Source organism: Antennarius striatus, chromosome 17, assembly GCF_040054535.1.
Source record: "Antennarius striatus isolate MH-2024 chromosome 17, ASM4005453v1, whole genome shotgun sequence".
Taxonomy (NCBI): domain Eukaryota; kingdom Metazoa; phylum Chordata; class Actinopteri; order Lophiiformes; family Antennariidae; genus Antennarius; species Antennarius striatus.
The window spans coordinates 6,560,507-6,632,595 of NC_090792.1; the positions used below are offsets into that span (position 1 = coordinate 6,560,507).

The window sequence follows — 72,089 nt, forward strand, 5'->3', positions numbered from 1 at the left end:
ATAAATGAAGTATTACACAGGTTTCATATTATACATGTAAAAAAAAAAGTCAGACGATAACTGCAAAAGTCGTTTTAGAAGCAATTCTGACTCAAATAACTGAAAGGAAGACAAAGTGTTCATTTCAGACTAAAACCAGTGGAAACAAGTCGTAAAATGCTATTATCACTCCAAATGACACAAAGTTACTAGTAACACAGGTTTCCACAGCATATCCACAGCATATATGTGAAAACGAGTGAGTCCTTTGCCAGATTCAGTCCTTTTAGATGCATTTAGGACTGACAAAGCTGAAGAGAGCCCAAATGTCTATTTCAAACTGAAAAGTGCAAACATGTTCAATCATGCTTATTTTCCACTCAAAGCGACAAATAAATGCAATATAACACAGGTTTCATAGAAAACATCTAAAAAAAAGTCAGACGATAACTGCAAAAGTCGTTTTAGAAGCAATTCTGACTCAAATAACTGAAAGGAAGACAAAGTGTTCATTTCAGAGTAAAACCAGTGGAAACAAGTCGTAAAATGCTATTATCACTCCAAATGACACAAAAATTACTTGTTTTCACATATATGCTGTGGAAACCTGTGTTACAAAGTGAGTCCTTTGCCAGATTCAGTCCATTTAGATGCATTTAGGACTGACAAAGCTGAAGAGAGCCCAAATGTCTATTTCAGACTGAAAAGTGCAAACATGTTCAATCATGCTATTTTCCACTCAAAGCGACAAATAAATGAAGTATTACACAGGTTTCATATTATACATGTAAAAAAAAAGTCAGACGATAACTGCAAAAGTCGTTTTAGAAGCAATTCTGACTCAAATAACTGAAAGGAAGACAAAGTGTTCATTTCAGAGTGAAACCAGTGGAAACAAGTCGTAAAATGCTATTATCACTCCAAATGACACAAAAGTTACTAGTAACACAGGTTTCCACAGCATATCCACAGCATATATGTGAAAACGAGTGAGTCCTTTGCCAGATTCAGTCCTTTTAGATGCATTTAGGACTGACAAAGCTGAAGAGAGCCCAAATGTCTATTTCAAACTGAAAAGTGCAAACATGTTCCCAATCATGCTTATTTTCCACTCAAAGCGACAAATAAATGCAATATAACACAGGTTTCATAGAAAACATCTAAAAAAAAGTCAGACGATAACTGCAAAAGTCGTTTTAGAAGCAATTCTGACTCAAATAACTGAAAGGAAGACAAAGTGTTCATTTCAGAGTAAAACCAGTGGAAACAAGTCGTAAAATGCTATTATCACTCCAAATGACACAAAAATTACTTGTTTTCACATATATGCTGTGGAAACCTGTGTTACAAAGTGAGTCCTTTGCCAGATTCAGTCCATTTAGATGCATTTAGGACTGACAAAGCTGAAGAGAGCCCAAATGTCTATTTCAAACTGAAAAGTGCAAACATGTTCACTCATGCTTATTTTCCACTCAAAGCGACAAATAAATGCAATATAACACAGGTTTCATGGAAAACATCTAAAAAAAAGTCAGACGATAACTGCAAAAGTCGTTTTAGAAGCAATTCTGACTCAAATAACTGAAAGGAAGACAAAATGTTCATTTCAGACTGAAACCAGTGGAAACAAGTCGTAAAATGCTATTATCACTCCAAATGACACAAAAGTTACTAGTAACACAGGTTTCCACAGCATATCCACAGCATATAAGTGAAAACGAGTGAGTCCTTTGCCAGATTCAGTCCTTTTAGATGCATTTAGGACTGACAAAGCTGAAGAGAGCCAAAATGTCTATTTCAGACTGAAAAGTGCAAACATGTTCAATCATGCTATTTTCCACTCAAAGCGACAAATAAATGCAATATAACACAGGTTTCATAGCATACATCTAAAAAAAAGTCAGGCAATAACTGCAAAAGTCGTTTTAGAAGCAATTCTCGCTCACATAACTGAAAGGAAGAAAAAATGTTCATTTCAGACTAAAACCAGTGGAAACAAGTCGTAAAATGCTATTATCACTCCAAATGACACAAAAGTTACTAGTAACACAGGTTTCCACAGCATATCCACAGCATATATGTGAAAACGAGTGAGTCCTTTGCCAGATTCAGTCCTTTTAGATGCATTTAGGACTGACAAAGCTGAAGAGAGCCCAAATGTCTATTTCAGACTGAAAAGTGCAAACATGTTCAATCATGCTTATTTTCCACTCAAAGCGACAAATGAATGCAATATAACACAGGTTTCATAGAATACATCTAAAAAAAAGTCAGACGATAACTGCAAAAGTCGTTTTAGAAGCAATTCTGACTCAAATAACTGAAAGGAAGACAAAATGTTCATTTCAGACTGAAACCAGTGGAAACAAGTCGTAAAATGCTATTATCACTCCAAATGACACAAACATTACTTGTTTTCACATATATGCTGTGGAAACCTGTGTTACAAGTGAGTCCTTTGCCAGATTCAGTCCTTTTAGATGCATTTAGGACTGACAAAGCTGAAGAGAGCCAAAATGTCTATTTCAGACTGAAAAGTGCAAACATGTTCAATCATGCTTATTTTCCACTCAAAGCGACAAATGAATGCAATATAACACAGGTTTCATAGAATACATCTAAAAAAAAGTCAGACGATAACTGCAAAAGTCGTTTTAGAAGCAATTCTGACTCAAATAACTGAAAGGAAGACAAAATGTTCACTTCAGACTGAAACCAGTGGAAACAAGTCGTAAAATGCTATTATCACTCCAAATGACACAAAAGTTACTAGTAACACAGGTTTCCACAGCATATATGTGAAAACAAGTGAGTCCTTTGCCAGATTCAGTCCTTTTAGATGCATTTAGGACTGACAAAGCTGAAGAGAGCCCAAATGTCTATTTCAGAATGAAAAGTGCAAACTTGTTCAATCATGCTTATTTTCCACTCAAAGCGACAAATAAATGCAAATATAACACAGGTTTCATAGAATACATCTAAAAAAAAGTCAGACGATAACTGCAAAAGTAGTTTTAGAAGCAATTCTGACTCGAATTACTGAAAGGAAGACAAAATGTTCATTTCAGACTGAAAGCAGTGGAAACAAGTCGTAAAATGCTATTATCACTCCAAATGACACAAAAGTTACTAGTAACACAGGTTTCCACAGCATATATGTGAAAACAAGTGAGTCCTTTGCCAGATTCAGTCCTTTTAGATGCATTTAGGACTGACAAAGCTGAAGAGAGCCAAAATGTCTATTTCAGACTGAAAAGTGCAAACATGTTCAATCATGCTATTTTCCACTCAAAGCGACAAATAAATGCAATATAACACAGGTTTCATAGCATACATCTAAAAAAAAGTCAGGCAATAACTGCAAAAGTCGTTTTAGAAGCAATTCTCGCTCACATAACTGAAAGGAAGAAAAAATGTTCATTTCAGACTAAAACCAGTGGAAACAAGTCGTAAAATGCTATTATCACTCCAAATGACACAAAAGTTACTAGTAACACAGGTTTACACAGCATATCCACAGCGTATATGTGAAAACGAGTGAGTCCTTTGCCAGATTCAGTCCGTTTAGATGCATTTAGGACTGACAAAGCTGAAGAGAGCCCAAATGTCTATTTCAGACTGAAAAGTGCAAACATGTTCAATCATGCTTATTTTCCACTCAAAGCGACAAATAAATGCAATATAACACAGGTTTCATAGAATACATCTAAAAACAAAAGTCAGACGATAACTGCAAAAGTCGTTTTAGAAGCAATTCTGACTCAAATAACTGAAAGGAAGACAAAATGTTCATTTCAGACTGAAACCAGTGGAAACAAGTCGTAAAATGCTATTATCACTCCAAATGACACAAAAGTTACTAGTAACACAGGTTTACACAGCATATCCACAGCATATATGTGAAAACGAGTGAGTCCTTTGCCAGATTCAGTCCTTTTAGATGCATTTAGGACTGACAAAGCTGAAGAGAGCCCAAATGTCTATTTCAAACTGAAAAGTGCAAACATGTTCAATCATGCTTATTTTCCACTCAAAGCGACAAATAAATGCAATATAACACAGGTTTCATAGAATACATCTAAAAAAAAGTCAGACGATAACTGCAAAAGTCGTTTTAGAAGCAATTCTGACTCAAATAACTGAAAGGAAGACAAAATGTTCATTTCAGACTGAAACCAGTGGAAACAAGTCGTAAAATGCTATTATCACTCCAAATGACACAAAAATTACTAGTAACACAGGTTTACACAGCATATCCACAGCATATATGTGAAAACGAGTGAGTCCTTTGCCAGATTCAGTCCTTTTAGATGCATTTAGGACTGACAAAGCTGAAGAGAGCCCAAATGTCTATTTCAAACTGAAAAGTGCAAACATGTTCAATCATGCTTATTTTCCACTCAAAGCGACAAATAAATGCAATATAACACAGGTTTCATAGAATACATCTAAAAAAAAGTCAGACGATAACTGCAAAAGTCGTTTTAGAAGCAATTCTGACTCAAATAACTGAAAGGAAGACAAAATGTTCATTTCAGACTGAAACCAGTGGAAACAAGTCGTAAAATGCTATTATCACTCCAAATGACACAAAAGTTACTAGTAACACAGGTTTCCACAGCATATCCACAGCATATAAGTGAAAACGAGTGAGTCCTTTGCCAAATTCAGTCCTTTTAGATGCATTTAGGACTGACAAAGCTGAAGAGAGCCAAAATGTCTATTTCAGACTGAAAAGTGCAAACATGTTCAATCATGCTTATTTTCCACTCAAAGCGACAAATAAATGCAATATAACACAGGTTTCATAGAATACATCTAAAAAAAAGTCAGACGATAACTGCAAAAGTCGTTTTAGAAGCAATTCTGACTCAAATAACTGAAAGGAAGACAAAATGTTCATTTCAGACTGAAACCAGTGGAAACAAGTCGTAAAATGCTATTATCACTCCAAATGACACAAAAGTTACTAGTAACACAGGTTTCCACAGCATATCCACAGCATATAAGTGAAAACGAGTGAGTCCTTTGCCAGATTCAGTCCTTTTAGATGCATTTAGGACTGACAAAGCTGAAGAGAGCCCAAATGTCTATTTCAAACTGAAAAGGGCAAACATGTTCAATCATGCTTATTTTCCAGTCAAAGCGACAAATAAATGCAATATAACACAGGTTTAATAGAATACATCTAAAAAAAAGTCAGACGATAACTGCAAAAGTCGTTTTAGAAGCAATTCTGACTCAAATAACTGAAAGGAAGACAAAATGTTCATTTCAGACTGAAACCAGTGGAAACAAGTCGTAAAATGCTATTATCACTCCAAATGACACAAAAATTACTTGTAACACAGGTTTCCACAGCATATATGTGAAAACGAGTGAGTCCTTTGCCAGATTCAGTCCTTTTAGATGCATTTAGGACTGACAAAGCTGAAGAGAGCCAAAATGTCTATTTCAGACTGAAAAGTGCAAACATGTTCAATCTTGCTATTTTCCACTCAAAGCGACAAATAAATGAAGTATTACACAGGTTTCATATTATACATGTAAAAAAAAAGGTCAGACGATAACTGCAAAAGTCGTTTTAGAAGCAATTCTGACTCAAATAACTGAAAGGAAGACAAAATGTTCATTTCAGACTGAAACCAGTGGAAACAAGTCGTAAAATGCTATTATCACTCCAAATGACACAAAAGTTACGAGTAACACAGGTTTCCACAGCATATCCACAGCATATAAGTGAAAACGAGTGAGTCCTTTGCCAGATTCAGTCCTTTTAGATGCATTTAGGACTGACAAAGCTGAAGAGAGCCAAAATGTCTATTTCAGACTGAAAAGTGCAAACATGTTCAATCATGCTATTTTCCACTCAAAGCGACAAATAAATGCAATATAACACAGGTTTCATAGCATACATCTAAAAAAAAGTCAGGCAATAACTGCAAAAGTCGTTTTAGAAGCAATTCTCGCTCACATAACTGAAAGGAAGAAAAAATGTTCATTTCAGACTAAAACCAGTGGAAACAAGTCGTAAAATGCTATTATCACTCCAAATGACACAAAAGTTACTAGTAACACAGGTTTACACAGCATATATGTGAAAACAAGTGAGTCCTTTGCCAGATTCAGTCCTTTTAGATGCATTTAGGACTGACAAAGCTGAAGAGAGCCAAAATGTCTATTTCAGACTGAAAAGTGCAAACATGTTCAATCATGCTTATTTTCCACTCAAAGCGACAAATAAATGCAATATAACACAGGTTTCATAGAATACATCTAAAAAAAAGTCAGACGATAACTGCAAAAGTCGTTTTAGAAGCAATTCTGACTCAAATAACTGAAAGGAAGACAAAATGTTCATTTCAGACTGAAACCAGTGGAAACAAGTCGTAAAATGCTATTATCACTCCAAACGACACAAAAATTACTTGTTTTCACATATATGCTGTGGAAACCTGTGTTACAAGTGAGTCCTTTGCCAGATTCAGTCCTTTTAGATGCATTTAGGACTGACAAAGCTGAAGAGAGCCCAAATGTCTATTTCAGACTGAAAAGTGCAAACATGTTCAATCATGCTATTTTCCACTCAAAGCGACAAATAAATGCAATATAACACAGGTTTCATAGCATACATCTAAAAAAAAGTCAGGCAATAACTGCAAAAGTCGTTTTAGAAGCAATTCTCGCTCACATAACTGAAAGGAAGAAAAAATGTTCATTTCAGACTAAAACCAGTGGAAACAAGTCGTAAAATGCTATTATCACTCCAAATGAAACAAAAGTTACTAGTAACACAGGTTTCCACAGCATATCCACAGCATATATGTGAAAACGAGTGAGTCCTTTGCCAGATTCAGTCCTTTTAGATGCATTTAGGACTGACAAAGCTGAAGAGAGCCCAAATGTCTATTTCAAACTGAAAAGTGCAAACATGTTCAATCATGCTTATTTTCCACTCAAAGCGACAAATAAATGCAATATAACACAGGTTTCATAGAAAACATCTAAAAAAAAGTCAGACGATAACTGCAAAAGTCGTTTTAGAAGCAATTCTGACTCAAATAACTGAAAGGAAGACAAAGTGTTCATTTCAGAGTAAAACCAGTGGAAACAAGTCGTAAAATGCTATTATCACTCCAAATGACACAAAAATTACTTGTTTTCACATATATGCTGTGGAAACCTGTGTTACAAAGTGAGTTCTTTGCCAGATTCAGTCCATTTAGATGCATTTAGGACTGACAAAGCTGAAGAGAGCCCAAATGTCTATTTCAGACTGAAAAGTGCAAACATGTTCAATCATGCTATTTTCCACTCAAAGCGACAAATAAAAGAAGTATTACACAGGTTTCATATTATACATGTAAAAAAAAAAGTCAGACGATAACTGCAAAAGTCGTTTTAGAAGCAATTCTGACTCAAATAACTGAAAGGAAGACAAAGTGTTCATTTCAGACTAAAACCAGTGGAAACAAGTCGTAAAATGCTATTATCACTCCAAATGACACAAAAGTTACTAGTAACACAGGTTTCCACAGCATATCCACAGCATATATGTGAAAACGAGTGAGTCCTTTGCCAGATTCAGTCCTTTTAGATGCATTTAGGACTGACAAAGCTGAAGAGAGCCCAAATGTCTATTTCAAACTGAAAAGTGCAAACATGTTCCCAATCATGCTTATTTTCCACTCAAAGCGACAAATAAATGCAATATAACACAGGTTTCATAGAAAACATCTAAAAAAAAGTCAGACGATAACTGCAAAAGTCGTTTTAGAAGCAATTCTGACTCAAATAACTGAAAGGAAGACAAAGTGTTCATTTCAGAGTAAAACCAGTGGAAACAAGTCGTAAAATGCTATTATCACTCCAAATGACACAAAAGTTACTAGTAACACAGGTTTACACAGCATATCCACAGCATATATGTGAAAACGAGTGAGTCCTTTGCCAGATTCAGTCCTTTTAGATGCATTTAGGACTGACAAAGCTGAAGAGAGCCCAAATGTCTATTTCAGACTGAAAAGTGCAAACATGTTCAATCATGCTTATTTTCCACTCAAAGCGACAAATGAATGCAATATAACACAGGTTTCATAGAATACATCTAAAAAAAAGTCAGACGATAACTGCAAAAGTCGTTTTAGAAGCAATTCTGACTCAAATAACTGAAAGGAAGACAAAATGTTCATTTCAGACTGAAACCAGTGGAAACAAGTCGTAAAATGCTATTATCACTCCAAATGACACAAACATTACTTGTTTTCACATATATGCTGTGGAAACCTGTGTTACAAGTGAGTCCTTTGCCAGATTCAGTCCTTTTAGATGCATTTAGGACTGACAAAGCTGAAGAGAGCCAAAATGTCTATTTCAGACTGAAAAGTGCAAACATGTTCAATCATGCTTATTTTCCACTCAAAGCGACAAATGAATGCAATATAACACAGGTTTCATAGAATACATCTAAAAAAAAGTCAGACGATAACTGCAAAAGTCGTTTTAGAAGCAATTCTGACTCAAATAACTGAAAGGAAGACAAAATGTTCACTTCAGACTGAAACCAGTGGAAACAAGTCGTAAAATGCTATTATCACTCCAAATGACACAAAAGTTACTAGTAACACAGGTTTCCACAGCATATATGTGAAAACAAGTGAGTCCTTTGCCAGATTCAGTCCTTTTAGATGCATTTAGGACTGACAAAGCTGAAGAGAGCCCAAATGTCTATTTCAGACTGAAAAGTGCAAACTTGTTCAATCATGCTTATTTTCCACTCAAAGCGACAAATAAATGCAAATATAACACAGGTTTCATAGAATACATCTAAAAAAAAGTCAGACGATAACTGCAAAAGTCGTTTTAGAAGCAATTCTGACTCGAATAACTGAAAGGAAGACAAAATGTTCATTTCAGACTGAAAGCAGTGGAAACAAGTCGTAAAATGCTATTATCACTCCAAATGACACAAAAGTTACTAGTAACACAGGTTTCCACAGCATATATGTGAAAACAAGTGAGTCCTTTGCCAGATTCAGTCCTTTTAGATGCATTTAGGACTGACAAAGCTGAAGAGAGCCAAAATGTCTATTTCAGACTGAAAAGTGCAAACATGTTTAATCATGCTATTTTCCACTCAAAGCGACAAATAAATGCAATATAACACAGGTTTCATAGCATACATCTAAAAAAAAGTCAGGCAATAACTGCAAAAGTCGTTTTAGAAGCAATTCTCGCTCACATAACTGAAAGGAAGAAAAAATGTTCATTTCAGACTAAAACCAGTGGAAACAAGTCGTAAAATGCTATTATCACTCCAAATGACACAAAAGTTACTAGTAACACAGGTTTACACAGCATATCCACAGCGTATATGTGAAAACGAGTGAGTCCTTTGCCAGATTCAGTCCGTTTAGATGCATTTAGGACTGACAAAGCTGAAGAGAGCCCAAATGTCTATTTCAAACTGAAAAGTGCAAACATGTTCCCAATCATGCTTATTTTCCACTCAAAGCGACAAATAAATGCAATATAACACAGGTTTCATAGAAAACATCTAAAAAAAGTCAGACGATAACTGCAAAAGTCGTTTTAGAAGCAATTCTGACTCAAATAACTGAAAGGAAGACAAAGTGTTCATTTCAGAGTAAAACCAGTGGAAACAAGTCGTAAAATGCTATTATCACTCCAAATGACACAAAAGTTACTAGTAACACAGGTTTACACAGCATATCCACAGCATATATGTGAAAACGAGTGAGTCCTTTGCCAGATTCAGTCCTTTTAGATGCATTTAGGACTGACAAAGCTGAAGAGAGCCCAAATGTCTATTTCAGACTGAAAAGTGCAAACATGTTCAATCATGCTTATTTTCCACTCAAAGCGACAAATGAATGCAATATAACACAGGTTTCATAGAATACATCTAAAAAAAAGTCAGACGATAACTGCAAAAGTCGTTTTAGAAGCAATTCTGACTCAAATAACTGAAAGGAAGACAAAATGTTCATTTCAGACTGAAACCAGTGGAAACAAGTCGTAAAATGCTATTATCACTCCAAATGACACAAACATTACTTGTTTTCACATATATGCTGTGGAAACCTGTGTTACAAGTGAGTCCTTTGCCAGATTCAGTCCTTTTAGATGCATTTAGGACTGACAAAGCTGAAGAGAGCCAAAATGTCTATTTCAGACTGAAAAGTGCAAACATGTTCAATCATGCTTATTTTCCACTCAAAGCGACAAATGAATGCAATATAACACAGGTTTCATAGAATACATCTAAAAAAAAGTCAGACGATAACTGCAAAAGTCGTTTTAGAAGCAATTCTGACTCAAATAACTGAAAGGAAGACAAAATGTTCACTTCAGACTGAAACCAGTGGAAACAAGTCGTAAAATGCTATTATCACTCCAAATGACACAAAAGTTACTAGTAACACAGGTTTCCACAGCATATATGTGAAAACAAGTGAGTCCTTTGCCAGATTCAGTCCTTTTAGATGCATTTAGGACTGACAAAGCTGAAGAGAGCCCAAATGTCTATTTCAGACTGAAAAGTGCAAACTTGTTCAATCATGCTTATTTTCCACTCAAAGCGACAAATAAATGCAAATATAACACAGGTTTCATAGAATACATCTAAAAAAAAGTCAGACGATAACTGCAAAAGTCGTTTTAGAAGCAATTCTGACTCGAATAACTGAAAGGAAGACAAAATGTTCATTTCAGACTGAAAGCAGTGGAAACAAGTCGTAAAATGCTATTATCACTCCAAATGACACAAAAGTTACTAGTAACACAGGTTTCCACAGCATATATGTGAAAACAAGTGAGTCCTTTGCCAGATTCAGTCCTTTTAGATGCATTTAGGACTGACAAAGCTGAAGAGAGCCAAAATGTCTATTTCAGACTGAAAAGTGCAAACATGTTCAATCATGCTATTTTCCACTCAAAGCGACAAATAAATGCAATATAACACAGGTTTCATAGCATACATCTAAAAAAAAGTCAGGCAATAACTGCAAAAGTCGTTTTAGAAGCAATTCTCGCTCACATAACTGAAAGGAAGAAAAAATGTTCATTTCAGACTAAAACCAGTGGAAACAAGTCGTAAAATGCTATTATCACTCCAAATGACACAAAAGTTACTAGTAACACAGGTTTACACAGCATATCCACAGCGTATATGTGAAAACGAGTGAGTCCTTTGCCAGATTCAGTCCGTTTAGATGCATTTAGGACTGACAAAGCTGAAGAGAGCCCAAATGTCTATTTCAGACTGAAAAGTGCAAACATGTTCAATCATGCTTATTTTCCACTCAAAGCGACAAATAAATGCAATATAACACAGGTTTCATAGAATACATCTAAAAACAAAAGTCAGACGATAACTGCAAAAGTCGTTTTAGAAGCAATTCTGACTCAAATAACTGAAAGGAAGACAAAATGTTCATTTCAGACTGAAACCAGTGGAAACAAGTCGTAAAATGCTATTATCACTCCAAATGACACAAAAGTTACTAGTAACACAGGTTTACACAGCATATCCACAGCATATATGTGAAAACGAGTGAGTCCTTTGCCAGATTCAGTCCTTTTAGATGCATTTAGGACTGACAAAGCTGAAGAGAGCCCAAATGTCTATTTCAAACTGAAAAGTGCAAACATGTTCAATCATGCTTATTTTCCACTCAAAGCGACAAATAAATGCAATATAACACAGGTTTCATAGAATACATCTAAAAAAAAAGTCAGACGATAACTGCAAAAGTCGTTTTAGAAGCAATTCTGACTCAAATAACTGAAAGGAAGACAAAATGTTCATTTCAGACTGAAACCAGTGGAAACAAGTCGTAAAATGCTATTATCACTCCAAATGACACAAAAATTACTAGTAACACAGGTTTACACAGCATATCCACAGCATATATGTGAAAACGAGTGAGTCCTTTGCCAGATTCAGTCCTTTTAGATGCATTTAGGACTGACAAAGCTGAAGAGAGCCCAAATGTCTATTTCAAACTGAAAAGTGCAAACATGTTCAATCATGCTTATTTTCCACTCAAAGCGACAAATAAATGCAATATAACACAGGTTTCATAGAATACATCTAAAAAAAAGTCAGACGATAACTGCAAAAGTCGTTTTAGAAGCAATTCTGACTCAAATAACTGAAAGGAAGACAAAATGTTCATTTCAGACTGAAACCAGTGGAAACAAGTCGTAAAATGCTATTATCACTCCAAATGACACAAAAGTTACTAGTAACACAGGTTTCCACAGCATATCCACAGCATATAAGTGAAAACGAGTGAGTCCTTTGCCAAATTCAGTCCTTTTAGATGCATTTAGGACTGACAAAGCTGAAGAGAGCCAAAATGTCTATTTCAGACTGAAAAGTGCAAACATGTTCAATCATGCTTATTTTCCACTCAAAGCGACAAATAAATGCAATATAACACAGGTTTCATAGAATACATCTAAAAAAAAGTCAGACGATAACTGCAAAAGTCGTTTTAGAAGCAATTCTGACTCAAATAACTGAAAGGAAGACAAAATGTTCATTTCAGACTGAAACCAGTGGAAACAAGTCGTAAAATGCTATTATCACTCCAAATGACACAAAAGTTACTAGTAACACAGGTTTCCACAGCATATCCACAGCATATAAGTGAAAACGAGTGAGTCCTTTGCCAGATTCAGTCCTTTTAGATGCATTTAGGACTGACAAAGCTGAAGAGAGCCCAAATGTCTATTTCAAACTGAAAAGTGCAAACATGTTCAATCATGCTTATTTTCCAGTCAAAGCGACAAATAAATGCAATATAACACAGGTTTAATAGAATACATCTAAAAAAAAGTCAGACGATAACTGCAAAAGTCGTTTTAGAAGCAATTCTGACTCAAATAACTGAAAGGAAGACAAAATGTTCATTTCAGACTGAAACCAGTGGAAACAAGTCGTAAAATGCTATTATCACTCCAAATGACACAAAAATTACTTGTAACACAGGTTTCCACAGCATATATGTGAAAACGAGTGAGTCCTTTGCCAGATTCAGTCCTTTTAGATGCATTTAGGACTGACAAAGCTGAAGAGAGCCAAAATGTCTATTTCAGACTGAAAAGTGCAAACATGTTCAATCTTGCTATTTTCCACTCAAAGCGACAAATAAATGAAGTATTACACAGGTTTCATATTATACATGTAAAAAAAAAAGTCAGACGATAACTGCAAAAGTCGTTTTTGAAGCAATTCTGACTCAAATAACTGAAAGGAAGACAAAATGTTCATTTCAGACTGAAACCAGTGGAAACAAGTCGTAAAATGCTATTATCACTCCAAATGACACAAAAGTTACGAGTAACACAGGTTTCCACAGCATATCCACAGCATATAAGTGAAAACGAGTGAGTCCTTTGCCAGATTCAGTCCTTTTAGATGCATTTAGGACTGACAAAGCTGAAGAGAGCCAAAATGTCTATTTCAGACTGAAAAGTGCAAACATGTTCAATCATGCTATTTTCCACTCAAAGCGACAAATAAATGCAATATAACACAGGTTTCATAGCATACATCTAAAAAAAAGTCAGGCAATAACTGCAAAAGTCGTTTTAGAAGCAATTCTCGCTCACATAACTGAAAGGAAGAAAAAATGTTCATTTCAGACTAAAACCAGTGGAAACAAGTCGTAAAATGCTATTATCACTCCAAATGACACAAAAGTTACTAGTAACACAGGTTTACACAGCATATCCACAGCATATATGTGAAAACGAGTGAGTCCTTTGCCAGATTCAGTCCTTTTAGATGCATTTAGGACTGACAAAGCTGAAGAGAGCCCAAATGTCTATTTCAGACTGTAAAGTGCAAACATGTTCAATCATGCTTATTTTCCACTCAAAGCGACAAATGAATGCAATATAACACAGGTTTCATAGAATACATCTAAAAAAAAGTCAGACGATAACTGCAAAAGTCGTTTTAGAAGCAATTCTGACTCAAATAACTGAAAGGAAGACAAAATGTTCATTTCAGACTGAAAGCAGTGGAAACAAGTCGTAAAATGCTATTATCACTCCAAATGACACAAAAGTTACTAGTACCACAGGTTTCCACAGCATATATGTGAAAACAAGTGAGTCCTTTGCCAGATTCAGTCCTTTTAGATGCATTTAGGACTGACAAAGCTGAAGAGAGCCCAAATGTCTATTTCAAACTGAAAAGTGCAAACATGTTCAATCATGCTTATTTTCCACTCAAAGCGACAAATAAATGCAATATAACACAGGTTTCATAGAATACATCTAAAAAAAAGTCAGACGATAACTGCAAAAGTCGTTTTAGAAGCAATTCTGACTCAAATAACTGAAAGGAAGACAAAATGTTCATTTCAGACTGAAACCAGTGGAAACAAGTCGTAAAATGCTATTATCACTCCAAATGACACAAAAGTTACTAGTAACACAGGTTTCCACAGCATATATGTGAAAACAAGTGAGTCCTTTGCCAGATTCAGTCCTTTTAGATGCATTTAGGACTGACAAAGCTGAAGAGAGCCAAAATGTCTATTTCAGACTGAAAAGTGCAAACATGTTCAATCATGCTTATTTTCCACTCAAAGCGACAAATAAATGCAATATAACACAGGTTTCATAGAATACATCTAAAAAAAAGTCAGACGATAACTGCAAAAGTCGTTTTAGAAGCAATTCTGACTCAAATAACTGAAAGGAAGACAAAATGTTCATTTCAGACTGAAACCAGTGGAAACAAGTCGTAAAATGCTATTATCACTCCAAATGACACAAAAGTTACTAGTAACACAGGTTTCCACAGCATATATGTGAAAACAAGTGAGTCCTTTGCCAGATTCAGTCCTTTTAGATGCATTTAGGACTGACAAAGCTGAAGAGAGCCAAAATGTCTATTTCAGACTGAAAAGTGCAAACATGTTCAATCATGCTTATTTTCCACTCAAAGCGACAAATAAATGCAATATAACACAGGTTTCATAGAATACATCTAAAAAAAAGTCAGACGATAACTGCAAAAGTCGTTTTAGAAGCAATTCTGACTCAAATAACTGAAAGGAAGACAAAATGTTCATTTCAGACTGAAACCAGTGGAAACAAGTCGTAAAATGCTATTATCACTCCAAATGACACAAAAATTACTTGTTTTCACATATATGCTGTGGAAACCTGTGTTACAAGTGAGTCCTTTGCCAGATTCAGTCCTTTTAGATGCATTTAGGACTGACAAAGCTCAAGAGAGCCCAAATGTCTATTTCAGACTGAAAAGTGCAAACATGTTCAATCATGCTTATTTTCCACTCAAAGCGACAAATGAATGCAATATAACACAGGTTTCATAGAATACATCTAAAAAAAAGTCAGACGATAACTGCAAAAGTCGTTTTAGAAGCAATTCTGACTCAAATAACTGAAAGGAAGACAAAATGTTCATTTCAGACTGAAACCAGTGGAAACAAGTCGTAAAATGCTATTATCACTCCAAATGACACAAAAGTTACTAGTAACACAGGTTTCCACAGCATATCCACAGCATATATGTGAAAACGAGTGAGTCCTTTGCCAGATTCAGTCCTTTTAGATGCATTTAGGACTGACAAAGCTGAAGAGAGCCAAAATGTCTATTTCAGACTGAAAAGTGCAAACATGTTCAATCATGCTTATTTTCCACTCAAAGCGACAAATAAATGCAATATAACACAGGTTTCATAGAATACATCTAAAAAAAAGTCAGACGATAACTGCAAAAGTCGTTTTAGAAGCAATTCTGACTCAAATAACTGAAAGGAAGAAAAAATGTTCATTTCAGACTGAAACCAGTGGAAACAAGTCGTAAAATGCTATTATCACTCCAAATGACACAAAAGTTACTAGTAACACAGGTTTCCACAGCATATCCACAGCATATAAGTGAAAACGAGTGAGTCCTTTGCCAGATTCAGTCCTTTTAGATGCATTTAGGACTGACAAAGCTGAAGAGAGCCAAAATGTCTATTTCAGACTGAAAAGTGCAAACATGTTCAATCTTGCTATTTTCCACTCAAAGCGACAAATAAATGAAATATAACACAGGTTTCATATTATACATGTAAAAAAAAAAAGTCAGGCGATAACTGCAAAAGTCGTTTTAGAAGCAATTCTGACTCAAATAACTGAAAGGAAGACAAAATGTTCATTTCAGACTAAAACCAGTGGAAACAAGTCGTAAAATGCTATTATCACTCCAAATGACACAAAAGTTACTAGTAACACAGGTTTCCACAGCATATCCACAGCATATATGTGAAAACGAGTGAGTCCTTTGCCAGATTCAGTCCTTTTAGATGCATTTAGGACTGACAAAGCTGAAGAGGGCCCAAATGTCTATTTCAGACTGAAAAGTGCAAACATGTTCAATCATGCTTATTTTCCACTCAAAGCGACAAATAAATGCAATATAACACAGGTTTCATAGAATACATCTAAAAAAAAGTCAGACGATAACTGCAAAAGTCGTTTTAGAAGCAATTCTGACTCAAATAACTGAAAGGAAGACAAAATGTTCATTTCAGACTGAAACCAGTGGAAACAAGTCGTAAAATGCTATTATCACTCCAAATGACACAAAAGTTACTAGTAACACAGGTTTCCACAGCATATCCACAGCATATATGTGAAAACGAGTGAGTCCTTTGCCAGATTCAGTCCTTTTTGATGCATTTAGGACTGACAAAGCTGAAGAGAGCCCAAATGTCTATTTCAGACTGAAAAGTGCAAACATGTTCAATCATGCTATTTTCCACTCAAAGCGACAAATAAATGAAGTATTACACAGGTTTCATATTATACATGTAAAAAAAAAAGTCAGACGATAACTGCAAAAGTCGTTTTAGAAGCAATTCTGACTCAAATAACTGAAAGGAAGACAAAATGTTCATTTCAGACTGAAACCAGTGGAAACAAGTCGTAAAATGCTATTATCACTCCAAATGACACAAAAATTACTTGTAACACAGGTTTCCACAGCATATATGTGAAAACGAGTGAGTCCTTTGCCAGATTCAGTCCTTTTAGATGCATTTAGGACTGACAAAGCTGAAGAGAGCCAAAATGTCTATTTCAGACTGAAAAGTGCAAACATGTTCAATCATGCTATTTTCCACTCAAAGCGACAAATGAATGCAATATAACACAGGTTTCATAGCATACATCTAAAAAAAAGTCAGGCAATAACTGCAAAAGTCGTTTTAGAAGCAATTCTCGCTCACATAACTGAAAGGAAGAAAAAATGTTCATTTCAGACTACACCAGTGGAAACAAGTCGTAAAATGCTATTACCACTCCAAATGACACAAAAGTTACTAGTAACACAGGTTTACACAGCATATCCACAGCATATATGTGAAAACGAGTGAGTCCTTTGCCAGATTCAGTCCTTTTAGATGCATTTAGGACTGACAAAGCTGAAGAGAGCCCAAATGTCTATTTCAGACTGAAAAGTGCAAACATGTTCAATCATGCTTATTTTCCACTCAAAGCGACAAATAAATGCAATATAACACAGGTTTCATAGAATACATCTAAAAAAAAGTCAGACGATAACTGCAAAAGTCGTTTTAGAAGCAATTCTGACTCAAATAACTGAAAGGAAGACAAAGTGTTCATTTCAGACTGAAACCAGTGGAAACAAGTCGTAAAATGCTATTATCACTCCAAATGACACAAAAATTACTTGTAACACAGGTTTCCACAGCATATATGTGAAAACGAGTGAGTCCTTTGCCAGATTCAGTCCTTTTAGATGCATTTAGGACTGACAAAGCTGAAGAGAGCCCAAATGTCTATTTCAGACTGAAAAGTGCAAACATGTTCAATCATGCTTATTTTCCACTCAAAGCGACAAATGAATGCAATATAACACAGGTTTCATAGAATACATCTAAAAAAAAGTCAGACGATAACTGCAAAAGTCGTTTTAGAAGCAATTCTGACTCGAATAACTGAAAGGAAGACAAAATGTTCATTTCAGACTGAAAGCAGTGGAAACAAGTCGTAAAATGCTATTATCACTCCAAATGACACAAAAGTTACTAGTAACACAGGTTTCCACAGCATATATGTGAAAACAAGTGAGTCCTTTGCCAGATTCAGTCCTTTTAGATGCATTTAGGACTGACAAAGCTGAAGAGAGCCAAAATGTCTATTTCAGACTGAAAAGTGCAAACATGTTCAATCATGCTATTTTCCACTCAAAGCGACAAATGAATGCAATATAACACAGGTTTCATAGAATACATCTAAAAAAAAGTCAGACGATAACTGCAAAAGTCGTTTTAGAAGCAATTCTCGCTCACATAACTGCAAGGAAGAAAAAATGTTCATTTCAGACTAAAACCAGTGGAAACAAGTCGTAAAATGCTATTATCACTCCAAATGACACAAAAGTTACTAGTAACACAGGTTTCCACAGCATATCCACAGCATATATGTGAAAACGAGTGAGTCCTTTGCCAGATTCAGTCCTTTTAGATGCATTTAGGACTGACAAAGCTGAAGAGAGCCCAAATGTCTATTTCAGACTGAAAAGTGCAAACATGTTCAATCATGCTTATTTTCCACTCAAAGCGACAAATAAATGAAGTATTACACAGGTTTCATATTATACATGTAAAAAAAAAAGTCAGACGATAACTGCAAAAGTCGTTTTAGAAGCAATTCTGACTCAAATAACTGAAAGGAAGACAAAATGTTCATTTCAGACTGAAACCAGTGGAAACAAGTCGTAAAATGCTATTATCACTCCAAATGACACAAAAATTACTTGTTTTCACATATATGCTGTGGAAACCTGTGTTTCTAATAGAGAAATTTTCTGTGTTGATGTTTCAAAATGTTTCTGTGAAACCTGTGTTTCTAATAGAGAGCCCAAATGTCTATTTCAGACTGAAAAGTGCAAACATGTTCAATCATGCTATTTTCCACTCAAAGCGACAAATAAATGAAGTATTACACAGGTTTCATATTATACATGTAAAAAAAAAAGTCAGACGATAACTGCAAAAGTCGTTTTAGAAGCAATTCTGACTAAAATAACTGAAAGGAAGACAAAATGTTCATTTCAGACTAAAACCAGTGGAAACAAGTCGTAAAATGCTATTATCACTCCAAATGACACAAAAGTTACTAGTAACACAGGTTTCCACAGCATAACCACAGCATATATGTGAAAACGAGTGAGTCCTTTGCCAGATTCAGTCCTTTTAGATGCATTTAGGACTGACAAAGCTGAAGAAAGCCCAAATGTCTATTTCAGACTGAAAAGTGCAAACATGTTCAATCATGCTATTTTCCACTCAAAGCGACAAATAAATGAAGTATTACACAGGTTTCATATTATACATGTAAAAAAAAAAGTCAGACGATAACTGCAAAAGTCGTTTTAGAAGCAATTCTGACTAAAATAACTGAAAGGAAGACAAAATGTTCATTTCAGACTGAAACCAGTGGAAACAAGTCGTAAAATGCTATTATCACTCCAAATGACACAAAAATTACTTGTTTTCACATATATGCTGTGGAAACCTGTGTTACAAGTGAGTCCTTTGCCAGATTCAGTCCTTTTAGATGCATTTAGGACTGACAAAGCTGAAGAGACCCCAAATGTCTATTTCAAACTGAAAAGTGCAAACATGTTCAATCATGCTTATTTTCCACTCAAAGCGACAAATAAATGCAATATAACACAGGTTTCATAGAATACATCTAAAAAAAAGTCAGGCGATAACTGCAAAAGTCGTTTTAGAAGCAATTCTGACTCAAATAACTGAAAGGAAGACAAAATGTTCATTTCAGACTGAAAGCAGTGGAAACAAGTCGTAAAATGCTATTATCACTCCAAATGACACAAAAGTTACTAGTAACACAGGTTTCCACAGCATATTTGTGAAAACAAGTGAATCCTTTGCCAGATTAAGTCCTTTTAGATTCATTTAGGACTGACAAAGCTGAAGAGAGCCAAAATGTCTATTTCAGACTGAAAAGTGCAAACATGTTCAATCTTGCTATTTTCCACTCAAAGCGACAAATAAATGAAATATAACACAGGTTTCATATTATACATGTAAAAAAAGTCAGGCGATAACTGCAAAAGTCGTTTTAGAAGCAATTCTGACTCGAATAACTGAAAGGAAGACAAAATGTTCATTTCAGACTAAAACCAGTGGAAACAAGTCGTAAAATGCTATTATCACTCCAAATGACACAAAAGTTACTAGTAACACAGGTTTCCACAGCATATCCACAGCATATATGTGAAAACGAGTGAGTCCTTTGCCAGATTCAGTCCTTTTAGATGCATTTAGGACTGACAATGCTGAAGAGAGCCCAAATGTCTATTTCAGACTGAAAAGTACAAACATGTTCAATCATGCTATTTTCCACTCAAAGCGACAAATAAATGAAATATTACACAGGTTTCATATCATACATGTAAAAAAAAGTCAGACGATAACTGCAAAAGTCGTTTTAGAAGCAATTCTGACTCAAATAACTGAAAGGAAGACAAAGTGTTCATTTCAGACTAAAACAAGTGGAAACAAGTCGTAAAATGCTATTATCACTCCAAATGACACAAAAATTACTTGTAAGACAGGTTTCCACAGCATATATGTGAAAACGAGTGAGTCCTTTGCCAGATTCAGTCCTTTTAGATGCATTTAGGACTGACAAAGCTGAAGAGAGCCCAAATGTCTATTTCAGACTGAAAAGTGCAAACATGTTCAATCATGCTATTTTCCACTCAAAGCGACAAATAAATGAAGTATTACACAGGTTTCATATTATACATGTAAAAAAAAAAGTCAGACGATAACTGCAAAAGTCGTTTTAGAAGCAATTCTGACTCAAATAACTGAAAGGAAGAAGAAATATTCATTTCAGACTGAAACCAGTGGAAACAAGTCGTAAAATGCTATTATCACTCCAAATGACACAAAAATTACTTGTTTTCACATATATGCTGTGGAAACCTGTGTTACAAGTGAGTCCTTTGCCAGATTCAGTCCTTTTAGATGCATTTAGGACTGACAAAGCTGAAGAGAGCCCAAATGTCTATTTCAAACTGAAAAGTGCAAACATGTTCAATCATGCTTATTTTCCACTCAAAGCGACAAATAAATGAAGTATTACACAGGTTTCATATTATACATGTAAAAAAAAAAGTCAGACGATAACTGCAAAAGTCCTTTTAGAAGCAATTCTGACTCGAATAACTGAAAGGAAGACCAAATGTTCATTTCAGACTAAAACCAGTGGAAACAAGTCGTAAAATGCTATTATCACTCCAAATGACACAAAAGTTACTAGTAACACAGGTTTCCACAGCATATCCACAGCATATATGTGAAAACGAGTGAGTCCTTTGCCAGATTCAGTCCTTTTTGATGCATTTAGGACTGACAAAGCTGAAGAGAGCCCAAATGTCTATTTCAGACTGAAAAGTGCAAACATGTTCAATCATGCTATTTTCCACTCAAAGCGACAAATAAATGAAATATTACACAGATTTCATATTATACATGTAAAAAAAAAAGTCAGGCGATAACTGCAAAAGTCGTTTTAGAAGCAATTCTGACTGAAATAGCTGAAAGGAAGACAAAATGTTCATTTCAGACTGAAACCAGTGGAAACAAGTCGTAAAATGCTATTATCACTCCAAATGACACAAAAGTTAGTAGTAGCACAGGTTTCCACAGCATATATGTGAAAACAAGTGAGTCCTTTGCCAGATTCAGTCCTTTTTGATGCATTTAGGACTGACAAAGCTGAAGAAAGCCCAAATGTCTATTTCAGACTGAAAAGTACAAACATGTTCAATCATGCTATTTTCCACTCAAAGCGACAAATAAATGAAATATTACACAGGTTTCATATTATACATGTAAAAAAAAAAGTCAGGCGATAACTGCAAAAGTCGTTTTAGAAGCAATTCTGACTCAAATAACTGAAAGGAAGACAAAATGTTCATTTCAGACTGAAACCAGTGGAAACAAGTCGTAAAATGCTATTATCACTCCAAATGACACAAAAATTACTTGTTTTCACATATATGCTGTGGAAACCTGTGTTACAAGTGAGTCCTTTGCCAGATTCAGTCCTTTTAGATGCATTTAGGACTGACAAAGCTGAAGAGAGCCCAAATGTCTATTTCAAACTGAAAAGTGCAAACATGTTCAATCATGCTTATTTTCCACTCAAAGCGACAAATAAATGCAATATAACACAGGTTTCATAGAATACATCTAAAAAAAAGTCAGACGATAACTACAAAAGTCGTTTTAGAAGCAATTCTGACTCAAATAACTGAAAGGAAGACAAAGTGTTCATTTCAGACTAAAACAAGTGGAAACAAGTCGTAAAATGCTATTATCACTCCAAATGACACAAAAATTACTTGTAACACAGGTTTCCACAGCATATATGTGAAAACGAGTGAGTCCTTTGCCAGATTCAGTCCTTTTAGATGCATTTAGGACTGACAAAGCTGAAGAGAGCCCAAATGTCTATTTCAAACTGAAAAGTGCAAACATGTTCAATCATGCTTATTTTCCACTCAAAGCGACAAATAAATGAAGTATTACACAGGTTTCATATTATACATGTAAAAAAAAAAGTCAGACGATAACTGCAAAAGTCGTTTTAGAAGCAATTCTGACTCAAATAACTGAAAGGAAGACAAAATGTTCATTTCAGACTGAAACCAGTGGAAACAAGTCGTAAAATGCTATTATCACTCCAAATGACACAAAAATTACTTGTTTTCACATATATGCTGTGGAAACCTGTGTTACAAGTGAGTCCTTTGCCAGATTCAGTCCTTTTAGATGCATTTAGGACTGACAAAGCTGAAGAGAGCCCAAATGTCTATTTCAGACTGAAAAGTGCAAACATGTTCAATCATGCTATTTTCCACTCAAAGCGACAAATAAATGAAATATTACACAGATTTCATATTATACATGTAAAAAAAAAAGTCAGACGATAACTGCAAAAGTCGTTTTAGAAGCAATTCTGACTGAAATAGCTGAAAGGAAGACAAAATGTTCATTTCAGACTGAAACCAGTGGAAACAAGTCGTAAAATGCTATTATCACTCCAAATGACACAAAAGTTACTAGTAACACAGGTTTCCACAGCATATCCACAGCATATATGTGAAAACGAGTGAGTCCTTTGCCAGATTCAGTCCTTTTAGATGCATTTAGGACTGACAAAGCTGAAGAGAGCCAAAATGTCTATTTCAGACTGAAAAGTGCAAACATGTTCAATCATGCTATTTTCCACTCAAAGCGACAAATAAATGAAATATTACACAGATTTCATATTATACATGTAAAAAAAAAAGTCAGGCGATAACTGCAAAAGTCGTTTTAGAAGCAATTCTGACTGAAATAGCTGAAAGGAAGACAAAATGTTCATTTCAGACTGAAACCAGTGGAAACAAGTCGTAAAATGCTATTATCACTCCAAATGACACAAAAGTTAGTAGTAGCACAGGTTTCCACAGCATATATGTGAAAACAAGTGAGTCCTTTGCCAGATTCAGTCCTTTTTGATGCATTTAGGACTGACAAAGCTGAAAAAAGCCCAAATGTCTATTTCAGACTGAAAAGTACAAACATGTTCAATCATGCTATTTTCCACTCAAAGCGACAAATAAATGAAATATTACACAGGTTTCATATTATACATGTAAAAAAAAAAGTCAGGCGATAACTGCAAAAGTCGTTTTAGAAGCAATTCTGACTCAAATAACTGAAAGGAAGACAAAATGTTCATTTCAGACTGAAACCAGTGGAAACAAGTCGTAAAATGCTATTATCACTCCAAATGACACAAAAATTACTTGTTTTCACATATATGCTGTGGAAACCTGTGTTACAAGTGAGTCCTTTGCCAGATTCAGTCCTTTTAGATGCATTTAGGACTGACAAAGCTGAAGAGAGCCCAAATGTCTATTTCAAACTGAAAAGTGCAAACATGTTCAATCATGCTTATTTTCCACTCAAAGCGACAAATAAATGCAATATAACACAGGTTTCATAGAATACATCTAAAAAAAAGTCAGACGATAACTACAAAAGTCGTTTTAGAAGCAATTCTGACTCAAATAACTGAAAGGAAGACAAAGTGTTCATTTCAGACTAAAACAAGTGGAAACAAGTCGTAAAATGCTATTATCACTCCAAATGACACAAAAATTACTTGTAACACAGGTTTCCACAGCATATATGTGAAAACGAGTGAGTCCTTTGCCAGATTCAGTCCTTTTAGATGCATTTAGGACTGACAAAGCTGAAGAGAGCCCAAATGTCTATTTCAAACTGAAAAGTGCAAACATGTTCAATCATGCTTATTTTCCACTCAAAGCGACAAATAAATGAAGTATTACACAGGTTTCATATTATACATGTAAAAAAAAACAGTCAGACGATAACTGCAAAAGTCGTTTTAGAAGCAATTCTGACTGAAATAACTGAAAGGAAGACAAAATGTTCATTTCAGACTAAAACCAGTGGAAACAAGTCGTAAAATGCTATTGTCACTCCAAATGACACAAAAATTACTTGTTTTCACATATATGCTGTGGAAACCTGTGTTACAAGTGAGTCCTTTGCCAGATTCAGTCCTTTTAGATGTATTTAGGACTGACAAAGCTGAAGAGAGCCCAAATGTCTATTTCAAACTGAAAAGTGCAAACATGTTCAATCATGCTATTTTCCACTCAAAGCGACAAATAAATGAAATATAACATAAGTTTCATAGCATACATCTAAAAAAAAGTAAGGCAATAACTGCAAAAGTCGTTTTAGAAGCAATTCTGACTCAAATAACTGAAAGGAAGACAAAATGTTCATTTCAGACTGAAACCAGTGGAAACAAGTCGTAAAATGCTATTATCACTCCAAATGACACAAGAGTTACTTGTAACACAGGTTTCCACAGCATATATGTGAAAACAAGTGAGTCCTTTGCCAGATTTAGTCATTTTAGATGCATTTAGGACTGACAAAGCTGAAGAGAGCGAAAATGTCTATTTCAGACTGAAAAGTGCAAACATGTTCAATCATGCTATTTTCCACTCAAAGCGACAAATAAATGAAATATGACACAGGTTTCATAGCATACATGTAAAAAAAAAAGTCAGGCGATAACTGCAAAAGTCGTTTTAGAAGCAATTCTGACTCAAATAACTGAAAGGAAGACAAAATGTTCATTTCAGACTGAAACCAGTGGAAACAAGTCGTAAAATGCTATTATCACTCCAAATGACACAAAAATTACTTGTTTTCACATATATGCTGTGGAAACCTGTGTTAAAAGTGAGTCCTTTGCCAGATTCAGTCCTTTTAGATGCATTTAGGACTGACAAAGCTGAAGAGAGCCCAAATGTCTATTTCAAACTGAAAAGTGCAAACATGTTCAATCATGCTTATTTTCCACTCAAAGCGACAAATAAATGCAATATAACACAGGTTTCATAGAATACATCTAAAAAAAAGTCAGACGATAACTACAAAAGTCGTTTTAGAAGCAATTCTGACTCAAATAACTGAAAGGAAGACAAAGTGTTCATTTCAGACTAAAACAAGTGGAAACAAGTCGTAAAATGCTATTATCACTCCAAATGACACAAAAATTACTTGTAACACAGGCTTCCACAGCATATATGTGAAAACGAGTGAGTCCTTTGCCAGATTCAGTCCTTTTAGATGCATTTAGGACTGACAAAGCTGAAGAGAGCCCAAATGTCTATTTCAGACTGAAAAGTGCAAACATGTTCAATCATGCTTATTTTCCACTCAAAGCGACAAATGAATGCAATATAACACAGGTTTCATAGAATACATCTAAAAAAAAGTCAGACGATAACTGCAAAAGTCGTTTTAGAAGCAATTCTGACTCGAATAACTGAAAGGAAGACAAAATGTTCATTTCAGACTGAAAGCAGTGGAAACAAGTCGTAAAATGCTATTATCACTCCAAATGACACAAAAGTTACTAGTAACACAGGTTTCCACAGCATATCCACAGCATATATGTGAAAACGAGTGAGTCCTTTGCCAGATTCAGTCCTTTTAGATGCATTTAGGACTGACAAAGCTGAAGAGAGCCCAAATGTCTATTTCAGACTGAAAAGTGCAAACATGTTCAATCATGCTTATTTTCCACTCAAAGCGACAAATAAATGCAATATAACACAGGTTTCATAGAATACATCTAAAAAAAAGTCAGACGATAACTGCAAAAGTCGTTTTAGAAGCAATTCTGACTCAAATAACTGAAAGGAATACAAAGTGTTCATTTCAGACTGAAACCAGTGGAAACAAGTCGTAAAATGCTATTATCACTCCAAATGACACAAAAATTACTTGTAACACAGGTTTCCACAGCATATATGTGAAAACGAGTGAGTCCTTTGCCAGATTCAGTCCTTTTAGATGCATTTAGGACTGACAAAGCTGAAGAGAGCCCAAATGTCTATTTCAGACTGAAAAGTGCAAACATGTTCAATCATGCTTATTTTCCACTCAAAGCGACAAATGAATGCAATATAACACAGGTTTCATAGAATACATCTAAAAAAAAGTCAGACGATAACTGCAAAAGTCGTTTTAGAAGCAATTCTGACTCGAATAACTGAAAGGAAGACAAAATGTTCATTTCAGACTGAAAGCAGTGGAAACAAGTCGTAAAATGCTATTATCACTCCAAATGACACAAAAGTTACTAGTAACACAGGTTTCCACAGCATATCCACAGCATATATGTGAAAACGAGTGAGTCCTTTGCCAGATTCAGTCCTTTTAGATGCATTTAGGACTGACAAAGCTGAAGAGAGCCCAAATGTCTATTTCAGACTGAAAAGTGCAAACATGTTCAATCATGCTTATTTTCCACTCAAAGCGACAAATAAATGAAGTATTACACAGGTTTCATATTATACATGTAAAAAAAAAAGTCAGACGATAACTGCAAAAGTCGTTTTAGAAGCAATTCTGACTCAAATAACTGAAAGGAAGACAAAATGTTCATTTCAGACTGAAACCAGTGGAAACAAGTCGTAAAATGCTATTATCACTCCAAATGACACAAAAATTACTTGTTTTCACATATATGCTGTGGAAACCTGTGTTACAAGTGAGTCCTTAGCCAGATTCAGTCCTTTTAGATGCATTTAGGACTGACAAAGCTGAAAAGAGCCCAAATGTCTATTTTAAACTGAAAAGTGCAAACATGTTCAATCATGCTTATTTTCCACTCAAAGCGACAAATAAATGCAATATAACACAGGTTTCATAGAATACATCTAAAAAAAAGTCAGACGATAACTGCAAAAGTCGTTTTAGAAGCAATTCTGACTCAAATAACTGAAAGGAAGACAAAGTGTTCATTTCAGACTAAAACAAGTGGAAACAAGTCGTAAAATGCTATTATCACTCCAAATGACACAAAAATTACTTGTAACACAGGTTTCCACAGCATATATGTGAAAACGAGTGAGTCCTTTGCCAGATTCAGTCCTTTTAGATGCATTCAGGACTGACAAAGCTGAAGAGAGCCCAAATGTCTATTTCAAACTGAAAAGTGCAAACATGTTCAATCATGCTTATTTTCCACTCAAAGCGACAAATAAATGAAGTATTACACAGGTTTCATATTATACATGTAAAAAAAAAAGTCAGACGATAACTGCAAAAGTCGTTTTAGAAGCAATTCTGACTCAAATAACTGAAAGGAAGACAAAATGTTCATTTCAGACTGAAAGCAGTGGAAACAAGTCGTAAAATGCTATTATCACTCCAAATGACACAAAAATTACTTGTTTTCACATATATGCTGTGGAAACCTGTGTTACAAGTGAGTCCTTTGCCAGATTCAGTCCTTTTAGATGCATTTAGGACTGACAAAGCTGAAGAGAGCCCAAATGTCTATTTCAGACTGAAAAGTGCAAACATGTTCAATCATGCTATTTTCCACTCAAAGCGACAAATAAATGAAGTATTACACAGGTTTCATATTATACATGTAAAAAAAAAAGTCAGACGATAACTGCAAAAGTCGTTTTAGAAGCAATTCTGACTCAAATAACTGAAAGGAAGACAAAATGTTCATTTCAGACTGAAACCAGTGGAAAAAAGTCGTAAAATGCTATTATCACTCCAAATGACACAAAAATTACTTGTTTTCACATATATGCTGTGGAAACCTGTGTTACAAGTGAGTCCTTTGCCAGATTCAGTCCTTTTAGATGCATTTAGGACTGACAAAGCTGAAGAGAGCCCAAATGTCTATTTCAAACTGAAAAGTGCAAACATGTTCAATCATGCTTATTTTCCACTCAAAGCGACAAATAAATGAAGTATTACACAGGTTTCATATTATACATGTAAAAAAAAAAGTCAGACGATAACTGCAAAAGTCCTTTTAGAAGCAATTCTGACTCGAATAACTGAAAGGAAGACAAAATGTTCATTTCAGACTAAAACCAGTGGAAACAAGTCGTAAAATGCTATTATCACTCCAAATGACACAAAAGTTACTAGTAACACAGGTTTCCACAGCATATCCACAGCATATATGTGAAAACGAGTGAGTCCTTTGCCAGATTCAGTCCTTTTTGATGCATTTAGGACTGACAAAGCTGAAGAGAGCCCAAATGTCTATTTCAGACTGAAAAGTGCAAACATGTTCAATCATGCTTATTTTCCACTCAAAGCGACAAATAAATGAAGTATTACACAGGTTTCATATTATACATGTAAAAAAAAAAGTCAGACGATAACTGCAAAAGTCGTTTTAGAAGCAATTCTGACTCAAATAACTGAAAGGAAGACAAAATGTTCATTTCAGACTGAAACCAGTGGAAACAAGTCGTAAAATGCTATTATCACTCCAAATGACACAAAAATTACTTGTTTTCACATATATGCTGTGGAAACCTGTGTTTCTAATAGAGAAATTTTCTGTGTTGATGTTTCAAAATGTTTCTGTGAAACCTGTGTTTCTAATAGAGAGCCCAAATGTCTATTTCAGACTGAAAAGTGCAAACATGTTCAATCATGCTATTTTCCACTCAAAGCGACAAATAAATGAAGTATTACACAGGTTTCATATTATACATGTAAAAAAAAAAGTCAGACGATAACTGCAAAAGTCGTTTTAGAAGCAATTCTGACTAAAATAACTGAAAGGAAGACAAAATGTTCATTTCAGACTAAAACCAGTGGAAACAAGTCGTGAAATGCTATTATCACTCCAAATGACACAAAAGTTACTAGTAACACAGGTTTCCACAGCATATCCACAGCATATATGTGAAAACGAGTGAGTCCTTTGCCAGATTCAGTCCTTTTAGATGCATTTAGGACTGACAAAGCTGAAGAAAGCCCAAATGTCTATTTCAGACTGAAAAGTGCAAACATGTTCAATCATGCTATTTTCCACTCAAAGCGACAAATAAATGAAGTATTACACAGGTTTCATATTATACATGTAAAAAAAAAAGTCAGACGATAACTGCAAAAGTCGTTTTAGAAGCAATTCTGACTCAAATAACTGAAAGGAAGACAAAATGTTCATTTCAGACTGAAACCAGTGGAAACAAGTCGTAAAATGCTATTATCACTCCAAATGACACAAAAATTACTTGTTTTCACATATATGCTGTGGAAACCTGTGTTACAAGTGAGTCCTTTGCCAGATTCAGTCCTTTTAGATGCATTTAGGACTGACAAAGCTGAAGAGAGCCCAAATGTCTATTTCAAACTGAAAAGTGCAAACATGTTCAATCATGCTTATTTTCCACTCAAAGCGACAAATAAATGCAATATAACACAGGTTTCATAGAATACATCTAAAAAAAAGTCAGACGATAACTGCAAAAGTCGTTTTAGAAGCAATTCTGACTCGAATAACTGAAAGGAAGACAAAATGTTCATTTCAGACTAAAACCAGTGGAAACAAGTCGTAAAATGCTATTATCACTCCAAATGACACAAAAGTTACTAGTAACACAGGTTTCCACAGCATATCCACAGCATATATGTGAAAACGAGTGAGTCCTTTGCCAGATTCAGTCCTTTTAGATGCATTTAGGACTGACAAAGCTGAAGAAAGCCCAAATGTCTATTTCAGACTGAAAAGTGCAAACATGTTCAATCATGCTATTTTCCACTCAAAGCGACAAATAAATGAAGTATTACACAGGTTTCATATTATACATGTAAAAAAAAAAGTCAGGTGATAACTGCAAAAGTCGTTTTAGAAGCAATTCTGACTCAAATAACTGAAAGGAAGACAAAATGTTCATTTCAGACTGAAACCAGTGGAAACAAGTCGTAAAATGCTATTATCACTCCAAATGACACAAAAATTACTTGTTTTCACATATATGCTGTGGAAACCTGTGTTACAAGTGATCCTTAGCCAGATTCAGTCCTTTTAGATGCATTTAGGACTGACAAAGCTGAAAAGAGCCCAAATGTCTATTTTAAACTGAAAAGTGCAAACATGTTCAATCATGCTTATTTTCCACTCAAAGCGACAAATAAATGCAATATAACACAGGTTTCATAGAATACATCTAAAAAAAAGTCAGACGATAACTGCAAAAGTCGTTTTAGAAGCAATTCTGACTCAAATAACTGAAAGGAAGACAAAGTGTTCATTTCAGACTAAAACAAGTGGAAACAAGTCGTAAAATGCTATTATCACTCCAAATGACACAAAAATTACTTGTAACACAGGTTTCCACAGCATATATGTGAAAACGAGTGAGTCCTTTGCCAGATTCAGTCCTTTTAGATGCATTCAGGACTGACAAAGCTGAAGAGAGCCCAAATGTCTATTTCAGACTGAAAAGTGCAAACATGTTCAATCATGCTATTTTCCACTCAAAGCGACAAATAAATGAAGTATTACACAGGTTTCATATTATACATGTAAAAAAAAAAGTCAGACGATAACTGCAAAAGTCGTTTTAGAAGCAATTCTGACTCAAATAACTGAAAGGAATCAAAATGTTCATTTCAGACTGAAACCAGTGGAAAAAAGTCGTAAAATGCTATTATCACTCCAAATGACACAAAAATTACTTGTTTTCACATATATGCTGTGGAAACCTGTGTTACAAGTGAGTCCTTTGCCAGATTCAGTCCTTTTAGATGCATTTAGGACTGACAAAGCTGAAGAGAGCCCAAATGTCTATTTCAAACTGAAAAGTGCAAACATGTTCAATCATGCTTATTTTCCACTCAAAGCGACAAATAAATGAAGTATTACACAGGTTTCATATTATACATGTAAAAAAAAAAGTCAGACGATAACTGCAAAAGTCCTTTTAGAAGCAATTCTGACTCGAATAACTGAAAGGAAGACAAAATGTTCATTTCAGACTAAAACCAGTGGAAACAAGTCGTAAAATGCTATTATCACTCCAAATGACACAAAAGTTACTAGTAACACAGGTTTCCACAGCATATCCACAGCATATATGTGAAAACGAGTGAGTCCTTTGCCAGATTCAGTCCTTTTTGATGCATTTAGGACTGACAAAGCTGAAGAGAGCCCAAATGTCTATTTCAGACTGAAAAGTGCAAACATGTTCAATCATGCTATTTTCCACTCAAAGCGACAAATAAATGAAATATTACACAGATTTCATATTATACATGTAAAAAAAAAAGTCAGGCGATAACTGCAAAAGTCGTTTTAGAAGCAATTCTGACTGAAATAGCTGAAAGGAAGACAAAATGTTCATTTCAGACTGAAACCAGTGGAAACAAGTCGTAAAATGCTATTATCACTCCAAATGACACAAAAGTTAGTAGTAGCACAGGTTTCCACAGCATATATGTGAAAACAAGTGAGTCCTTTGCCAGATTCAGTCCTTTTTGATGCATTTAGGACTGACAAAGCTGAAGAAAGCCCAAATGTCTATTTCAGACTGAAAAGTACAAACATGTTCAATCATGCTACTTTCCACTCAAAGCGACAAATAAATGAAATATTACACAGGTTTCATAGCATACATGTAAAAAAAAAAGTCAGGCGATAACTGCAAAAGTCGTTTTAGAAGCAATTCTGACTCTAACTGAAAGGAAGACAAAATGTTCATTTCAGACTGAAACCAGTGGAAACAAGTCGTAAAATGCTATTATCACTCCAAATGACACAAAAATTACTTGTTTTCACATATATGCTGTGGAAACCTGTGTTACAAGTGAGTCCTTTGCCAGATTCAGTCCTTTTAGATGCATTTAGGACTGACAAAGCTGAAGAGAGCCCAAATGTCTATTTCAAACTGAAAAGTGCAAACATGTTCAATCATGCTTATTTTCCACTCAAAGCGACAAATAAATGCAATATAACACAGGTTTCATAGAATACATCTAAAAAAAAGTCAGACGATAACTACAAAAGTCGTTTTAGAAGCAATTCTGACTCAAATAACTGAAAGGAAGACAAAATGTTCATTTCAGACTGAAACAAGTGGAAACAAGTCGTAAAATGCTATTATCACTCCAAATGACACAAAAATTACTTGTAACATAGGTTTCCACAGCATATATGTGAAAACGAGTGAGTCCTTTGCCAGATTCAGTCCTTTTAGATGCATTTAGGACTGACAAAGCTGAAGAGAGCCCAAATGTCTATTTCAAACTGAAAAGTGCAAACATGTTCAATCATGCTTATTTTCCACTCAAAGCGACAAATAAATGCAATATAACACAGGTTTCATAGAATACATCTAAAAAAAAGTCAGACGATAACTGCAAAAGTCGTTTTAGAAGCAATTCTGACTCAAATAACTGAAAGGAAGACAAAATGTTCATTTCAGACTAAAACCAGTGGAAACAAGTCGTAAAATGCTATTATCACTCCAAATGACACAAAAGTTACTAGTAACACAGGTTTCCACAGCATATATGTGAAAACAAGTGAGTCCTTTGCCAGATTTAGTCCTTTTAGATGCATTTAGGACTGACAAAGCTGAAGAGAGCCAAAATGTCTATTTCAGACTGAAAAGTGCAAACATGTTCAATCATGCTATTTTCCACTCAAAGCGACAAATAAATGAAATATGACACAGGTTTCATAGCATACATCTAAAAAAAAGTAAGGCAATAACTGCAAAAGTCGTTTTAGAAGCAATTCTGACTGAAATAACTGAAAGGAAGACAAAATGTTCATTTCAGACTAAAACCAGTGGAAACAAGTCGTAAAATGCTATTGTCACTCCAAATGACACAAAAATTACTTGTTTTCACATATATGCTGTGGAAACCTGTGTTACAAGTGAGTCCTTTGCCAGATTCAGTCCTTTTAGATGTATTTAGGACTGACAAAGCTGAAGAGAGCCCAAATGTCTATTTCAAACTGAAAAGTGCAAACATGTTCAATCATGCTATTTTCCACTCAAAGCGACAAATAAATGAAATATAACATAGGTTTCATAGCATACATCTAAAAAAAAGTAAGGCAATAACTGCAAAAGTCGTTTTAGAAGCAATTCTGACTCAAATAACTGAAAGGAAGACAAAATGTTCATTTCAGACTGAAACCAGTGGAAACAAGTCGTAAAATGCTATTATCACTCCAAATGACACAAGAGTTACTTGTAACACAGGTTTCCACAGCATATATGTGAAAACAAGTGAGTCCTTTGCCAGATTTAGTCATTTTAGATGCATTTAGGACTGACAAAGCTGAAGAGAGCGAAAATGTCTATTTCAGACTGAAAAGTGCAAACATGTTCAATCATGCTATTTTCCACTCAAAGCGACAAATAAATGAAATATGACACAGGTTTCATAGCATACATGTAAAAAAAAAAGTCAGGCGATAACTGCAAAAGTCGTTTTAGAAGCAATTCTGACTCAAATAACTGAAAGGAAGACAAAATGTTCATTTCAGACTGAAACCAGTGGAAACAAGTCGTAAAATGCTATTATCACTCCAAATGACACAAAAATTACTTGTAACACAGGTTTCCACAGCATATATGTGAAAACAAGTGAGTCCTTTGCCAGATTTAGTCCTTTTAGATGCATTTAGGACTGACAAAGCTGAAGAGAGCCAAAATGTCTATTTCAGACTGAAAAGTGCAAACATGTTCAATCATGCTATTTTCCACTCAAAGCGACAAATAAATGAAATATAACACAGGTTTCATAGCATACATGTAAAAAAAAAAAGTCAGGCGATAACTGCAAAAGTCGCTTTAGAAGCAATTCTGACTCAAATAACTGAAAGGAAGACAAAATGTTCATTTCAGACTGAAACCAGTGGAAACAAGTCGTAAAATGCTATTATCACTCCAAATGACACAAGAGTTACTTGTAACACAGGTTTCCACAGCATATATGTGAAAACAAGTGAGTCCTTTGCCAGATTCAGTCCTTTTAGATGCATTTAGGACAGACAAAGCTGAAGAGAGCCAAAATGTCTATTTCAGACTGAAAAGTGCAAACATGTTCAATAATGCTATTTTCAACTCAAAGCGACAAATAAATGAAATATTTAACACAGGTGTAGCCCCATTTTGCTGTCCTTAGCAAATCTTATGGGTGACTAACCTGAGTTCGTTGTTTGCGATCCTGCTGTTGATGAGCTCCAGCCTTGTATTTCTTTTTACTTTACCATTCTGTTAGCTCTGAGAAAGTACTATTCACTATTCCTTTCAGTAAATGACACGCAATAACATTTAACCATGTACGTGTATTCGCTAACACACAGAACACAGGGCATTATCACAATACTCAACAAGTAATATAAAACAAAAACAGTCCAACAAGTACTGAAATAAAACCTACTCTAAGCCGGCAATAATAACTAAATTTCCAAATACCCAGTCCACGTGCGTTGCAGGCCTGGTGCTTGTACAGTAGTTCTTTGGTGTATGGATCCCGTCCGGTGGCTGCTCCTGGGCTCGTAGCACTTCACGAGCGAACTCCCAGTCCGCCAGAAAGGATGCTCTTCGGCGTAGAATTGGTCCACACCTGCTCCCTCTGCAGCAGTGAAACTGGCGACTCCACACGGTTTTAAATTGTTTTAAGTCATATCTTACTGGAAGAGAATTTTTTATTAACATGGATGAATATTCCTCTAAGAGCTATGAACTGAAAGTGTGGTGTCCACCAAGGCTCAATTTTAGGTCCAACTCTTTTTAATCTTTATATGTTACCGCTGTGGGATGTCATCAGGAGTCATGGCATCAATTTTCATAGTTATGCAGATGACACACAGCTTTACATAGCTTTGCCCCCCTCGACACTGGGCCTATAGATACCCTTTTAAAATGCATTCTAGATATTAAGTTATGGATGTCGGGTAACTTCTTACAGCTCAACCAAGACACAACAGAAGTACTTGTCATCGGTCCTGAAGCACACAGAGAAAAACTTGATTTAAAACTCAAAGCCCTGGCTTTTAAGACATTTGAGCAGGTAAAAAAAACCTTGGTGTTATTCTATATTCTAATTTGAATATTAATGCTCATATCAAAAATACGGTTAAAAGTGGATTTTATCATCTAAAGAACATTGCCAGGGTAAGACCATTTTTATTTCGAACCAATACAGAGACACTAATGCATGCTTTTATTACTTGTAGAATTGATTACTACAACGCTTTTCTTTCTGGTCTCTCCAAAAACAGCACTAGTCCATTACAACATCTACAAAACTCAGCTGCACGAGTTCTAACGAGGACCAGAAAGAGAGTACACATTACACCAATTTTAAAGTCTCTGCACTGGTTACCTGTACGCTTCAGAATCGATTTTAAGATCCTTTTAATGTTTTTTCAATGTCTTGATGGTCTTGGTCCTAATTATTTATCTGATTTGCTTTTAACATATACACCCTCTAGATCTCTCAGGTCTTCAGGCACTGCTCTTTTAATTACTCCAAAAGTTTTAACCAAAACATATAGGGAGGCCTCCTTTTACCACTAGGGCCCATGTTTGTGGAACAGCTTGCCTGAGGACCTGAGGAAAACGGTCTGTGGACATTTTCAAAAGCAAACTTAAGACCCACCTTTTAAACTTGGCTTTTAACTGAAAATTTATTTATCTTTTTTTTTTTCTCTTTAAAATAATACTTTTAACCTTTTAGTCTACCTTGTGTGTGTGTGTGTTGGGGATGAGGGGCGGATTTTTGCTGTGTAAACTGTTTTTATTTTGTTTTTATGTTATTGGGCTACACACTTTGTATGAAAAGCGCTTTATAGTTATAGTTTGATTGATTGGGCCTATTTCACAAAGGCGGGGTTAACATACCCTGAGGTAAACCTGTGGTTCTGGGTTGCTTTACCCTGAACTTGGAAAAACCAGGGATTTTGGTTTCACAAACACGGTTCAGGGTTAGTTTTTCTAACCCAGTATACATAATCCTGTATACAGTATTTGTGCTACTAACATGTATATATGTATATGCATGTACAAAAAGGAGTGTAAAAGATAATTTCCCCTGTGATGGAGCGGTAGAGACCGCGCCGTCCATCACCGTTCATCTTCGCTCCGCGCGCCTCTCTCGCGCAGGAGAGCGGCTGCAGCGGAGCTGTCATTTTTTCTGGCAGGACCGCAGGAGCGCGGTCCCGCTCAGACTGTTTTACCTATGGTACATTCACGGGTGAGTTATCCACCAAACTGTCGCGGTGGTGCGTCGGGGGTGCACACCCGGCGCCCATGCGTGCTTCCTAAATACAAATGCTCACCTGTGGATGCGGTGTTGCTCCGCCTCTGGAATGGGCCAAACCGAGGCTCTACGGAGGTGAGCCTTAAATAGCGCGTTGTGGTGCGCTATTCAGACAGGACTGTACCATTTGGTACGTTGTTGAACTGATCTGTATTTTGTCGACCTTTTGCTTTATGTAAACAGCCATATGAGGGGAATTTATGTTTTATTCTGTTCTGGTTTTATTTTGTAAGAGGTTTTTCTGTTTGTAGGTTATTATATTAGCTATTGTAAGAACAACCCCATTCAATTAATGTTGGTATGCCAGGGGAGGGGCATGGGGTTATTTAAGGGCTGCATTTTTGTTTCATAGGTGTGGTAGTTGGAGTCGGAATTGGCATTGGTAAGAGTCGGAGAGTTGCAAGGAGCGATAGTAGAGCGATTGGTAAATGGTTATTGTTGTGGATTTCTTCTGTAGATACTTTTTGTTGCACTGGGTTTTTGGTTTGGGACATTTTATTTGCACTGTAAATATTTTTTCACGAGTTATTGTGGTGTGAATAAAAACCCCACCAAAAATTGAACTTTTGCGGCTGCGCCATCAAGTTATTTCTTACGGCATACACGAACCCGTCACATCCCCGTTTGTGTGGACAATAAAGTGTGTTTAATCTTTAATCTTAATATTAATCTTGCTATGGTGATGGACAGGCTGGTAGACGAGGTTAGACAGTAATCTCCATGGTCCATGATGTTTGCAGAGTGAGGTAGAGTGAGGCTACAAGGAGAAGAGATCAAAAAGGTGGTGGATTTTGAGCAATGGAAAATTTGGAAAAGAGGTGAAGCATATACAGGCAGGATGGAACAGGTGGAGAAAAGTTCCAGGTGTGATGTGTGATAGAAGAGTTTCTGTTACGGCACACTATAGAGTGGAACCCAATTAGTGACACCAGAGTCCAAAAATCCAAAAAGCTGCGTTTATTCAAACCAAAAGCAGGCGGAGGACCACAGCACGTGTGTGGTAAAAGGAGGCAGCAGCAGGGAGACCAGAATCACCAACCTCAAAATGGAGCAACAATCTGGCACTGTCTGCGTGGAGAGCTGGGTCTAAGAAGCCGGCTGATTGCAGATGGGATCCAGGTGAAGCTGCTCCCAGGACGACTCCGCCCACACCCACACCTGTGAACACAGGACTAGGAGGAGAGGCTGGAGCAGTCACCAACACAGGGCGTGACAGTTTCAACAAAAATGAAAGGAAAGGTGTACAAAACTGTGGTGAGACCAGCGTTATTGCTTGGTCTAGAGGCAGTGTCACTGAAGAAAAGACAGGAGACAGAACTGGAGGTAGCAGAGATGAAGATGCGGAGGTTCTCTTTTGGAAGTGACCAGGTTCAATAGGATCAGGAATGAGTACATCACAGGGACAGCACGTGTTAGAGGTTTTGGAGATAAAGTCAGAGAGGCAAGACTGACATGGTTTGGACATGTCCAGAGGAGAGATAGTGATTATATTGGTAGAAGGATACTGCCAGGCATGAAGCCTAGAGGAAGACCAAAGAGGAGGTTTATGGATGCAGTGAAAGAGGACATGAAGGCAGTTGGTGTGAGAGAAGAGAATGCAGAAGACAGGGTTAGATGGAGGCAATTTATTCTCTGTGGCAAACCCTGAAGGGAAAAGCCGAAAGGAAAAGAAGATACACGGGTATTTTTTAACACGAGTATCTGCACTTCTACTTTTACCCGAGTATTTTTTAACACGAGTATCTGCACTTCTATTCTGAGCCAGAGGAACTGTCACTAGCCGCTCAGTTAACTAGCAGCTAAGCTAAATAGCTAAATTTCATTTAGATAATGTAGGCAAATGTTTGGGTTTTTTGTATGAACAGAAGTTATTTTTATCGTGAGGTGGTAATAAAAGTGTAGTAATGTGCATGTTCCTTATTGCAGTGCAACAATATGTAAATACTTTTTTTTTTCTGGAAATATTCGAAACTTTTCTCTAGTAGCTATGAAAACCTAGGATAGAACCAACCATGAGCAAAAAACTGAAATGAACCCTGGATTAGGTGAACCATTACAGCCCTAATAATAATTTGAAGTTATCCAACATGTTTGGTAAGAATGATTGGTAACAGTAATCCAGCATGATTTATGTTTTGCAACCTGTGTATCATAATGTTACAGAGCTAATAATGTTGTCTTCAGTAGTGGTGCTCACTGCATGTGGATCTGTAACAAGTAAAGCACAGAGGTGAAGGGGATTTTCAGGTGAAAATATTTGTTCATTTGACTACCCAGTCTGTGGCACTGAAATTTGATTTGGGATTCAGTTTGTATCCAAGTTACCTCAAGTAAACTAAATTTGCCTTGCTACTCACACTTAAAGCTATACCGTTATCTTTGCCAGTAAATCGTGCATTTGGTTGAGCGTGCGTGTGTGTGCCTGTCATTTCACAAACTACAATGTCTATCAGGCTAAAATTTTATGTGCACACTCATAACCGTATGTCAACAAAACCATCTTTGGTTTAATCGTTTCAAAGCCTTTACAAGTGTTAAAATAATTGAAATAAATGAAAAAAGTGCTACTGCCCCAGTGTTGTACGAGCTACCTGTAAAGTGTAAAGAGCTAAACTACCACCTGGAAGAGGTCTGCACTCTACTGAGTGCACATTTCTTGTTTTTGTGGGGGGGTTTTATGATGTGCAACATTAATAACTTTTTCCTCTTCTCTTTCATTTTTGCTTTGTAGGCCAGAAATGTATCACTGCAAGCAGTGTGCCCATGAGAGTAAAACTATAATAGGTTTTTTCTAATCATATGAAACTCCACAGTAATGCAGCAAACTGCCCTTTTACCTGTGGTGTACCTAACTGTACCCGTGCATTTAGAAAATTTGGAGCCTTCAAGTCTCATTTGTACAGAGATCATAAAGGGCATAAATCTGAAAAAAGTACTACTGTTGAGCACTGGTACAATGCTGATGTGTCAGATTGAATTTTGTCAGGATATATTTACAAATCTAAAAGAGCTGCTTAATCATCTGAAAGGCCATGTAACAGAGGGCAGGAAAATAAGGGCTTGTGAGAAAACATTTGAAGTAAAATCCACATTTGCAGCACATATTTCAAGAACACACAAAAAAAGTTCGGCAGGAGAAATACGTGAGGTGATGTTTCAACACCCAGCCCAAGAAGCACAGTTTGAAACCCTGTCCCAGCTTGTGAGTCAGCCCTCCACCTCTTTCACCAAGTATGATGAACAGTCAGACACAGAGCTTGATATTGTAGATGATGACCTTGTGGTGGAAAGTTTTTAATACAATAAAATAATACAATAAAATAATATCATTTCATAGAACCAAAAATCTGGATTGCTGTGTGTGTCAAATTATTCAGCACTCGTGAAGGTGGCCCCAGGATGTCTCAGGGTCATGAAGACGCTGCATGAAAATGTGGCAGCTCGAGGGGCGGATTCGGGGTCGAATTTATTTGATCTTAAACTTTCTTATAATTACCGACAACGCCACCTTGGGAATTTCGCCCAAGGAGATAGTTTTAATCAACCCCAACAGAGTAAAGCACACAGGTCCGTTCTATTTAAAAAATGGGCAGGAGACGTGGTTCCAGGTTCCGACCATTCTCTTTATTTTTCCACCAGATTAAAAATAATAAAGCCTTTAAAAATTTACCTCACACACACGGGAGGGACGACCTTCTTCAGGTGCTGAGGCTTGTCGACGGTGCAGTGGTTGTGGAACACAAACGGGATTCCCAGGGAAGAAAAGCACCCCAGTCACTCGTGACACACACTACACACACTCTGGAAAACTCAAATATGGGGGAATCACAGCACACTGTAAGAGGAAACCCCCACCAGGCCACCAGGGACCACCACCGTCGGCTCTCAGTAACTGAAAAAGGTAACAAAAACAAAACACAAGGGAATTAGTGGGTCACACACACAGCAAGGCAACCAAATACAACAAATTAATTCAATGTTTAAACCCAAAACCAATACTTAGTCACAACAAATGTCGCAAACACATGGGAAAATAATTGAGTACTTAAAAAAAATAGAGGGAAGAAATCAATGGAGAAATGATTTAACTAACTTGTAGAAACAAATTCGACCAGAATTTAAATGAAAAAGACGAAAAGAGAAACAAACAAGAAGTAACTAGAACCCAAAATAGCCCCACGGATCTCAGTCTGTCGTTAAAATCAAGTTGTTTTAAAAGCTACCAGGTATTTGGTCCAGTCCGCTGTGCAGCCGAGTGTCTATCCTTGGGTTAAAGGCGTCTCCTTGCGGCTCCGCCCTCAACCGTGCCGGATTAGCGGGACTAGCAGCCGCAGCAGCCGTAGCCTCAACCGCACAAGAGTCTTGTCGCGGCTGCAGGCTGAGGTGAAAAGGAGCCGCTGACCCGAGTCAGGACAGGTGCCACCGACAAATAAAACCAGGACACAAAGCAGCACTAAATCGAGGCCCGCAACTAAGCAAAAGGACAGTCAGGACAGCGAAACCTGGCAGAGCAGAGCAGTGGCGAAGCAGGGCAAAGCGGCATCCACACAGCGACAAGCTACGGCGTTCTTACGGCACTTGGCGCTGCTGGAGCTGTAACACTGCTGGAGGTGCCACTTAACGCTGCTGAAACTCCCCAGCAACCACCCGGTCCTCACAGCCCCTGTCAAGCCCCCGTGAGGGATCACCACGAGGGAGAGTGAGAGGAGAAGGATGAGCGCATCGTACAAGGTCCCGTACGACGTGATTCCGTGAGTCGCAGACTAACGGTGTCTGTACAGGTGACGCAAGAGGAAGGGAACGACGGGACCCGGAAGTAACGAGGACGGCCAGAGCAAGAGGCAGGGGAGGCCGCCAACACTCCCTTTTAAAGAGTGCCACCACGAGGTCATTGGTCGCCAGTGACTACGCAGCAGCTCCCAATTAACCACCGATGGGGCACATCCCCCTGCCACAAAAATAATTACCGTTAGACCATATTTGGAAATGCTTGCATGACTGTCGGTATCCTTGGAAGAAGTTAGACACTGACAGAAGCAGCTAGTCAGGTCATTTCATACACTGTACTTGAAATTAGAATGTATGTTTCTGCAAAGGGTCATCCAAAGAATGTCTGCAGCAGATACTGTATGTCCTCACAGGGTTCGCGTGACTGATTATATTATGTCATCAAATAGTTTTTAAAAAAAAAATTTTATTCAGTTTATTTTCTTCTTTCCAGACATGTTATTACAAAAGATTTTACTTTCATCTGTGTTGAGACATCAGCAACATCATCCGAAAAGAAAAAAAAAAGGGTTGACGGGTAGAAGCCATTGGCTTGTAAGGTTCCCGTCCCCTAAATCAACAACATCTCTCTCATTAAAGCACATTGTCAACCAATATATACTTTGCATGTCACAAATCAATTTCAATTATTTTATTCTGGTACATTGTTGTTTTGATCCGTCCATTTAGTCCAATAGGCATGCATCTTTGCACACCTCTTTATCAGTTGGTGAGAAGAGTCCGAATTTTATGAATGTTCATTTTGTTATTCCTTTCAAGGGTTGTTTCTGGTCACATTTATTATTAATCGCCTTGGAAAGACTTGCTTTGTGTGGCTGAGTTGATGTTGCTTTCTGTGCCTTCCACACTCCTAATCACTGGCATCAGCATCACGGTTTCTGGCCTTCACATCCAAACGTTTTCCCCATTTCTCCAGCTTTTGGGTGATATCCTCCTTGAGCCGAGCATTGGACTCCTCATGCCGGTCACTCATCCTGGCTATGGCTTTATTCAGCATGATGGCCATGTAGCAGCAAGAGGACACAAGCCAGTGTCTTATTGTGCCGGTCCCAAGCCCGGATAAATACAGAGGGTATTATAAATACAGAGGGTATTATTATAAATAGGATATTATTATAAAGGGTATATTATAGGGTATTTTATAGGGTATATATAGGGTAGAGGGTATTATTATAAATACAGAGGGTATTATAAATACAGAGGTATCAGGAAGGGCATCCAGCGTAAAACTTTTGCCAAATCAAAGATGCAAATCCAACCTGTGACTTCCATACCGGATCGGTCAAGGCCCGGGTTAACAACGACCGCCATCGGCGCTGTTGACCTACAGGGCGCCGGTGGAAATTGGATTACTGTTGGTCAAAGAAGGAGAGGAGGAAAGTACATTCGCACGAAGAAAGAGAAGAGGAGCGCCAAGAGTACAGGACTGAGAGTAGGGACGTTGAATGTTGGAACTATGACAGGAAAAGGTAGAGAGTTGGTTGACATGATGCAGAGGAGGAAGGTAGACATACTGTGTGTGCAGGAGACCAGGTGGAAAGGTAGCAAGGCTCGAACTTTAGGAGCAGGGTTCAAGTTGTTCTATCATGGTATAGATGGGAAGAGAAATGGAGTAGGAGTTATCTTGAAGGAGGAGTTTGTTAGGAATGTCCTGGAGGTAAAAAGAGCGTCGGATAGAGTGATGAGTCTTCAGACTAGAAATAGACGGTGTGATGTTCAATGCTGTTAGTGGGTATGCTCCACAGGTAGGATGTGAGCTGGAGGAGAAGGAGAAATTCTGGTCGGATTTTGATGAAGTGGTACAGAGCATGCCTAGAAGTGAGAGAGTTGTCATTGGAGCAGACTTCAATGGACATGTTGGTGCAGGAAACAGAGGTGATGGGCAGGTTTGGTATCCAGGAGAGGAACGCAGAAGGACAGATGGTAGTTGACTTTGCAAAAAGGATGGAAATGGCTATAGTGAATACTTTCTTCCAGAAGAGACAGGAACATAGAGTGACCTATAAGAGTGGTGGTAGGAGCACACAGGTAGACTACATCTTGTGTAGACGGGGTAACCTGAAGGAGATCAGTGACTGCAAAGTAGTGGTAGGCGAGAGTGCAGCCAAACAGCATAGGATGGTGGTGTGTAGGATGACTCTGGTGGTGAGGAAGATGAAAAGGGCAAAGGCAGAGCAGAAGACGAAATGGTGGAAGCTAAAAAAGGAAGGGTGTTGGATGACTTTTAGGAAGGAGTTGAGACAGGCTCTGGGTGGCAAGGTGGTGCTCCCAGATGACTGGAGAATTACAGCTAATGTGATCAGGGAGACAGGTAAGAGAGTACTTGGTGTGTCATCTGGAAGGAAAGTAGATAAGGAGACTTGGTGGTGGAATGAGGAGGTACAGGAGTGTATACAGAGAAAGAGGTTAGCTAAGAGGAAGTGGGACACTGAGAGGACTGAGGAGAGTAGACAGGAGTACAGGGAGATGCAGCGTAAGGTGAAGGCAGAGGTAGCAAAGAGCAAAAAAAGAAGCTTGTTATGACTTGTATGCTAGGTTGGATAGTGAGGAGGGAGAGACTGATCTATACCGGTTGGCAAGACAGAGAGATAGAGATGGGAAGGACGTGCAGCAGGTTAGGGTGATTAAGGATAGGGATAGAAGTCTATTGACAGGTGCCAGTAGTGTGATGGGAAGATGGAAAGAGTACTTTGAAGAGTTGATGAACGTGGAAAATGAGAGAGAACAAAGACTAGAAGAGGTAACTGTTGTGGACCAGGATATAGCAAAGATCAGTCAGGATGAAGTGAGGAGGGCATTGAAGAGGATGATAGAGTGGAAAAGCAGTTGGCCCTGATGATATACCTGTAGAGGTATGGAAGTGTCTAGGAGAGGTGGCAGTAGAGTTTCTGACTGGGTTGTTCAACAGGATCTTAGATAGTGAGAAGATGCCTGAGGCATGGAGGAGAAGTGTGCTGATGCCCATTTTTAAGAGCAAGGGAGATGTGCAGAGTTGTGGCAACTACAGAGGAATAAAGCTGATGAGCCATACAATGAAGTTATGGGAGAGAGTAGCGGAAGCTAGACTAAGGGCAGAAGTGAACATTTGTGAGCAGCAGTATGGTTTCATGCCAAAAAAGAGTACCACAGATGCAGTATTTGCTTTGAGGATGTTGATAGAGAAGTACAGAGAAGGCCAGAGGGAGCTGCATTGTGTTTTTGTAGATCTGGAGAAAGCTTATGACAGGGTGCCCAGAGAGGAACTGTGGTATTGTATGAGGAAGTGTGGAGTGGCAGAGAAGTATGTTAGAGCGGTGCAGGACATGTATGAGGACTGTAAGATAGTGGTGAGGTGTGCTGTAGGTGTGACAGAGGAGTTCAAGGTGGAGGTGGGACTGCATCAGGGATCAGCTCTGAGCCCCTTCTTGTTCGCTATGGTGATGGACAGGCTGACAGACGAGGTTAGACAGGAATCTCCATGGACTATGATGTTTGCAGATGACATTGTGATCTGTAGTGAGAGCAGGGAACAGGTGGAGGAGAAGCTAGAGAGGTGGAGGTTTGTCCTGGAAAGGAGAGGAATGAAGGTTAGCCGCAGTAAGACAGAGTACATGTGTGTGAAGGAGAGGGACCCAAGTGGAAGAATGAGGTTACAGGGAGAAGAGTTCAAAAGGGGGAGGATTTTAAGTACTTAGGGTCAACAGTCCAGAGCAATGGAGAGTGTGGAAAAGAGGTGAAGAAGCGTGTACATGCAGGATGGAACGGGTGGAGGAAAGTGTCAGAAAGTGTGATAGAAGAGTTTCAGCTAAAATGAAAGGAAAGGTGTACAAAACTGTGGTGAGACCAGCGATGTTGTTTGGTCTAGAGACAGTGTCACTGAAGAAAAGACAGGAGACAGAGCTGGAGGTAGCAGAGATGAAGATGCTGAGGTTCTCTCTGGGAGTGACCAGGAAGGATAGGATCAGGAATGAGTACATCAGAGGGACAGCACATGTTAGAGGTTTTGGAGATAAAGTCAGAGAGGCCAGACTGAGATGGTTTGGACATGGCCAGAGGAGAGATAGTGAATATATTGGTAGAAGGATGCTGAGTTTTGAACTTCCAGGCAGGAGGCCTGGAGGAAGACCAAAGAGGAGGTTTATGGATGTAATGAGGGAAGACATGAAGGTAGTTGGTGTGAGAGAACAGGATTCAAAGGACAGGGCTAGATGGAGGCAATTGATTCGCTGTGGCGATCCCTGAAGGGAAAAGCGGAAAGGAAAAGAAGAAGAAGAAGAAGAAGAAGAAAAAGATGGCCATAGCCTCCATATACACCCTGGCCGTTGCCTCTGCTGCTCGGTCGGTATCCTCTTGTACTTTGGTCTGTTGTAATCCCATTTTTCTCAGCTTGCGGTGCAGCATGAAAACACCAAAACCCAGTGCTGTTATCCCGATTGTCATGGTGGTGAAGATGAACACATCCTCGACGTCCTCCACATCCAGTGGGGCCAGACACATAGGTTGTATTTCACGAAGGCAGGGTTAACCTACCCTGAGGTAAACCTGTGGTTCTGGGTTGCTTTACCCTGAACTTTGAAAAACCAGGGATTTCGGTTTCACAAACGCGGTTCAGGGTTATTTTTTTCTAACCCAGAGTAAATTGACCCGCAGTTTAACTGACACGACAATTTGAAAAAAAGCCATTATCAATGGAGCCCCGATTCATCGATTCACCATGACGACGGACGTGACGCGCACCGCAACGCTTTACAGAAGTCGGAGTACAGATTTTAATTTATGAATAGAAAGACTTTGAGGAAATTTTCAGAAGAAACAGAACAGCGTTGCAGCTGCAAAGAAGAGCGACATGTCGTGGGAGTGAATTGCTGCTCAAGTCGATGCGTAAGTTCTAAGTCCGTTGCACTCACGGTAAAAATACGGAAGTAAACCGCTTCAAGAATAGTTTATTAATTCATTTTATTTAGGTGCGATCCAGTGGGGGGAGAAGGGCACGTCACCAGCTGAGAATGAAGTATAAAAACATCGTTCACATGGGTCAGGCTTCATCATCTCGTTATGGATCCTCCTCATCCTCATTATGTTTGATATTGTACAGTAAATATTAAGAGGACGTTTGACTGTTCAGGTGTTTCATCGCCAACCTAACACTCTTTTCACGCACATAAATGCGCTCTCATCTACGTATATCCGGTTCTGTTAAATAATGAAATACATTAAAACGTTTTATTGTTGTGTAAATAAAACAGTAAATCGGCATATGCACGTTACAAAAACAGTTGAGAAGGATATTCACACCATTGCGTACACCTATATTATCTAAGAACTGAAATCAAGAGCTGACATGTAGCTCGTTTGATACAGTAATATCCAAAACTTCTTTAGTTTATACAACAGTGGCCGTGGCATTGTACTGCTAATGTGATGGATGGATCTCACCCTGCAGTGGCGTTTGATTATGACGCATCTCTCCAATCAGCTGAGATGATCCCATGTTTGTTTACAGTGTGTGTAGATGTAGTATTCATATCAAGCACCTTCATGGTCACAGCTCAGCAGAACTACTGTGATGGATGAAGCAATATGTATTTATGTTCAGTCGCAGGTTGTTCGGCTGCCTGGTGTTTATTGTTTTCTACATAGTGACATCTGTACATTTCTATGTTGGAATGTATCCTATGTTTGAAATAATTGTTGTTAGCTGTAGCAGGCTGAATACAGTATTCTGTTCTTGACGCTGACAGTGTACCTGGAGCAGCAGTAATACTGAAAGGCTCCAGCAGGGGGAGCATAGGCTCGTAGGGCTACACTAAGTGACACCGTTCTTTCTCCCTTCAGTCCATACACTTCCGACATGAGAAAGTTTGTGTCCGTGTATGCTTGAACTAATTAATCCCTTTTCAGGTATGAGCCCCCTCCTATTTACATTTTATCCTGGTGTTTATGTTGCACGGATGTGTAGACCTGTTCGGGTAAATGTTTGTATACGATATGTCCGTGTGTGGTGAGAAAATTAAGTTTGTTTGCATAATGACCAGTGAGCTAGCTTGCTAACCACATGTAATGCATTGTCATTTGTGGAGTGGTGATTTTGTAAGTTTTTCTTTCTCCCCTCAGTCAATACACTTACGACATGAGAAAGTTTGTGTCCGCATATGCTTGAACTAATTAATCCCTTAGATTTAATCTTAATCTTTTCAGGGCTTTTACACTTATAACCGCTTTAAGGTATTCCAGGTTTTATTTTCTGTCTGTTTTAGTCACATGATACACATAGGAGTTAATATTGATTAAAAAAAGAAAGAAAGAAAGAAACTAGAAATTGAAGGAAAAAAAGGTGTATTTTATGTTACTGATTGTTCTCTTCCCATTGCTTCACATTCTGGTGGAATACAGAGTGTGACATTTATCCGCTACTGTATTAATAGATTCTCATCCCTTTTTAACAGAGCATGGATGGACAGTAGCAGAAGGGTTCCAACTGCACAGACTATCACAGTGAAGTAGACACTCAGTGACCACCAGCGGTTCATTCTGTGGAATGCATATGTATGTTTTATTGTCCTCCTCATGTACTGTATTCCCATCTATCTGCTAAAGAAGTTTATAGAATTCACTTTCTAAAGAAATACTGAAAATAGAAATGGTTTATTAGGACCTCCAGATTAGGAGGACAGATCTGGACATAGAGATACTGTAGCACAAGTTAGAGGTGGGTGATGGTCACAGGTGAATCATGTTAACCGGTAGAATGCTGAGTATTGTAATAATACAAAAACTAACTTTGTAATTGTCAGAAATAAAGATTACCACAGGAAATGTGTATTGCATGTTTTTATTGCCCACTGTGATGGTGGTGATGGTGACTCTGAAATGATTCTGGCAGATGGTGTCTGTCACCGCTGTGACGTCCTGGATAGCAGGAATCATCCTAAGGTGTCGTAGGCTCTCTCCTGTAATGTATAGTGTATTCATTAGAGTGGATTCCACAATGAAGACAAGCAATTTATTGTGCAAATCTTTAGATAACTGACCACATTACAGTCTGCTACTCAGGTAGGAACATATATCCAAGAGTCAGGAACAGACCCAGACCTCCACGTCAGAAATGTAGTCTGCAGCATCACATGATCTGGACAGATGTTTGTTTGTCTATGATGCAGTCTTTAACATGTTGAAACAATGTTCAGTCTACATGTAGCTAAATGGGAATGTGTGCAGCCAATTACAGTGGGAAATCCTAAAAGAAATTAAAGTTAATAATCCATTTGAGGTTGTAGCACAATGTCATTAACAGAATACAATTTGAAATCCATTTATCAGAATTCTACATTATTCACCTGCAACCCTGTGGAACTCCTCCTTGATGATTCTGATGGGTTTATCTCCAGGGAAATAGAAAAACTGGGGTACAAGTTTCAAGGCGAGTTGCACTGAGCATCTCTCACATTGTATAGAAAAACTACCGTTTGCATATAAAAAATAAAAAACTGACTGGACCACTACCTACACACAGCACTGCTGCAGGTGTGAGGATGGATCAGTATGATCGGTACTGACCGATCATAAAGAGAACTGTCCGACAGGATATGACAGGACATCTGAACGCGATACAAAAAAAATTTAAATCTCTGTGAATTAATGTGGAAACTCCATCAAAGGGGCTCCTCGTCAAACGTGCCATGTTCACCTCTGAAATATGGAGTTATTTATAAAACCTGACTTAGGTCAAACTCTCTGTCCGACAGAACCAGGAAATGAAGCCGCAGGAGCAGCGGTGGAAGGGGGCAGTCACAGGAAACCCTGGGTTTGTGGAATAAAACCTGATACCAGGTTATGTTCAGAGTCTGTTACTGCGGTAACAAACCCAGAGGTTCAGTTTACCTCGCGTCATGAAACAGGTCAGGGTTACTGCTCTAACTTAACTTACCCCCCTTTGTGTAAATGAAAGTCCTGGTTTTCCCTGATTTCACGGTGAACTCCCCCTGGTTGTCCACTAAACCTGCTTTTTGAACGTCACGAAAAGGGGGGCTAACGACCCTGTGGTTCTGGGTTGCTTTACCCTGAACTTGGAAACCCAGGGTTTTCAGTTTCTGTTCAGGGTTTTCACAAGCGCTTCTCGGGGTTAGTTTTTGTAACCCAGGGAAAGTTGACCCACAGTTTAACAGGCGCGACGCCACTTTAAAAAGCCATCATCAATGGAGCCCAGATTCCACGAGTCACCACCACGAGTCACGGACGAGACGCGCTCCGCGTTACTTCACGCAGTTGAAGTACATATTGTAATCTACGTGTATGAAGACTTTGAGGACATATTATGAACAGACGAACAGCGTTGCAGCTGTAAAGAAGAGAGAGATGACTTGAAACTGCTGCTCAAGTCGATGCGTACGTCTAAACATAGTCCGTGGGACTCACGGTACAATTATGGAGGTAAACGGCTTGAATAATAGTTTATTAAATTATTTATTAGATGCAATCCAGCGGAGGAGAAGTGCACATGTCAACAGCTGAGAACGAAGTGTAAAAACATCGCTCACACAGGTCAGACTTCTGCATCATCTCGTTAGGGATCCTCCTCTTCCTCATTATAACATAATGACATTGTACAGTAAATAATAAGTGGACTTTCGGCTTTTCAGTTGTTTTATCGCCAACAGAATGCTCCTGTCACACACATAAATGTGCTCTCATCTATAGGCATTCCATGTTTAATTCTCTGTGTCTTTTAGTCAAATAATACATAATTGATAAAAAGAAAAAGAAATTAACAGGAAATTGAAGATAAGAAAGGTCGTCAAATATCTTCTGTTACCGGTTGTTCCTATTGCTTAACATTCTGGTGCAATACAGAGTGACATTTAGCCTCCACTGAAGGATCAACATTTTGTCATCCTTTTTTAACAGAGCAAGCTGGACAGTCCGTCACATCCAATGTACAGATAGACGCTCAGTGAACACCAGCGGTACTTTCTGTGGCATTCATATGCAACTGTGTGTTTTGATATCCTCCTCATGTATTTCCAGCTATTTGTTATAGAAGTTTATCCAATTCACTTTCTATGAAATACAGACAACAGATAAAAAATGGTTTGGACCTCCATATTTGGGGGGCAGATTTGAACATACAAATACAAAGTTAGAGGTGGGTGTTGTTCTCAAGTGAATCACTAAAATGATTTAAGAAATAACTTTGTATTTGTAATAAAGATGACCAAATGAAATGTACTGTATGTTTTTATTGCCCGCTGTGGTGATGGTGAGTTACACAGACTCTGAAATGATTCTGGCAGATGGTGTCACTGCTCTGTCACCCTGGAGAGCTGGCAGGTGGACGAGGTCATCATCAGGATGTTCAGTTTGTGGGGTAGGGTGCTATTCTCCTCTGATAGTGACAATACTATGAAGAACAGAATTGCATCACAGGTCCTCTCAGGAATCATCCTGAGGTGTCACAGGCACTGGAAACGGCCTTTCAGCAGCCTATGGTCATCTCCACCCGCGCTCTGGATATGACTGGACATCTGAACGCGATACAAACATATTTAATTCTCTGTGAATGAATGCGGAAACTCCATCAAAGGGCTCCACGTAAAACAGACATGACATGTTCGTCTCTAAAATACCTCTAAAATACGGTTATTTATTAAACCTTACATCGCTAAAACTCTCCGTCCGACAGAACCAGGAAATGAAGCCGCGCGAGCGGCGGTGAAAGGGGGCGGAGTCAAAAGAAACCCTGGGTTTGTGGAATAAAACATGCTCCCAACCAGGTTATGTTCAGAGAGTGTTACTGCGGTAACAAACCCAGAGGTTCACTTTACCTCGCTACGTGAAACAGGCCAGGGTTACTGCTCTAACTCTGGGTTAAGTTACCCCCTTTGTGAAACCGAAAACCCTGGTTTTGTCTGATTTCAGGGTTAACTTACTCTGGGTTTCCACTGCACCTGCTTTGTGACACGGCCCCTCCTCCAGACCAGGCTAGCTTCAGTCTGTTACTGTGGTAACAAACCTAGAGGTTTACCTCGTGACACAGGCTAGGTTACTCCTCTGACTCTGGGTTAAGTTACCTCCCTTTGTGAAACCGGAAACCTTGGTTTTCCCTGATTTCAGGGTTAACTTACCCTGGTTTTCCACTAAACCAGCTTTGAGAAATGGACCCAATATCCCAAACTGAAAACAGTTTAAGATACAGTATATTGAGAAGGTAGAGAGTTTCTGACCATATGTCCTTCTCTGGCAACAACAAAGCAAAAGCAAATGCGGCTACTGGTGTAGAATAGCGCATTTAGTGAACCAAAAGCTGACAATGCTCCAACCACAGACATGATCCAATCCCAGTTTTCAAAAACCATATACCTGAGGGAAAACGTTCAGGATCTCAGATATGGGAAAAATGTAATTTCCATCTTTCAAAAGCCACCTGCCAAATGATTCAGTTAAATTTTATGAGTTCTGGTCTGCCAGGTGTCCATCCCAATAATCTGCTATTTATTGCATATTGTACAATGTACTATTTGAATCATGTAGCCACAAGAAGGCACAAGCCAGTGTCTCTTATTGTGCCGGTCCAAAGCCCGGATAAGTACAGAGGGTTGTGTCAGGAAGGGCATCCAACGTAAAACTTTCGCCATATCAAACATGCAAATCGAAATAATGACTTCCATACCGGATCAGACAAAGCCGGGTTAACAAAGACCGCCATCGGTGCTGTTCACCTATAGAGGTGCTGGTTGAAATTGGACTACTGTTGGTCAAAGAAGGAGAGGGGGAAAGTGTGTTCTTGGAAGAGAGGAAAGGAACACCAAGACTATAGGACTGAGAGCAGGGACTTTGACTGTTGGAACTATGACAGGTTAAGGTAGAGAGTTGGTTGACATGATACAGGGGAGGAAGGTGGACATACTTTGCGTCAAAGAGACCAGGTGGAAAGGTACCAATGCTAGAACTTTAGGAGCAGGGTTAAGTTGTTTTATCATGTTGTGGATAGGAAGAAGAAGAAGTATACTTTATTGATCCCTCACAGGGAAATTACAAAGTCACTCTGTTAGTTTGACAAGTATACAAGGCCCCTGAACACACAAGCACATAAGGGGGCCTGTAAGCATGCAGTTAGTACAATCACATCACTACACACATCAGGGAGGCAGAGTGACGGGCAGTGGCTTCGGAACACGCCCCAATTTGAGCGGCTTGTAGGGGGGACGGCGCCTTGCTCAAGGGCGCCTCGGCAGTGGCTGGGAGGTGAGCTGACACCTCCCACTGTGAGCTCACAGTCCTGGAGGCATCATTACGGGAGTGGGACTCGATCCGCCGATGGCTTGGGCGATCTGTCTATGAGGCATCTGCTCTACCGCTGAGCAGCTCAGCTTACCGCAGTGGTAGAGAAATGGAGTAGGAGTTATCTTGAAGGAGGAGTTTGTTAGGAATGTCCTGGAGGTACTAAAGAGTGTCAGATAGAGTGATGAGTCTGAAGCTAAAAAGAGAAGGCGTGATGTTCAATGTTGTAAGTGGGTATGCTCCACAGGTAGGATGTGAGAGGGAGGAGAAGGAGAAACTCTAGTTGGACTTTGATGAATTGATGCAGAGCATACCTAAAAGTGAGAGTTGTCATTGGTGCAGACTTCAATGGACATGTTGGTACAGGAAACAGAAGTGATGAGGAGGTGATGGGCAGGTTTGGTATCCAGAAGAGGAATGCAGAAGAACAGATGGAATGGAAATGGATGGATGGATGGAAATGGCTATAGTGAATACTTTCTTCCAGAAGAGGCAGGAACATAGCGTGACCTATAAGAGTGGAGGTAGGAACACACGGGTAGACTACATCTTGTGTCGAAGGCATAATCTGAAGTAGATCAGTGATTGCAAAGTAGTGGTAGGCGAGAGTGTGGCCATAGGATAGTGGTGTGTAGAATGACTAGTGGTAAGGAAGATGAAGAGGGAAAAGGCAGAGCTGAGGGGTAAATGGTGGAAGCTGAAAAAGGGGAGGTCAAGACAAAACACCCGACACGATGTGTACGTTTGACACATCGTGTCAATTCGTGATGACAGGCCCCCCTTAGCCATCACTGGCTGCAGGTGATCATGCTACATCGATTAGCCTACCTGTGCTACATGGGATTTTGCACACTTAGTAGTCGATTGATGCCTGTCATGATAGTACGTCATCTGATTGCTTTCATATTATTTTAATTCATAGTAACTATGTTGATCAAAAAAGAAAGTCGGATGAATATGTGCAATGCGAATTTACATGTACTGTATAACGGAACGTGATGGGAGTCAGCGTTCTGCATGATTTGCAATGTCAGTTGAGCAACTCTAGTCTGGCAAAAATAAAGGAACACTTCCTTAAGCTGCATGGGAGACAAAAGAAACAGACTTTGCTGTGAAGATGACATAAGAGTAGCACTTGCCAAGGTGAAGCCATGCATATCTGAACTGGTCTCTCAATAACAACAGCAGAAGTCACACTGATTTGCAGATAGGTCATTTCATGTGAGTTCATGTCTTTTTTTTGTTCTTTGAAAATGGTGACATTAATGGACAATTCATTAAATACACCAGTAAAACATACTGTATACTTATGTCTTACATTTGAAAAAAAACAAACTTTTTTTTTTTTTTTTTTTACGAAGGAAGGGTTCGGTGAATGAGCACATGAAACTGACAGGGTTCGGTACCTCCAACAAGGCTAAGAACTACTGATCTAAGACAATATTTTCACGGAATGGCCTTCATTTGCTCAAAAATTGTTGATGCCAGGACAGATGTAGTCTAATAGTAAATCATCCACAGTGGTTTTATGTAAAATGCAGACATCAACAGACAAACAACCTTTTTTTCATAAATTTATAATATGTCTAAACGAATTGTAAGAAATAATTACAATAAAACTCAATTTAAGTGACGGCACTAATGAGGTTTATTTTGAAATATAGTGACTTATAATCAGTACATTCAACATAGGATAAATACTGATCATTTCCAATAAAAGGGTGAACAAGTCAGTCAAATAATAATAATAACTCACAGGGGTTTTGAACATAGACTTGCATTGTATGCAGATGATTTGCTTTTGTACATGACTGACCCTCTATCTCAATTACCTAACATTCTGTCATTATAACAAAACTTTGGTTCCTTTTCTGGCTACAAACGTAATCTACAAAAAAGTGAATGTCTCCCTATTAACTCAAAGGCTCTTCTGCTCTCTCAGTCTGATATACCGTTCCAATACATATAGCATCAGATACTTGGGAGTAACTGTTACTCGGACATTGTCTGCTTTATTAGATGCCAATTTTACCCCTCTACTTAGCTATATAAGGTCTGCCTTTCAGAAATAGTGTAATCTTCCCCTGTCAATGCTTGGTAAAATTAATGCAGTTAAGATGAACATTCTACCAAAATTCCTATATCTTTTTCAATGCATTCCTGTTTTTGCCAAAATCATACTTTAAATCCATTGATCAAGCCATAATTTCTTTTATATGGAGTGGAAAGCCCCCTAGGATCAGGAAGTCTCTCCTACAGCAGTGTTCACTTAGTGGAGGACTGTCTGTGCCAAATTTTATGTATTACTGGGCAGCAAATATCAACTTGAGTTGAGTTGTGTGTCATCCTCTCTCCCGGCTCTCCTATTCTCATCACTTCCGACATCTCCCTCTTGTTACACAGACAACCAAATTGTAACTCTTTCAAAATCTGGTACCAATTCAGGCATCATTTTAAGTTATTCGCTCCCTCAACCCTTATGCCAGTAACCCATAATCATCTTTTTCCACCCTCTTTTCAAGACGTTGCATTCCAGTTGTGGGAGAGAAATTGTATACAGACTTTTAATGACTCATACAAACTGTAGGTGGAGTCTTTGGTAGTTTTACAGAACTATCTGCTTCACATAAATTGCCCAAGACACACTTATTCAGATATTTACAATGTAGGGACTGTGCCTTCAAAACGTTTCATGGCTCCCCCGCCCAACCTTCTAAGCAGCTATGGGAGAACCTCTGTAATTTCCGACCAAACCAGAAGTCACTTGTCTCCCATATTTATCGGTGTCTTCTATCATTCAATCCAGAGCAATGCTCTAAAAATGCTATCGCCTGGGAGCAGGAGTTGGGTGTGGATTTCAAGGAAGACTTCTGGGAGAGAGCCATCAACACATTAGGTAACTCTTCATCATGTGCTCGTTTGAGTTTGATGCCATTTAAAATTGTTCATAGATTACATCTGTCAAGTTCAAGGCTATCTAAAATATATCCTACCACTGAGGACATCTGTGTTAGATGCAGAGGTACACCCTGCCACTTGACCCATATGTTCATATGTTGTCCAAAACTTGATCATTACTGGAATTCCATCTTTAAAATCCTCTCAGAAATTTTAGGAGTCACTCTGGAACCATGCCCAATTACAGCTATATTTGGTGTTTCACCCATACACATCCTTAACAACACCCAGGCAAATGCTGTGGCTTTTACCACTCTACTGGCTAGAAGAAGAAGAAGTATACTTTATTTATCCCAGCAGGGAAATTACACAGTCACTCAGGTGTATATGTTGTTGTGTTAGTTTTTAGCAATCAATGTATACACAGGTCCCCTGAAACACAGCGCACAAGGGGGCCTGCAAGCATGCAGTTAGTACACATCAAACAACACACATCAGGGAGGCAGAGTGACGGGCAGCGGCTTCTGGAACGCGCCCCAATTGAGCAGCTTGTAGGGGGGACGGCGCCTTGCTCAAGGGCAGCCTCGGAGGTGAGCTGACACCTCCCACTGTCAGCTCACACTCCTGGCGGGAGCGGGATTTGATCCACCGATGGTTGGGCGTAGAATTTTACTTAATTGGAAATCACCACAACTCCCCTTGTATCTGTTTGGTTGAAAGACATGTTTTTTTTTAATTAGAAAAAATGTAATTTACGCTATGAGGGGACACAAGTAGATTTTTCAAGCAGTGGTGTTCTTTCATACAATATTTTACAGATTTACAAACCCTCCCGTAATCTTAATTTTCTTTTTTAATTCTATGGGCCTAGCATGTACAGGACATACAGTATATCTATATCAATTATTGGGCAATGTTAACCCCTTAACTAATGGCCAGTTTTCAAGATTTTGCCATATACCATCCTGGCTGTTATGTAACAACCCACCAATGTAACCTGCTTAAATTCATTCTTTGGTTTTTATTTATTTTTCGTTGCTGTTGTTGTTGGTTTTGGGGTTTTTTTTGGTTTGTTTTGGTTTTTTGGGGGGGGGGTTGGTGTTGTTGTATGTGTATCTGTATATTTGTGTGATAGACTCACCTCTATCTTGCACATGAGTTGTGATATTATTGTGAATTTGTTAGCCTGTTATGTGAAGGGAAGGGGTAGTTGGGTGTGAGGGATTTTTTTTCTCTTATTTCTCTGACTTACATTGTTGTACAAAATCTTTTCATAATGTGGAAGGATAGTGCTACACTCCCCACCATGAGGGGGTAGTGTGGCAGACAGTTGAGTGGTTCCGTATAAGCAGACCTGGTCGGACCCTTCTCCGTCCTTTTCCGCTTCCTCTTCCTCCTTTACGGAGCCGACAGCTAGGCGTGGCCACGTCTTGCGGTGAGCAGTTTAAGTTGCAAAATAAGGTAGGTTTTACACTCCGGAAAAAGAGGGTAATTAAAATCACCAACGAGCGATGCCGTTTTCTTAATTCAGGTGTATAGTTGTATTAATTTTTCATCCGTCCATATGACGCTCGCCAACTTCTTCGTCTCTCTTTTGCTCTCCTTTTTTTCACCAAACCCCGCGAAACTCTCCAGCCTGGTCGCAGACCAAACCAATCCATTTTCGCATGTACAGATCTAGACATTTGCAATCTAAACAGATATCATTGCATACAAACAGGTTGTCATATTGCAATAAACAAAACTCCTGGAATGAATAAACAAACAAAATAACATTGCTTTGTTTTCAAATAACAAATAAAAACAATGAAATCAATCATCAATCATCATTACCATGTTCTTACACTGTGATAAATCCAAAATCGGTTAAAGTAATAAACATTTCTATCATATTTGTTCAGTTCTCTTTATACAAACTATGACCATATTATCAATTAAACAGTTCAATCTTCCTAATGTACATCAATAAACACATATGCACATGTATGCTTTACCATTTGTACCATTTGTACCATAACAGCATTTCTAAAATATTGAACTATTATTATCTGTTTTGCTTTTTCTTAACCCAAATCCTATCTCGTCTTTATCTAAATTCTGCTTTATCTAATCCATTTTGCCCGACCATGTTGTGATATTTACTTTAGCATTTCAATATTCAGCTACAAGCTATTACACCCTATTATCATCTATTATACACTATTACATATTAGTACCTACTCACTGTTACACACTATTACTTAGGCATGCTCGCTCTCCTCAATTTATTCAGTGTAAGGGCCCTGTGTTTACTCCGGTTTTGCCCCGGTGTTACTGGGACCTGGGCTGTCTCCCTTGGGCCGGTGCGTGTGCGGTGCGCTTTCTGAGGGTAAGACGCTTAGTTTTCTGCCTTTTTATATCAAGCTGCTGATGGTCTGTGTCGCGTTACGGATTATGGTTCTCTCCCAGAACCACCTCTCCTAGTCTGGGCTGTGGGCTTCCTCCTCCTGCCGCGTGCGACACCTCAATCCTGCTCTCCGGTAGGATGTTTATTTGTAACTTTTGTTATTTTGTAATGTCCTATATTCATATTTTAATTAGGTTAATTTGTTTATTTTGCAGTGCGCGGCCGTCATTGCCTCTGAGAGCCTCACTACTGTTTTGGTTCTTGGTTCCTCGTTCTTTGTTCGTCGTACTTTTTCTTCCTGCATCTGTGTGTCTGTTCCGGGGTTTGGCTCATCTAGAGGCCTCCACCACCATAATCCGGCGCTGATTAGGCCCATATCGTGCCAGACCCCATTATCGGTGGTCAAGGCCGTATCATACGGCGTCCTCCTAAGTCCTCAAAGTGAGCCAAGAGAGTGCATCCCGACCCTCTCATCGACGCTGAGCCACTACCCCTGGAGGGTTGTTTTAATTGGAGGGGCAGACTCTCCCCATTTCTTTAGTTTATTCATTTGTTATTTCTTCCGTTGAATTATTGTTGATCGTTTGGTGGGGATATATGTGATTTATTGTTTAGTAATCTTTTTTTCCTCTTTTTGGATAATTTGTGTGTTAGACAATTTATTTTGGGTTTACTGCTATTTGGTTATAGTGTGTGAGGGTTGCCTTGCTTTATTATTTCTAAATGTGTTCTTTTTTCGTTGACTGGTGCTGGGGGCCCAGAGCGGCAGCGGTTTCCCTGGTGGTGGTTCCTTATTCACGTTTTTGGTTTGCTGTGTCACGGGTGCAGTGTAGTTATTTTGGATCTCTCCCCTTTTTGTCACTGCTGTCGTGGTAAGCCCCAGCCCTGTTTTTGGTAATCCGTCATAACACTCATTATTAATCATATTCGTAGTATTCATTTAGTCTGTCCTCATTTTAAAATAAATGTTTAATAAAGTTTTTTATAATTGGAAATCACACTCTTGTCCTGTGGAATGTTCTCGAACCGTGTGCTTTGGATCAATTTGAAGCCTGTGTATCGGTAAATGTCACTCATATCCTGGGGTGAAAGCCCCCAGGTGGCGTTGTTGGCAACGGCTTCATACTTCTCGCCTTGCCACATCTGGCGTTGTCAGCAGGATCCACAATTTTGTTGTTTGTTTGTATGTGTTTGTAGTGTTTGTACTGAACCGTTGATTCAGGTTTTAAGATAGAACCAAAAAAGCAGTAACGCAACAGTCATCTTTCATACCCAAAATCATTATCTTTTCCCTTCCTATCCGAGGTCTGGGTGTGGTAGTTTCGTTGTCGGAATGGAGGAGGAAGCGCAGCAGCTCAAGGAGCTTGTGCTGCAGCTTAAGGCAGACAATGAGCGACTGCTCCAGGAGCGTGCTGCGTCTTGTTCGCCCCTCGGTGGGGCAGCGTCAGTGTCATCTGGTACAGCTGGTGGTGCTCCTCCTGTTGTGACGGAGCGGCTGGTGGTTATTCCCAGGGACCGCAGATGTCCTGTGTTTAACGGTAGGTCAGGTATCGGGGTAGCTGAGTGGATTGAGGAGATACAGGCATGCATGCGAGCCCGCCACCTCTCTGTTGCTGATCAGGCCCTCTTTATCATCGACCGTTTGGAGGGAGAAGCGCATGAGGAGATTAGGTTTCAACCAGGTGTAGAGCGTGATGACCCAGCTCACATTTTTTCCATCTTGCAAGAGCTGTACGGCCATTTCCTGTCCTATGTCACTCTGCAGCAGGCTTTCTTTGCAAGGCAACAACAGGAAGGTGAGTCTCTACAGGAGTTTTCGTTAGCCTTGTTAGCCTTAATGCAGAGGGTCAAGCAGTGCGCTCCTGATGGGATGCCAAACTCTGAAATTCTGCTGCGCGATCAGTTCATAGAGCATGTCCTTGACAGTTCTCTGCGACGGGAACTAAAACAAATGGTTCAGCACCAGCCCTCTGCTTCACTACTAGAGGTGCGTGGGGAGGACATTAGATGGGAGAGGGAGGGTCTTCCTGGGGGTTCTCGTGGGTGCAGCTGCTCTCTTCCGTCTGCTCATGGGTTTCAGTTTAGCGTCCAGGGTCGTTCTGTCCCGGCCCCGGCGGTTGTCCCCCAGGGGCCTGGTTTAGCTGAACTGATAGACCTTTTAAAGAGTCAACAAGAGCAGCTAAACCAGCTTACCCCCACCGTAGCTTCCTTGCAGGCCCCCCGATCCCAAAGTCGGACGTCACACAATTCTTTCATATGTCGCAGGTGTCAACAGCCTGGGCACTTTGCCCGTGAGTGCAATGGGGAGCGAGTTCCATCTCGTGCTCGTGCTCACTCTGTCACTGGGCTAATTTCTAACCCTTCTAGGCCTGCTTTGTCCACTCAGCAGCCGGAAAACTGAAGCCCGCTGAGCTTTTGAGCCACACCTTGGTGGGGGCTCCTCCAGGCTCTGTAGAAAGTAAGCTGGCTGGTTTAATGTCCCGTTGAGGGTGTCTCCACAGACCCAGAAAAGATTGAGGCTGTGTCCACATGGGAACGGCCCCGTCATGTTTCCGAGCTACGCTCCTTTTTGGGTTTCATCAGCTACTACCGGCGTTTTGTGGAGGGCTTTGCCCAATTGGCCAGTCCTCTGCATAAGTTAGTGGCTGAGCTCACCAGCAAAAAGTCCAGAAGAGGGTCTGAGCATGCTCTTAGTGCTTCCTGGACGTCCCAGTGTGAGGCCAGTTTTGAGGCCTTGAAAGCAAGGTTAGTGTCAGCCCCGGTGTTGACTTATGCTGACTTTTCTCGTCCTTTCATTTTGGAAGTTGACGCTGGTCACAGTGGCCTTGGGGCTGTGCTTTCCCAAGAGACCGACCAAGGCATTCAGCCTGTAGCTTATGCCAGTCGAGGCCTCAGGCCCACTGAGCGCAACATGGACAATTACAGCTCCATGAAGTTGAAATTTTTGGCGTTGAAGTGGGCCATGACCGAAAAGTTTCGTGAATACCTGTTGGGCCATAAGTGTCTGGTTTTCACTGATAACAACCCGTTGAGCTACCTGCAGTCTGCCAAGCTTGGAGCCACTGAGCACCGCTGGGCTGCTCAACTGGCTGCATTTGATTTTGAGATCAAGTATCGGTCAGGTCGCAGTAATCGCAATGCTGACGTACTTTCTCGGCAGTATTTGTCCGGTTCTGGCATGGCGGAGAGTGTTGTGCCAGGCACGTCAATCCCCAATGCCCTCCAGCTTGCAGCGCGTTCAGACCCGAGGGTTGTGGCTACCCAGGGTGTTGTCTCTGCTTTTCCATCTCACTCCTCCGCTGATATTCGTGCCTTGCAGGAGGCAGATTCCCTTGTAAGTGAAGTTCTGGTGTTTTGGCAGAGACAGGCTAGGCCAACTCCCACCGAGAGACCGCGGGTTTCAAAGCCAGCGATGGCTCTGTTGCGTCAGTGGGACCGTTTGGTTGAAAGGGAGGGTGTACTCCACCGAAAGGTCTCTCATGGCGGGAGTGAATCCCTCCAGCTGATTTTGCCGGCTGTCCTGAAGCACGAGACCTTAAATTGGTTGCATCAGGATCATGGCCACCAGGGCATTGATCGGACCACTGACCTGGTGAGGCAGCGCTGCTACTGGCCGGGGACATTAAACGGTGGGTCCAAGAGTGCGAGCGTTGCCAGGTTGCTAAAGACTCTGGTTCAGTTCCACATAGTTTCATGGGTCACTTGCTTGCCTCGGAACCCAATGAAATTGTGGCTGTCGATTTCACCCTGCTTGAGCCTTCCCGCAACAGTGTTGAAAACCTCTTGATTATGACAGATGTTTTTAGCAAGTTCACTGTTGCTGTCTGTAAGATAAGCTAAAACTTATATGAAGTATATGTGTGTTTCTAAAATATCATAATCTACATTTAGAAGTGCTGCACCCGAATGTACTAACAAACACATCCTGTTCTAGTTAATCACCTACTGCAGACAGCTACAACCTTGATGACGATTAGAATGTTCCAACATAGATAACCACAAGTTAACTCCCAACATGTAGAAAAACGTCTTATTGTTCTCGACCTTGTGTGTGATCTAAACTGTTACGACGCCTGCGCGCGTCTTTATCTAACCCTGCTCTATCCATTTTTTAATAAAAGAAAGCAGCCGGGTGGGACAGAGTCAGAGTCTACTTTGAATTGCACCAAGTCAAGTGCATCTCTTCTGTGTCTCTCCCTGCTGCAGCTGGTAAAACTTTAAAACCTCTCTGGGTGCCTTTGTCTGATGACCCTGGTCTAGCTTAGAACAGTTTTTGAGTGAATGTTCGAGATTTAGACCCAACATTTCTCTGGTGCCGAAACCCGGGACCCAAGACCTGGACTTCAAATCGACGCGGGAACGCGAAGGCCATCGAACCAAACCACATTCCATCACACTACGTTCGTCGCTCCGAAAAAGGCCTAACTTGACTTCCTGCGCCGAGGAGAAGCTCCGGTGACGGGTCCCCAGTGAACCAGGGCAACATCGGACAAGGTAAAATCTGATAAATAAAAAGAATTCAAGTGAAATTTTGTTGTGTTGCAAGGCTGGACCATATAATACCAATTTAAATAAGCAAGAGATCTCCTAATAGGTTCAGTCTGTCCGGGACGACTGACCGGGCCCCCTCCCACGTAAAGTAACTCGTGAGAGCTGGAAAAGGGGTGCCTATTGAGTTGAGTTAGGACCTGAATCTTCCTGTATACACGGCAGTGTGTGTCGAGTTCCGACCCACGGTGTTTCAAACTGATTCCGCGGCGAAAAACGTTAAGAGTCCGTCAAGACCGACGCAGTGTGTCTTCGGTGCAACGTTTCTGCGTACCAGAGTCGACTATAAAGAAACCCTAAATTTTAAGAATCAAACGTTGGTCCAGCCTTCACAAAAAAAAATACGTTAAAAAAGCCCAGAGAAGGAAAAGTGCACTATAAAACGGTTCGAACCCAAAAGTGTTTCATTGTTTCATGTCATGTCTGTCTTCGATGTGTCCACTGTTTGGCTATAAACGTGAAAGTTAAGAGTGAATGATAAACTAACATCGGATCAGCGGATCCATTCTGTGCTGTGTGGCAGATTGTGTCTGTGGACAAGCGTTTGCTCCGTTCGCGCGCGTCGCCCGTTCACGCACGCACACACACACACACATACACACACACACAGACACACAGACACACACAATCATCCTTTTCATTGTAAGACATTATTACTCACATTTAATGTAAAGAACATTTCTGTCGCATGAAATTTCTGAAATATTCTGATTTTATTTAAAACTAAATGAAGTTTTCTTTTCCGTTTTGTTTGTTCTAATTCGTGGTTGTAGTTTGAAGTTTAGGACACTACAAGCCCTCATTCCTCACACACACACACGCACACACAAACATTTGCACCATGGGACAGACCCAAGCAAAAGACATTGCAACCAAACCCGACGTCCGCTTTATGCAACAATGTCATGCGGACTCATGTAAATTTCTGAAAAAATGGATCAAGAAACACGGATTCAACCCATGTTTGAAGAACTCTGAGGAAATGACAGAATTGGTCCGAAGATTGCGAGAAGAGCGAAAGGAAAAACTGAGGAAAGGAAAGAAAACAAATGTGAAAGATGAGGAGCTGAAAATGGCCAAACTTTGGCTCGAACAAAGCACAAAGAGAGTCCTCGCCATCCGAGTGAAAGACGAAAAAAAGAAGGCAAGACAGTCAGCCACGATGGCTGCGCTGGGCATCTCCCCAGACCACGAGACAACGCCCAAACAGCCATCCGAACACTCGACTGAAGCAATTGATCGCCACGAAAGCCAAAGCAAGTCTGACGAAAAACAGGAAGATCCTCAGAGCACCCTCGAGGGGCGGACCCAAAAGAACCGCCTCAAAAGAAATGCCAACCCACGCCTACCAGATGATAGCTCACCCTCCCTCACCCGTCATGCTCGCAGACAGCAAGAACGCTTGTATCCTGAGCTGCCACAAGAGGGCGTGCAAAACTCACCTCAACAAATGAACAACCCATTCGCCACCAGCAGCCCTCCAGCATACACAGGCAGCCCACAGTTTCAACCACTCCCCAAAGCCTACGGCCCCCTCTCATGGCCCGATAGCCCAGCCCAAACAACTGGGGCCGTCACCCAATACCCCATGTTCGCCGTTGCAAATCCGGCCTACACAGGCCAGCCGGATGGCCAGCCACCAACCATCCTGGTACAGCGCCCATGGACTCAGCAGGAATGCACCGAAGCTTGCAAGGGCCTTGGAGACGTCGAAAATAACCCCACAGAATGGACAATTAACTTCCGCAGCTTGGCTCTTAGCTACCACCTCAACGGCAGAGAAATGGAAAGCGCCCTTAGAATGGCTCTAGGACATCGCTGGAGCAGAGTACGAGGCTCCTTCAACCCGAACGGAACCGATGGCGCCCCCCTCCCACACGACTCAAACGACCTAGCCGGAAGGACAGCAGCAGTCCTCCACAGAGTGGAACAAACCTTCAGAAAAGTCCCAGACTACTCCAAGATCCACCAGTGCCGCCAACAACTCTCTGAGTCTGTCGAAGAATACAGAGCCCGCCTGGAAGAGGTCTTCAGAAACAATAGCGGCCTCCAAGACGACCAAAACCCAAATGGTGCTTACCAAAGCCAACTTAAGAGTCACCTCATGGATGGCATGCAAGAGTCCATCCGAAGATTCATCCAGAAATACCTCATTACCTGGAGGACTGCCACAGTTCAGGAAATCATCCAGTGGGCAACACATGCCACTGAGGTGCAACAAAAACGCAAAGCTTCGGACGCAACAGCCAAACTCATGACTATCCTGGAAGGAGTCGACGCCCTCACCACGGTCGACCCCCCAGCGCCGACTGGCATTTACTACCAAAACGCCCGTCGCAGCAGAGGACGAGGCCGTCCCAACCAGGACCACAGACGCTACTCACGCCGCACGGCTACTCAAGACGACATCTGCTACAACTGCAACAAAGCAGGTCACTTTGCCCGGGACTGCCCCCTTCCCAAAACTGGATACAGAGGCCCTTCAAGACGAGACCCCCCGTTCAACCCTAGTCATTCACAATGACTAGCACGGGACCGCAGTGTAGACGATGGAGGAAGTGATGCACCAGATCCAGACGTGCCCCTCCAGATCTTAGACCTGCAGGCAATTTTCTCGTCCCTAGTAATTCCAACTGAAGCCACCAGAACCCTTCTGGTAGGCCCACTGCAAACAGCCGTCACCTTCGTCTGTGACACTGGAGCTGAGGTGTCTCTCATCCGTGATGACGTTCCAGGTCTGAAACCCTCCGGTCGGAGCATACTCGTGGTAGGGGCCTCTGGAAAACCAACGCCCAATCCCTGGTCCAAAAAATGTAAAGTCATTGACGAAGATGGAACGGAAGTCACGACCACCTTCGTTCTGAGCCCACACTGTCCAGTCAACCTTTTAGGCCGAGACCTCCTTGTAGCACTCAACCTCAGTATTCTCGCTGACGGAACGACGCTCAAAGTCTCCAAAATGGACAACACATCACTATTGGTCCTCGAAAGTCCGTCCACGCCTACCACTTTCTATGCCTTGGACCTAACCACAGCAGGGCCCTCTTCGGTGACCCTAGACCTCCTCGCACAGACAAAATCTTCAGTCCCATGCCATTCTACAGTCATCCAAACGCAATTCCCCCTCCATGTGACCATCCTCTTCCCTCACCACCCAGTGGACCACAAATGGCTATTGAGGTTCCACCGCCTACGGCCCTCAAGACTACACATCAAATACCTTTTGTGGGGTCCAAACTGGGCCTGTGCAGTCACAACTGTCCAGGAGGAAGTATCAGCCATGATGCCCAGTGATGCAACACCGCATGTAACCTTAGCTCGTTCTGCTGAGATGTCATGGCAACAGCTGAACCAACGCGCATCAGCAGCTGAAAAGACGCGTCACTGGGAACAAGTTGACCCAACCACTTTTCGTTTGGACCATCACTACTACGGCACTATGTGGAAACGCCCCCTCGGATGGACTACTACGGCCTCTCCAACGACTCACTTGTCTGCCTGACAACCAGTCCAAGCTCTTCATGTAGCCTCCGACTTTCCACAGATTCCACTGAAATTCTGGTCCACCTCCAAAGCCGACGTGGGTCTGTTGACCACAGCCTCCCAAGTGACAATCGAACCAAAGACAACGTACAGACCCAGAGTGAAGCAATACCCCTTAAAACCCGATGCCAAGGAAGGCATCCGTCCCGTCATTGCTACCATGATTGCTGCCAAAATCCTCGTGGAGTGCCCCACAGCTGAGTGTAACACACCCATCTTCCCAGTTCGAAAGGCAGACTCCACTACGTGGCGCCTGGTCCATGATCTCCGAGAAGTCAACAAAGCCATCGTCCAACGAGCCCCGTGCGTTCCAGATCCACATACTCTACTGAATGAGCTCCGCCCGGAGCAACGATGGTTCACAGTCATTGACCTAGCCAATGCATTTTTCTCCATTCCTCTCCACCCCTCTGCCATGGGTTGGTTTGGGTTCACTTTTGATGGAAAGAAATACACTTATACGAGACTCCCTCAAGGTTTCTCCGAAAGTCCCACCATCTTTTCTCAAGAAATCAACAACTGTATCGCACTCCATGGCCATGCCCAAAGCACCCAAATCCTACTCTACGTCGATGACATCCTCATAGCCAGCCCTACACCAGAAGAAAATAAACTCGAAGCTGCATCCTTGTGTACGCACCTGGCCAACACAGGAAACAAAGCCTCACTTGCCAAGATACAATGGTGCCAGCAAGAAGTCACCTTCTTGGGCCACAGAATCTCTGGAGAAGGTCGACAACTGACCGCAGAAAGAAAAGACGCTGTTCTACAAGCACCTCGCCCTGCCACAAAGAGACAGATGATGGCATTCCTGGGCCTGACAAACTACTGCCGTGCATGGATTGCGTCCTACGCCGAGAAAACACAGCCACTTCTAAACCTCATATACTCAGAAGATTTGCCCCTGTCTGCCCGCCTGGATTGGACCCCCGAAGCTGCAGAGGCCTTCACAGCACTCAAATACGTCATCACAGACTCCGGGGTCCTGGCCCTGCCCAACTACAAAAAACCCTTCACCCAAACGGTTGATTGCAAAAGCGGTTTCATGACATCTGTCCTCCTCCAACCCCATGGCCAAAAGCTCAAGCCAATAGCCTACTACTCCAAGAAAATGGACCCTGTCGCCGCTGCGCTACCCCCATGTGTTCAGGCCATCTGTGCCGCCGCCATGGCTATCACCATGTCAGCCGAATTGGTCCTGTTCCACCCTCTGACCCTACTTGTTAACCATGCAATCGATCTTTTGCTCACCCAAACCAAAATGTCCTTTCTCTCACCAGCTCGACATCTCAACGTAACCGCTACGTTGCTCTCACAGCCCCATTTAACCATCAAACGGTGCGGCACCCTGAACCCCGCTACACTGTTGCCTACTGCCGAAGATGGTGACCCACACGACTGCCAAGAACGCACGTCTGTCTGTTGTAAGCCCCGAAAAGACCTCCAGGACACACCGCTTTCGACTGGCCATATTGTGTTTGTTGATGGCTCCTCCTCCAAAGCCCCTGATGGAACGAACCACACTGGCTATGCCGTAGTCACACAAACCTCTACTCTAAAGTCTGGTAAACTGCCTGGCAATTGGTCTGCCCAAGCTGCAGAATTAACGGCCCTCACAGAAGCATGCAAACTTTTTCGTGGAGATGACGTCACAATCTATACGGACAGCCAATATGCATTCTCCACACTCCACATTTTTGCCGCCCAATGGGCCAGACGCGGTATGAAGACCTCCTCGGGCCGACCCGTCATGCACGCCACGCTCCTCCAAGACCTTTTGGAGGCCGTCCTCCTACCCAGAACCATAGCAGTTTGCAAATGTGCCGCCCATACGTCAGGCACCGACCCAGTCTCCCTAGGCAACGCCAAGGCTGATGCAGCCGCTAAGATTGCAGCCAAACACGCCGTCTCCATGCACCTTCATCAAGCCTCCAGATCGCGTGTTCCTGAATCGATCCCCCTTGAAGTCCTTAAAGACATGCAATCGGCTGCCCCGGATAAAGAAAAGACCTCATGGATGCTGTCTGGTGCTACCGTCACCGACGACCTTTACCATGTTGACAAGAAGCCATGCATTCCCCGCAGCTTGTTCCACACGATTGCTGTGCTGAGTCATGGCAAGAGCCATGTCTCAACAGGAGGGATGATATCAATAGTGGAACAAGCCTTTCATATGTCACAAGGCCTCCAAACCTTCTTCAAAAATTTTTGTAGGAACTGCATCACATGCTGCCGCCACAACAGCCAAGGCAACGTTAGACCAAAACGAGGACAACATCCAGTCGGCTCCTACCCGTTTGAAATCATCCACATGGACTTCATCGAGCTTAACACAGTCCAAAACTACAAGTACTGTCTAGTGTTGATTGATACACTAACCAAATGGGTCGAACTAGTCCCATCCAAACATGCAGATGCACTCACAGTTGCCAAAGCCTTATGCAAACACATCATCCCAGAACACGGTATACCACGCGTTATTCGTAGCGACAATGGTACACACTTCGTCAACGAAATTGTCCAAAACATAAGTAAACACCTTGGCATCGAACTAAAACATCACTGTGCGTATCACCCGCAAAGTGCAGGCCTAGTTGAAAGAACAAACGGTACGGTCAAATTGCGACTCCGCAAAACCATGGAAGAAACCAAAAAGCCATGGCCAGAGTGTTTAGACTTAGTCAAAACATACATGCGCATCACACCCACAAGCACAGGTCTGACACCATTCGAAGCGGTACACGGCCGACCATTCAACCTCCCACTGTGGGAAGGTCAAACGGTACAAGAACAAATAGGCCAGCTCGATCCCCTGACAGAATGGCTGTGCAAACTCTTTGAAAAAAGAGAAATCCAAAGAGCAAATGATCTGCCCCCTTCCTCTTTATCTCTGTCGCCCACACAGGAGCTGCTGAGACCTGGGGACCTGATCTTGCTTAAGGTGATCAAGAGAAAAAACTGGTCAAGTCCTAAGTGGAATGGGCCCTACAGAGTATTGATCACCACCCCCACGGCTGTCAAGATTGCTGAACGAGACACGTGGATACACCAGTCCCATTGCAAGAAGGTCCAAGAATTACAATGAAGGTCCAGCAACTCCTGGTAACAACCATTGGACTCCTGATAGCCACCCCAACTAACCAGCAGAACATCCAAGCAAAAATCTGGGGAGACGAGTCCAAAGCAACAGAATGCCCAACCACCACCAGCTATGATAGAGGTGTTCAACCTTACACATACTGCCTACCCCTCAATGGAACCAAGGCATCGATCACCATCCCCTTGGAAGGACTCACCACCTACTGCTACCGTTGCAACTCCTGGAGGAAACAAGCCAATAAACAACGACGCAACGGAATCAAATACTACGACTTCTACTGGTATGCTGGAGCACCAAGGAATCCTCAAGTGGTCCACTATGACTCCAACCAAGGAGAGCCTTATGAGGAACCATGGAGTCAAGTCTTCCTCTACACATATTGGCCAACACACTCCGGCGATCAGTACCAATGGGCAGTATCGAAAACTGCCAAAGCCTACCGTCAGCTCTTCCCCAAGATGTCAAAAAACGACACCCACGTAGTAATAACAGTTGTGCCCACCACCCCAGGATGCGTCAGATTCAGCCTGTGCCCAGCAACAGATGGCCCGGACCCAGAATTCAACATTCGCGTCTGTGTCTTATCACCTAAAACCATTCCCTCCGTAGTCGGAGGCAACCCTGCTCTCCCAGCAGCTAAAGACTCATCGCCCCAGCCGTCATCCCGCCAGTACCACACGACGACCCCAGCCACTTTGGGTCTACATGGACTATACACGACGATGAGAACGACCCCGATCATCCTTCTCCATTCCACGCCAACCTTTGGTGGAAGTACACCAACCTTACAGCCCATAAAGCCAATAAGTCTGGTTGCTATGTTTGCTCCATCCTCCCCCACGCTGTGTCCCAACCACACCTCTACGCATCCCCACTCAGCGAAACCCACTCTCTCAGCATCCTGAACCAGACCCTGGGACTCACCCCCACGGACCCAAACGCACCTCGGTATACCCCACTGCCACGTTTGACCAATGCTACGCCCCTAGGTCTTAGAGCCACTCTCAACCACAATGACCTAGACCATTGCACTGGTATCAATGGCACCTGCTTTCAATTGTGTGTCAACATCACTGGAGCTAATCTGAAAGGCTCCATTATTCCAAGTCACTGCAAAACAATCCGTTCCATTTCCATGTTCCATGTTGTGCCTTGAGACCATCGACTATCGCCTCCAAAGTTTTATTAATGCCTCTATCACCATCAATGATGCCCAGAACAAAGAACTTACTGCTCTACGCCTCATGGCTCTCCAAAACAGGATGGCCCTCGATCTTAGTCTCGCCCCCCAAGGTGGTGTCTGTGCAATGATCGGTGAATCCTGTTGTACCTACATCCCAGACGAGAACTCCACCATCATCGATGCTATGCGTACTATGACGAATCTTCGCCGCGCCATGTCCGCGGACCCTCACCCCCAAGCTGGCTGGCTCGATTGGCTCTTCACTGGCACATGGTCCCAGGTGCTGGTAAAAATCATCTTCCCCTTTGTCGCCGTCGTCGCCCTCTTCCTCCTGACATGTGCCTTTTGCTCATGTTGTGTGATCCCCATGTCCAAACGCATGATGAGCCAGGTGTTCGTTGCCCACCTCCATGCTTACAACCTTGTCAAAATTGAGGACATTGACTCTGACATTGACGAGGAACTATCCTCTATCTAAAGAACTTTCTCCCTCGTCGGGGGAGCAGGCACCCGCCTGGTCCCCTGCTACGTGGTATAGCCACCACCAAGCACCCGTCGCAACTTAAGCGATTGTGGCGCCTTCGGTCAGGCTCACCCTTTTTCCCACAGGTCATCCAGGTCATGAGACTGCCGCTCCGTGCGGAGGGTAGGAGGGGAATTTTCCCTAACTGTGCATTTTTCCATGTTCCCATTCCGAATTGCTTAGGGTTTTTCGCCCCTCCCTGGGTTGACCACCTGTTTGTGACGTTTCTCCCATGATGACACGATGAAAAGCTTTCGAGACAAGTTGTGTTTGATGTTTAGAAACCCACAACAGGAGGGAAATGTAAGATAAGCTAAAACTTAGATGAAGTATATGTGTGTTTCTAAAATATCATAATCTACATTTAGAAGTGCTGCACCCGAATGTACTAACAAACACATCCTGTTCTAGTTAATCACCTACTGCAGACAGCTACAACCTTGATGACGATTAGAATGTTCCAACATAGATAACCACAAGTTAACTCCCAACATGTAGAAAAACGTCTTATTGTTCTCGACCTTGTGTGTGATCTAAACTGTTACGACGCCTGCGCGCGTCTTTATCTAACCCTGCTCTATCCATTTTTTAATAAAAGAAAGCAGCCGGGTGGGACAGAGTCAGAGTCTACTTTGAATTGCACCAAGTCAAGTGCATCTCTTCTGTGTCTCTCCCTGCTGCAGCTGGTAAAACTTTAAAACCTCTCTGGGTGCCTTTGTCTGATGACCCTGGTCTAGCTTAGAACAGTTTTTGAGTGAATGTTCGAGATTTAGACCCAACACTGTCCCCACACGGGACCAACAGGCCTCCACTGTGGCCCAGGTCCTCCTTACTGAGTGGTTTTACAAATTTGGTGTTCCGTGCCATCTGCACTCAGACCAGGGTAGGAGCTTTGAGAGTGCCCTGATTCACCAGCTTTGCTGTTTGTATGAGGTAGCTAAATCTCGCACTACTCCGTACCATCCGGCGGGTAATGTGCAGTGTGAGCGGTTCAACAGAACCCTCCATAACCTTTTACGCACTCTTCCAGCTTCCAAGAAACGGGACTGGGTCCCCTGTCTACCCCAGGTGTTGTTTTCATACAATACCACCCATCATCAGGGTAC

General features: G+C 40.3%; 1 long non-coding RNA gene across 1 annotated transcript; it reads right to left on the reverse strand.

The window, feature by feature from the left end:
* Positions 1 to 37,692: 37,692 nt before the first annotated feature.
* LOC137611481 (uncharacterized) lies at positions 37,693 to 42,423 on the reverse strand. The gene is made up of 3 exons (XR_011038642.1): positions 40,982 to 42,423; positions 40,429 to 40,650; positions 37,693 to 37,916 (listed from the first exon to the last, which is right to left on the reverse strand). It is a non-coding gene; the product is annotated as an uncharacterized lncRNA (long non-coding RNA).
* Between the last annotated feature and the right edge of the window lie 29,666 nt (positions 42,424 to 72,089).